Genomic DNA, 72,089 nt, shown 5'->3' with positions numbered 1-72,089 from the left:
CTATATGAACTCTGAGACCTCAGCTTCTCACTGTGCTCACGTCATTCTTTGTGTTCCTTCTTTCTTCGTTCTTTTCCTTTTTCTTCCTTCCTCTCTTCCTTTTCCCCTGCAGCCCAAGGCCTTGTGCAGGCTAAACATATGCTCCACTGGGAGCTGCGTCCTGGCTCCCATTCCTGTTTCCCGCATCACGACCTTCACTGTTCTTCCTGGGACGTCAACACCCCAGGCTATTCTCTAACTGGTCATTGGGTGGAATGCCCTCTTTAGGATCCTGTTCTCTATTCAGCTTCACACACTGTCTATCATCTGTAAAAAAATTATTCAATGTGTTTCCAAGTAGTCTATGTAGAGGACAAATTGGAAAAACAGATTGATTCAGGATGGCCTGAGTGTCAGGGAATACCTTAAATATGTTAAAGTATAATCTTAAATGAGCTAAATTTTATTGTCATGGAAAATATTACTTGGCAAGTTCTGGCTCCACTCATTGAAGAGTGGGAGGTTTTCTCTCATGTGTGAAAGGGTTTATGCACTGGGTTTCTGGAGGGGTTGATAGACTTTATGTTTTTTTATTGAATTATCTTCCTGTTGCTACTTAGAATCATCTAACAATGTCTACCAATACCACTCTTCCTGTGGCTCCAGGGGCTTCCCATTTTCTAAGTTTTACCATGACAATTCTGGGGACCATGAATGAATAATATCATCCCATATCATCTCCTTTACCCTCAGGAATCAACTTGACCTTTATGATCTTTTGGACAGAAGAGCCTGAACTCCAACCCAGTCATGTGATTCAGAGTCAACCATATTCCCATTCAAAGGCACATGTCCTCCACATCTCTTAATCAGCTAGAACCTCATTCAAGTCAGTTTTAAATACAGTTGTGTGAAACCAACTTGCACAACAGATTAATTATGAATGATGTCATCAAGTGTCATAACACAAGTGAAAATTAAAAGTAGCAAGTCCTTTTTTCCCTTGGATCATTGCATTAGGTATCTATTGCTATGTTCAAGTCATCCTAAAGCTGAATGGTTTAAATAACAGCATGTTTGGGCTGGGGTTGTGGCTCAGCGGTAGATTGCTCATCTGGCATGTGTGAGGCACTGGTTCGATCATCAACACCAAAAAAAAAATTAAAAAATAAATAAGTCCATATACACCTAAAAAATAAATATTTTTTAAAAAATAACACTATGCTCATCAATTAGAAGCTCAGGGTAGAGGGTGGAGAGTGGAGAGTAAAGGGTGGAGCGAGGGTAGAGGGAGGGTGGAGGGTGAAGGGTGGAGAATCTCATGATACCTCTGTAAGATGTGTCTCCCCACATTCTGTAAATTAATGTATGTCACATGTATCAGTCAGGGTTCTCCAGAGAAACCAATCCAGTGCACTGACAGAGGGTAGATGGATGGACAGATGACTGATGGATAGAGATATGACTATAGAGACAGGATTGACTGAACAATTCCAGAGAATGAGTATTTCTACAATGGATTCTGCAAGCTGGAGACCAGAGAAGCAAACCAGGTTACTCATTCCAAAAATCTGGAACTCTCAGAACCAGACAGAACCATAATTCAGCCCCCAGCCTTAAGGCTCAAAGCCCAAGAGCTCCAGACACCACTTGGTGCAATCCCACATGCCAAATACTGAAGAAACGAAAGTCTGATGTTTAACAGAAGCAGCAGGAGAGAAGGAGCCCTGTTTCCAGAGGAAGAACAGAGAGAGTCTCCCCCTTCTTCCACTTTCCTGTCCCATCCTGGCCTCAGACATTTACATACTGTGGCTCACATTCAGGGCAGATCTTTCCCACTGAGCTTGCAGACCCCACAACACTCGTCTCTGGAAAGAGCCTTCCAGACACACTTGGAAGGAAATTACTAACCCTCAACATCACTCATGCCAGTCAAGGTGGCACCCAAATTTAATCATCCACTCACCAGAGTCTAGAGGCCCTCTGGGAACATTCATGTGGATCAGATGAGACTCTGCCCAGGCCCGAAGTAGTTGGGTGGAATGACATAATATTCCTAGAAAAAGCAGGAGCAATAAGAATTTGTGAGGCATAAAACAAATGCTCTCAGGGCAGAAATAGAAAAGATAAGACCTTTCTGATGACATCAAAGTTTGTGAATCAGGTGCTCTGGATTTGCAAGGAGGAGGAGGAGGAGGGGATAAATCATTTGACACAACCAGAGACAGCGGCTTTGCAGATCTTCCCAATGGTGAAACACAGTGAAGCAGCTTAGAAGAGACTGGAAACCCTTACTGTGCCTACTTGGTGCCATTATGAGTGGGTCAGAGACAGTTCCATGAGTCCAACATAGCACAGGGTGGTGGACTCAGGCTCTGAGCTGCCTGCCTGGGTCCACTCCACCACCCTCCCTGTCTCCTAGGAGCAGCTCAATGCTGGACTCACTTCCTGTGCCAGGAAACCCTTGTGATGTCACAGTGACCTGAGCCAATGAGGAGCAAGGTGGTGGTCACAATGGCTGCTATCTGTGGAGCATCTTCTCTGGGAAGGTCATTTCCTGTGAGCTTCAAGCTACAGCTTAGGTCACATAGAAACTCCATGAAGAAGGGGGAGTCTACCCTGTTTGTATATAAGGAGCCAAGGTCTGTACATTTGATTTCCTGTTATGGAGGACATATAGAAGAGGCCAGTGTCAACTTGTCTAGGCAGAAGCTGAGCTGAGTCCACATCTGACCACCTAAGATCAGAACAGAGCTGATGGAGGCCTTCATGGTGGAGAAGGCCTCAAAATGCCCGCGATTAACTCTGATGCTACACAAGAGCCTCAGTGGCCAATAATGGAACCACCATGTATCTGGCAATCTCACCACTGGCTAGTCATCCAAAGCAAATGAAATCAGTATTTCAAAGAGATATTTGTACTTCCATATACTTTGAAGCATTATTTTAAAAATCAAGATCTGGATTCTACCTAAGTGTCTTTCAACAGATAAATGAATAAAGGAAATGTGGCACATGTAAGCAATGAAATACGATCCAGTCATTAAAATGGATAAAATCCTGTCACATTCAACAAAATACATGGAACTTTTTTTGTTACATGAAATTAGGCAGATACAGGAAAACAATTGCCATATGACCTCACTATGGAGAATCTAATTTTTTTTTTGGCAGGAAAGGTACTAGATTGAACACACAGTGTTTTACCACTGAGCCACATCCCCAGCCCTTTTTTTTTCTTTTCAGATATGAATTCACTAAGTTGCTTAGGGCCACACTAAATTGATGAGGCTGGAGTCAAACTTATAATTCTCCTTCTCAACCTCTCCAGTCATTAAGATTATACTTGTGTTCCATTGGATCTGTCAGAATCTAAAATATTTGATTCCATAGAACTGGAGGTTAGAATAGCAGTTAGGAGGTATGGGTGGATTTGGGAAGGAAAGTTTGCAAAGGTGTTGTTGAAGGATACAATATTTAGTTAGGAGGGATAAATGAGGAGATATCTACTACTGCACACCATGGGAAGCACAGGTAACAATATGTGGAATCTTGAAAAGCACCAAGAGTTAATATTTAGTGTTCTCACCACAAAAATGGAAATTATGTGAAGTAAAGTGTATGTTGATGAGCTATATTTATTCATTCCAACATACATAACCACATCAAAACGATATCATTTATGTCATAATGAATAGAATTTTATCTTTTATAAAAAGGTGATCAGTATTACCAGGGCATTCGTTACAAATGTTCAGTTTCTGCCACCCTGACCACCCAAACCATAATCTACATTCAAACCAGATCCCTGAGTGATACTGGAGAAGTTCTGGTGGGGAAAAGTATTTTTAAAATGCCCCACTGTTGACCTTGGAGCTAGATACTACTATGTGTTACTATTTTGCAGGATGATGAGTGCCATTCCTGAATTCAGCCTATGAAGTGCAACACCAACTCCCCAGTTTAACAACCCAAACATCACCAATGTCTCCTGGATATACGATCACCCCTGGTGGAGAGCCACTGCCTGGAACAGGAGAACTGGGAACACCTTGGGTAATATTCATCCTTACTATTTCACAACATTTGGGAAGATCATTTAATTCATCTCTGTCCTATTTGTGCAAATGTAAAATAAGTCCCTCATACTATAGACCTCATATAAAGGACAGATATAAAAATGAAATTGCAAGTATTTATTTGCAAGGATCGCAAGATTCTAACTTTAGCAGAGAGTACAAAAAATAACAAGTTTGTCTCTTACAGTCTCTAAATGTTTCACAAATGAGTTAATGACAATGCTTGATTTGTGTTCCAAACATGAATATCATAACTGTTTTGCCAAAAGCATGATGAAATCAAGAGTTGTAGCTATTTCTGATGGTTTTGTTCCAAATGAACATGGTTCTCTCCCTTGAAGAGGGGATAGAAAATTTCTGAAGTTACCAGGAGCTGTAATTACCCCTCTACAATTCAGGGCTTTGGAGTTCCAATGAATGGAACCTCAGACTGTGGAGGATTTTGTAACTAGGAAATGGCAGAGATGCTAAGGAGGTTAGACTTCCAGAGGGCAGGAGGCTTCCCAGAGGAAGAGTTAAGAAGACAAAATTCACCATGATTTCTAACCTGGTCTCTTGGGAATGTGGAATGAGCAGGAAAATTTTCCCTTCTGTGCAGACAAAAGTCCACAGGGAAATCAGGTGCTCAGGGAATGGAGTAACAAGAATTGTACCTGATGAGCAGGACAAGGAGCTATAAATAGATGCTCAGATGATATCCCACAGAGAGTAAACCAGTGCTTTACTCCTTCCTCCTGTCTTCTCTGGGGACAGAGCTTGGTTTTCCATCACTAGCCATCCAGACCAGAATTCAGACTTCCACATGGAGACTTTCTTCCCAGAGGCCCCATCCAGGTAAGTCCAAGACCCCAGCAGGTTCTGTAGTCAAGACTCACTGAGAATGGAAGCCAACAAATTTATTGGAGGTCACCAGAGAACCAACCCAGCCCAGCCCACAGCACAGAGTTACTGTGTTTGTTTCCCTACCTAATTGGTAAATTTTTGACTCTGCAATGCCTGCATAGATCATTGTGAAAATTCTATGATGGAAGGCTAATTGCATGAGACTGAATGAAGAAGTGGTATAAACACTGTCACATAAAATTGAAACATATCCAAAGAGTTTTACAAGTAGAAAATTGAGTATTATGTATGGAGGGACATGCAGGGAAGTATTTTTATTGTGAACTGTATTTGATCCTGTTTCTTTACTCATTACAGGTTCGGACTAATGGGTTGCTTAACAATATTAACCTTGCAACAACAGCTTGTGAGACAAGCATCTCACAGTCTTTTCTCTTGGGCTCGGTACACACATAAACAAAATGAATTTTATTTGATAGGTGAAAGGGAAAACTAAACTACATTTTGGTGCATTGCTTTCATTATTGCTGAGGCTGAATAAAATTTATTTTCTTACTCTTTGCAATTCCAAATTTCTTATTCAAGTTTATTGTTTTTATTGGATCTTAGTGTTTTATTTTGTGATTTCATTTTTTTCCAAAATAAAATGAGTTGGAGGTTTCTTTTTTCCTCCTAAGTTTGTTGCTTACCATTTAGGGTTTCTATAAATTCTTGGATGTATTTGATGGAGAGTATAAGTCAAAGTTGAAATTTTGTGGACAAATCTGTTTTAATCATATTGCAGATCCAAATGTCCAATTGCTTTTTAAATTTTATTAAAAACTTTTAATTTTTGAATTTAATTTATTTTTAAAATTTTTTAATTTCCTCTGCTTGGTTAGTAGAGTCAATTGCCTTTTATAACTTTTTCTTTGGCAGGTTCTTTAATTTATTCTTTTCAGTTATATACAACACCAAGATACACCTTGACAATATCACAAAGCCTAGAAAACCACCACCCCAATTCAGTTCCCAGTGCTGTCCCCACCCTGCCCCCACTCCACTGATCCCTCTTGGATCCATTTACAGTTTCATTTTTATTTTTGTTTTTTTTAATTGGTGTCCTGTGGATACCTTTTGCCATCCTATGGCGATCTGTTTTCTCTTATTACAACTTTTTGCTTTTGGGGATCAGTTCTATTTTTACAAGGAGCCATCATCTTCTAACACATATTCTTTTGCAGTCATCCTAAGATTGCCTTTGTCTTTCTCATAAATATGTTTTGTTTTTTTTACCTAGAAATTCATTATATTTAAGGACATCCCCTTTTTGTACAAGGGAATTCTATATAAATAATAAGCATCATGGGGTTCCTGTCAGAAATCAGTGAGTCAATGCCCGTGGTGCATCTAGTCCATGTGCACGGTAAGAACCCATAAAGGGAGCTTTGAGAATTTTTAATCATGATTCATCATCAGAGTCATGATAGCAAAATTATGGCAAAACTAAAACATATGTGTTTATTTTTGGCAAGGGTTTGGGGAAAGGGGAACCTTAGTGTAGATTTGTCAACTTTACATATCATCAACTTTCTGAATAGCCACCTTGAAATAGACATTGAAAACTAGCAGATTCACCTGGGGATGTGGCTCAGTGAGAAGGGACTTGGCTAGTGTGCATGAGTCCCAGGGTTAGACCCCAGCACCTCCAAATAACTAAATCAATAAAAGTAAAAACTAGCAGACTCACGTATCCCTTTACCCAGAAAATCTATTATCTATGAATTTACCTAAAATAATAAAGTTGGTGGTAAATAAATTTTAATTATACACTGTCATGGTATGTAATTTTTCTTATAGTATCCTCATCTAGTCAAATTGTGCCCTAAAGCTAACAAACAAAGAGAAATCCACCTGAATCCCTGGGATGACTCTGAAATAAAAATTCTGCTTCCTTTGAATGTACCTGAGATATCCAATAATGTCAAACTCAGATGCTTAGAGCACAGAACGGTAGTGTCCAGGCAGGAAAGAAGAGGAAAGCTTAGGCAGGGGATTAACAGATGTCAAGTGACAGTTTTGTAAGATGTCTAATGTCCAGACCTGTGCTATGCAATTTAGTGCCTAGTGCTAGCAAGTGATATTCTGCACTTGACAATTTGCTATGAGGTCATATCTCATTTTCAGTATTCTTACCTCAGATGAAGAAGAAAATCAAAGGCATGCCATGGGAGGAGACAGACGTGTCTCTGACTTTCATTGTGGCGATGGGACCACCTGGATTTACATATGTCTGCACTCATCAGGTTGCATATGTCATATATGTATACAATGTAACTACACTACAATAAAGCAGGTTAAAACAAAAGTACTAGGGACAATACGTGGAAAGTGACCCTGTGCATTCTTACAGTCTTCAAATTTCAACCATCTTAGGGAGTCCACCTTCCTCAACATCCTTAGACACAACCTCTCCTCCATCTCCCTCTTGCTCGTTCTGACTGCCAGTGGCTCCCTTGTGAATATTGACATGTGCAGCAATCAACAGTCTCAGGGCCTTTGTGCTGCTCTCCTCTTCTTCCAGACACCTGCTTCTGCAGTTAACCTTGGGGCTTCCCTGCTGATGTTTGAGGTCTGTGTTCAAATACCATCTTGTCTTGCCAGGACCCCTATAAAAACAGCACCTCATCTACTCTCCCTTTTACTTGCCCATGTTTCCTTCATTGCAAATATAACCATCTGATATATTATAGGATCATTTATTTTCCATTTTTAAATGATATGTGAAAATTGTGCACACTTGTGGTGTGCCTTGTGAGGTCTTAATATATGTAGGTGTTTTATAATGTTCAAATAATTCTCCAAAAACATGTGGCATTCCTTTATGGTGAAACATTTAAAATAATCTTGCTCCAATGTAAAAAATGATTTATCTACTTCTTTCGGCATTACTGAATCATAGGGATATTCATATTTCAGCAACCATCCACATTGGCTATTCAGTACCAGGATATGGGGGATCTCTGTGTGCATTCCTGCAGGGCATGAAAAATGCTTACTAAAATTATTTAATATGTAGTATTTATAAATCCTTCAAGAGAGAGACTTGAATTCTGAGTCAAAGATGGCACATGGAATGTCCTGTGGAGGACTGGGTACAAAAATTTGTCATGAAATTTTTCTCTTTTTTAATAGTTACATACAGCACATGGAATCAAAAAATGACACAAAAATTTCAGAATTTCTTCTCCAGGGAATTGCAGAGGACCCAGAACTGCAGCCCCTCATCTTTGGGCTGTTTCTCTCCATGCACCTGGTCACTGTGCTCGGGAACCTGCTCATCATCCTGGCCACAATCTCAGACTCCCAACTGTACACACCCATGTACTTCTTCCTCTCCAACCTGTCCTTTGTGGATGTCTGCTTCACCTCCACCACTGTCCCCAAGATGCTGGTGAACATCCAGACAGAGAGAAAGGCCATAACCTATGAGGGATGCATCGTGCAGATATATTTTTTCATACTCTTTGGAGTTTTGGATAATTTCCTTCTAACTGTGATGGCTTATGACCGCTTTGTAGCTATCTGTCACCCTCTGCACTACACGGTCATCATGAACCACCGACTCTGTGTGTCCCTGGTGCTGGCATCCTGGATCACAAGTGCCCTGAATTCCCTGCTGCAAAGCTTAATGGTGTTGCGACTGTCCTTCTGCACAGACTTGGAAATCCCCCACTTCTTCTGTGAACTGAATCAAGTGGTTCTGCTTGCCTGTTCTGACACTTTTCCTAATGACATGCTGATGTATTTTGCAGCAGGACTGCTGTTCTGTGGCCTCCTTGCTGGTATCCTTTACTCCTACTCCAAGATAGTCTCCTCCATCCGTGCAATCTCATCAGCTCAGGGCAAGTACAAAGCCTTCTCCACCTGTGCATCTCACCTCTCCGTGGTCTCCTTATTTTATGGCACAGGCTTTGGTGTGTACCTCAGTTCTGCTGCAGCCCAGAGCTCACCCTCCAGTGCAACAGCCTCTGTGATGTGCACTGTGGTCACCCCCATGCTGAACCCCTTCATCTACAGTCTGAGGAACAAGGACATCACGGGAGCTCTGAGGAGACTCTTTGTTGGCAAGCTGTAGAGGCGATGTTTTTTCAGGAAGTGCCTGGGGTCCTACTGCTCTCACCTGCAGAGCCAGAAATCACAGTCCTTTAATCAGATCCTAATGTAGAATGTGCTCTTTACATTCATTTCCTGTAGTTTTTATTTCTTTCACTTCAACTTCTTTGTTGAATGTAGGCAACCTCATTAATGAGCTTTCTACTCTGTTAGCCAATGTTTTTCTCTTTCTCCTTTTCCCAGTGTTCTTCTAGATCTCAGATCAGGTGCAGTTTAGAGATTCCCATCAGTCCCACAGAGAGAAGATGCACTAATCCTGGAATGAACTGCACTTGAAGCTGGGTCGTGTGTCATTTTATTATAGAAAAAAAGCACTGAGACCACAATTCTTCAATGTTCTGTTTTTTTTTTCTTTTTTTATTGTTGGTCGTTCAAAACATTACATAGTTCTTAATATATCATATTTCACAGTTTGATTCAAGTGGGTTATGAACTCCCAATTTTACCCCGTATACAGATTGCTGTTTCACATCAGTTACCCTTCCATTGATTTACATATTGCCATTCTAGTGTCTGATGTATTCTTGCTATCTACAAAGCTGCCTTACTTGGTCTATGTTATAATATAAACTTCAACATACCAGTGATTTTATAGTTCATTGTGGGAGATTATATTCACAGGTATATGATGCTCTTATTCAGCACAGTTCAAAACATGGTATATTTCATGGTAAAGAGTAATAATGAAAAACTGCAATTGAATACACATTAAACATGTGTGATGTTACATGTTTATATTAAACACACCAAGAAGGACAAATCACACACATCAATGACTTAGTGTGATCTTAGAGTCAGAGGAACTTATGTTTTCAAGTTTCAATCAGACGTTGACATTTTCAGCCATACCTCTCTGATGGGTCTATTTTTGATAATGTACATCTACTCATTGAAATGTGAAATCTTGGTGTCTGCACAAAGGAATTTATTCAGTGCCTGAAGGATTCAGCATCAAGTTCTTACTATTCAGGACATAATCTTGCTCTTTTTGTTTAAAAATTCCTGGTGCTGACGAAAATCATGACTCCTTCCCTTGACATTAACAAAATACCTCACCCGTTACATTTTTTTTTGTAGACATTAATGAGCAGGTGAGTGAATTGTGTGAACATTTACTCTAATTTTATTTTCATTTCATCTTTTATGTTCTAAACTTTCTTCAGTGCTTATGAGCAATGCATGACTTCAGTAAGAACTTGAATCCTGCCTGTAGAGCCACAACCAGGGTGGTCAAACTCACAATTCTGGTGAGGAGTGATGGTGGATTAGAAAATAAAGACTCACAGGGATTGTGAAGATAGTTGGGATAAGGTGGAGTGCTGCTCTCGGATGGAGAAGGAGATCTAAAGAGTTATGCCAGCAGTATTTATTATATGTGTATCATTTCCAGGTTAAGGACTGTGAAAACATGATTCTTTGTACTGAGAAAGTTACAGAACTAGAAACATCTATGCAGCTTTCCCAAGTTGCAATCCATAGTTGCAATGTAAGGAGTTTTGTGCAGCGCTCAAGGAGGTCCATGGTTTAAAGTTACTGTTAAGCAGGCCAGCAGAGCTGGGGAAACATTGTGGTCATGTAGCATGAGAATTCCTCTGCCCCCTGAAGCTCTGCTCCTGAGATCAAGGTCGAAGCTCATAAGACTCTTCCTCAGAGTCTCCTCATGCAGGGTATTACCACAGCAGCTAGGTAATATCTAGACATTAACAAAACACCTCACCCGTTACAATTCACAATAGAAATATCCCCAGGCACCAGAAACACTGCAGCCATGAGGCCATCAGAGACCCCAATCTCAGTCACTGCTCTCCATTCTGTGGTGCCTTGGCAAGGAGGTTGTGCACGAAGCACAAGGGATTCCCCTACAAACTTGCATGTTCTTCCCATCTCCCCTGCTTACCTGGAATGGAAACCCAACAATGGTCACTTTCTAAAATATCACAGTGAATCACATGTATTTGGTGATATGTATAATATTTATTTCATAATTAAAATAATAATACTAAGAATACAAGAAAAGAGATTATCAGAGTAGAACAACAGATCAAAGGAAGGGAGAGGGGAGGGAAAAGGAAGGTACTAGGAATGAGATTGAATGAATCTTGTTACCTGCATATCTGACCATGGAATGATACATCTCACTATCATGTATAACTTTAATAACAAACAAATGAGAGGCATAGATACGCAATGGAATATTATACAGCTTTGAGAAAGAAGAAATTGCAGTCATATATGACAACATGAAAGGAACTTGAGGACACTGTGCAGAGATATAAAAAAATAAACACTGTATGATGTCACTTATGTGTAGAATCTGAACAAGTCAACCTTGTAGAAAAAGAGCAGAAGGGTGGTTACCAAGGGTGGGAAGGGGGTGTTGGAAGAAAGAGTATGTGTCCAAAGATGCAGAGCTTCAGTTACACTGGAGGAATGTGCTTTAGGGATCTATCACACGGCCTGGTGACCTCAGGTGACGATAATGTATTGCATAGTTTTAAATTACTAGGCAGATTTTAAAATATAGAATTACCTGTGCACCTGGCAACCAGTGAATCAAGAGAAATCCCAAGGGATTATCAGACATAAAGAAGACTGAAATCCTGTCACTGACAGCAAAATGGCTGAGCTAGAGGACGTCAAGGTGATCCAAATGAGACAGAAACAGCAGGGCAGATATCACTGCCTCCCTCTCCTGAACAGAAACCCAATCAGAGAGGGACTGGAGTGGAGGGGGCTTCCAGGGACTGTGCTGGGTGCTGTGGGAGGCAGGAGAAAGAGTAGAGTGGAGGGGCAGCCGTGACCAGTGACCCATGCAGGTCTGAGTGTGTAAGGCACTGTGAATCCCATTAATCTGCACCAGAGATGTGGGCCAATAACAGTGAAAATAACATACAAATAATACAGCGAAACAGAGCTGAGCAACATCTCTGGGCTCCCCCTAATGGCAGGGAGGAGGACAATTTTCTGAAGGTATCTGAGAAGTCAACCCAAAGTCCACGCTTTGGAGTTGCAGGAACTTGGTAAACACAGCTTCCTAAATTTCATGAGACAAGCCTTGCTACGGTGCTTGGGCAGGCCCAGAACTCCTGGGCTCAAGTGATTATCTCACTCCAGCCTCCTAAAAACCTGGGATTACAGGTGTGTGACACGTTACCCAAACAGAAGGGACATCTGTAAAAAAACAAAAGAGACTATTTATAAGGTAATAATCTCAGAGCAGTGTGCATAAATGGATCTAAATATTATCACTTATAATTACCCATGGTCTGATGGTGTGCTTGCTTGCCTAATTATTAATTTATTTACTTAAGATGCCAAAAGGGACGTGGCAATTTAACTACTTTTTGTCAAAAAGAGATCAATCCTAGAAGTGGAGGAGCTGTGGCTACCAGAGCTGGGGAGGGTGTGGGAAGGACCTGAGAGGAGGGTAGGGACACAGGGTGATGCTCACAGGAGGGATGACTCCAAGCGCTCTCTGGCTCAGTGGGGTAGCTGTGGGCCACAGCTGCTGGTTGTAGATTTTGAAATAGCTGGTAGAGAAAATTCCAGTTGTTCCCACCACAGAGAAGTGATGAATGTTGAGGGTGATGGATATGTTAATTCACTGATCATCACACACTGCACACATGCATTGAATGATCACTCTGTACCCATATATACACACAATTAATTGTTGATGAACTTTTAACTATAAAAGTGTCGGGAAAATATCACCTGGTTGTTTGTGGAATGATATATTCTTTGTCCTGGTTGGGATCAGCTCCTGTGGAAAATGTGTGTTGGGAGATGTCTCTCTACAGTCAGGTTCTAGACACACACACACACACACACACACACACACACACACACACGATGACTTTGACAAATAGCTGTGGACACTGTTATCACTGTGAGAATGAGGACATCCAGAGCCCAACTTGGAGACGAGGTGTGCACGTCTTCATGGTCTCTATGTCTAAGAACTGCAAGCTTCTCACTGTTGGTGGAAGGGATGGGTAGATCATTACTGTCACAGAAGCAGAATGTGGCATAGAGACCTTGATTAGCTGACAGGAAAGAGGGAGGTTGAATAATGGGTCAAACAGGAGAAAATCCTAGTTCTGTATAGCAAGCAAGGTGATGATACTTTATAATCATTCACTATGTGTTTTCTAAAACACTAGAAGAGAGAAGTTGGAAACAGTCTCAAGGAAGACATACAGATGGCAAATAAGCACATGAGGACATCCCTAGTGTTTTCTGTCCTTAGAGAGCTGTCAAATAAAATAATGAGATTCCATGACACACCTATTGAAATAATTAAGTTTCAAGTGAATGGAAACAGTAAGTGTTGGCAATGGTTTGGAGCAAGAGGAAACTCTGTTCATTGCTGATAGGAATGCAAAACATGAGGACCAATTCAGAATACTTTTTAGTAATTTCTTATAAAACTAAACATACTGTTCCTATTAATTAAGCAGTTGCACTCCTTAGTTGTTACCCAAATCAGTTGAAAACTCATGTCCACACAGGCAAAAACAACAATAAAATATCCACTTGCACATAAGCATTGATAGTGATTTTATTTGTATTTGCCAAAACTTGGAAGCAACCAACATGTCCTTTAATAGGTAAACCAAATCGGAATACATCCACACAATGGAAAATTCATTACTGAGCCATGGAAAAGAGAGTGTTTTCAGGTCTTAAAATGTCATTGAGGAACCTTAAATGTTCACCACTAAGTGACAAAGCCAACCTCACTGGGCTGAATGCTGAATGATTCCACCTGTATGACCCAATGTTGTGGGTGTCACTTGGTGGTACAGCTTAGCACATACGAGGCCCTGGGTTTAATATCCAAGACCATGAAAACAAACTGGAACAAAAAACCCCAAACTGTATGACATTGAAGACAAGAGAGTAGTGTGAAGATGGCAAAAACAAAACACAAAGCAGTAGTTGGCCATTATGGGGTTGGATGCATGGAGATAAGAATAGGTGGAATAGAGAAGATTTTTAGGAGAGTCACACGATTTTGTAAGAGACTGTGGATGAGTGTCATTATACATTTGTCAGAAGTCATAGAATGTACAACTGAGAGAGTGGACTCTAATGCAAAGAATGCTCTTGAAATAATAATTATAATAGCAACAAGGAATCCAGGGTGGTGATGGGGATGAGCAGGAGGGTGACAGAGAAGATGAAGATGGTGACAGAGAAGGCTGAAGAACCAGTCTGCCCCGTTGTGTGGTAAGGACCTGAGGAGTCCCTCAGGCCAGGTGTTGTTGCATGTACCTTCCACTAAATTGGACACAAAGATGCCCTGTGGAATGAAATGTGGACCTCTATAACTCCATTTATCTTGAATTCTGTTTTGTGTAGTGTTAAGTCACCTTTTGGAGTATAATTTAGCCCAACCGTACAACCCACATACAACATAGCTTCCTGGGGCCATGTTAGTACCATGATATTCTCTTTTTGGTACTTTCTAATGTTAGAAAAAAATGGATACAAGGAAAGCTGTCAATATCAGACTGTCTTTCCTTTAGTAAGTGTATGAATTTTTTTTAAAAAAGAATGTATTTATGGAACCCAGAATTTCTAGTTCACCAATCTCTTATTCATGTGTAAGCTTGGGGCTCCATTTGCTGTGGCCATTTTCTTTCCTGATTGCTAGAGAAAACATTTAAAAATTGTCAACAATAAACAGTGAGAGTGGAATTAATTGGATCTGATTGAAATAGGAAGGTCTAATAAGCTCAGTGATTCCCCAAGAGACTGTAAGAGCAAAAGCTCCCTTGTTTCTGGAAGCATTCCAACTACAGCACAGCCCCTGGGTGGCCAGCCAAAGTCATAAAATAATGAAAACAAATCCATGCAAAAGATGGATTTGAAATAATGACATGTTTTTTAATAATGTCAGGACATTTGCAGATAGAAAATTACAGGATAAAGTAATAAACAAAGAAAATAAGTAAGAAATTAGGAACGATTTAATAATAAAAACAACACAAATTGGTCATTTGGTATATAAGAAAATATAAGATTGATATTTCTTTTGCTTATTATGTATTTATTTGAATGACTGGCTTTTATACACTCCAATAACAGACAAGCATGTCTCTGTCTCACTTTTTTTTGAGTTTCACATAATTTTCATGTCATCATATTATCTTTTTTATTCATGCATGTAATTATACAGGATGATGGGCTTTGTTGTATATTTGTATATACATTAAAATATAATTTATCTTTGCTGTTTGTGGCAATTTTTTCCTCTTTTTTTTTTTGCAGGGGATGGGGGAGTTGGGGTTGATCTCCTTTTTGAGAAATCTAATGGGTATGCTTAATTTCTGTCTCTTGTCTTTTCCCAACATGCAGATACCTCTCCAGACCATATTCTGTAAGGTTCTTTGCCGACCATGATGATTGTATCCTTTCACATTGGATGGCATTTTTCATAAGATTTATCCCTGAAGACAGCAGCCCTAACACATTTATCTGGTCGTTTTCTCTATTCACCAGAATGATATCCACATGTCATCCACACTGACATCCTAAGGAGCAGGGATTTCACCTGCTTTGTTGGTCCTCACAATCTCATGGTATTCTGTAAATGTATGTGCACTATGTAGATAAAATATAGGAAAAAAACTTAGCAATTAAAAGGATGTCAAGGAAATAAAACCAATTTAATATAGTGCTTTTGAAGTTCATTGGTAGATAAATAAATACAATGTAGTATATATTATACAATGGAATACCACGCAGCTGTCATTCTTTCACTTATAACAATATGAATGATATTAGAGCATGCCATGCTAAGAGAAGTATGACAGGCCCATTCTGTTAGATGCCTATGAGGTAAGAAAAACATTATCTTAAATCATTTGCCTTGGGGATAGATTGTTATGCAGCAATGGCTTACTGATACAGTGATCAATGCAAACAGAACTGAGATTATTGGTAATAATCAGTTGTTTCTTCAAATTATGGCATTTGTTCTGATATTTGAAGGCAGTGTTCCTAATGACTAGGATTTTCATGTTCATTTCAGATAATGGTATTAAGAAACAGAATACAGATTTTCCCTTTTAAGCATTTGGGAGTGATTAAAACAATATTTTAAAAAATTCATTTATTATTATTAGTACATTATAATTGTACATAAAGAGAGGTTTTTGTGTCATTCCCCAAAATGTTCCCTTCCCTACCAGAGCAGGTTTTTATTTTTCCCATAAGTACCCTGTAGGCAAAAGCAGAAGTCTCCATCCCCAGAGCCATAACTGGGCCTCTTATTAATGTCTTGCATGAGTCATCCTTTGACCATGAGGATTTAAGAGAATTTAGAACATTAAAGATAAAGTGATGATAGCGATGCTCCTGTCACTCACTTGCACACTAATGTGGGTGGCAAAGTGTGTAAAGAGGGAGATATTTTATTAATGGCAATGGAGGGAGTCATATTAGTTGGCAGCACCAAAGAGTTTTAAGCAGAAACATGAGATGAAATAATATATAAAATTGTTTGAGGACTTTCTGTAGAGTGGAACCCCATGATGTGGACACCAAGTGTGTATACTTTGTGACTAGATGTGTGCATGGACCCAGCGTGACACAGCTGCAGCCATCTGGAATCTTAGCCTCCACAATTGTCCCAGAGTAACCCACGGTGGTGTTTCCTGCAGAGTTTCCAGAAAACTCTAGCAGACCAAGCCATCAGCCTGGTGTGTGCAGCTGCACAGCTGGACTGGCTCCAGGGACATCCCTGACTTGATATAAGCTTAAGGTAAGCCAGGTACATTCTGGCTCAGATAAAGTCAATTGTCCTAACCCATATATATATATATGCTCTTCCTTCTGACCCAAACTGCAGGGATCCACTTGGTCTCGCTGTGGTCCAGGACCAGGCTTCTGTCAGTCAGTGCCCAGTAAACAGTACTCTGCAATCAGGGTCCATCTGCCTCGCTTTCTTAAGCCCCCCCAGCAGGTTGGGGCTGGTTATCATACACCAGGCTCAGTTGCTCCAGAACCATGTACATCACCAAAAAGAAATCTTCCAGAATAAATCAAGTATGGTTGAACATTTTACTTCACATTCTTTTAGGTCATATCTGACTTTAAGTTAACCAAGACACTGAAATGTGTCTCTCTGTGTGTGTTACACTTCCAATATGTGTTGGATTCATGATTTTGGCCTATGCAGGGTAAACAGGATGCACTGAGGACCATACTGGAGAGAAACAAGACCATCATGGGGAGAACAAACACCTGTGACAGCTGGGAAACATACTAGTATGTTAAGGTCTGTGTTACCAGAGAGAACAGTTAAGGGGAGACGAGCAAGGAATCAGGAATGCAGGTGTCAAAAAATATACTTTCAGATTGTCTCCTGCTATAAAGTTATACAAACCACCTCAGCTGCCTAATGTAGTTCATACCACATTAGTGCAAATAATAATCACATTGGACAGTGGGAAACTCAAAATATTTTCAAAAATTGGTAAACATTTTGATAAGGTAGAAAAATGACAAAAAGAGGGAAACATTGAATATCAGAAAGAGCAGAAGTATTGATAAGGGCTTATTTAAATTATATAAAGTTACTGAAGTTAAACAAGATGAAACTCAAAGAAAAATCAAATTGTACTTCCATGACCTGACCATGGAACTGCAATCCCTAGCTCTGAGGAGGACAGCCCTGCAGTCAGGGAGAGTTCTGGAAAACCACCACTACAGTTTCCCCCGAGGGTACCTTCTCAGAGCACTCTTGATGTCCTTATTCCTCAGACTGTAGATGTAGGGGTTCAGCATGGGGGTGACCACGCTGTACATCACTGAGGCTGTTGCACTTGAGTGTGAATTATGGGTTGCAGCAGCACTGAAGTACACTCCTAGGATTGTAAAATAGAACAAGGAGACCACGGAGAGGTGAGATGCACAGGTGGAAAAGGCTTTGTACTTCCCCTGAGCTGATGAGATTGCCCGGATGGAGGACACGATCTTGGAATAAGAGTAAAGGATGCCAGCGAGGGGGCCACCTCCCAGCAGCACAGATGTAAAGTACATCACCATGTCATTAGGAGAAGTGTCAGAACAGGCAAGTTGGACCACCTGATTCAGTTCACAGAAAAAGTGGGGGATTTCCAAGTCTGTGCAGAAGGACAGTCGCAGTACCATTAAGCTTTGTAACAGGGCATGCAGGACACTCAGGATCCAGCACACCACAACCATCAACATGCAGAGCCGGGGGTTCATGATGACTGTGTAGTGCAGGGGGTGACAGATGGCCACAAAGCGATCATAGGCCATCACGGCCAGAAGGAAGTTTTCCAGACTGGCAAAGACTATGAAAAAGTGCATCTGCGTGATGCATCCTTCAAAGCTTATGGCCTTGCTCTGTGTCTGCATGTTCACCAGCATCTTTGGGACAGTGGTGGAGGTGATACAGATGTCAGAAGAAGACAGGTTGCTGAGGAAGAAGTACATGGGTGCGTGCAGGTGGGAGTCCAAGGTGATGGCCAGGAGGATGAGCAGGTTTCCATACACAGTGATCAGGTACATGGAGAGGAAAAGCCCAAAGAGGAAGGGTTGCCATCCAGGTTGCTCTGAAAATCCCAGAAGATGGAATTCTGAAATGTGTGTACCATTCCCTTGTTCTATGTGGTCCATCTGATGAGAGAGAGAGAGAGAGAGAGAGAGAGAGAGAGAGAGAGAGAGAGAGAGAGAGAGAGAGAGACACATAGACATGGAGAGAGAAACACATAGACAGGGAGAGACAACAACAACAACAATAATGAGACATGCATGACTAACCTTTCAGAAATGGTATCATTTATGTTACAGCCAAGAAATGATTTTTATGTTTCATATATGAATCTGGTCCTCTTTTAGGAATCACCCCAGCATTTACAATTAAGAATTCCTTTGCCATTCTCATTCTATCCCAAGAGATTATGTAATCTACTAAACTCAGTTTTTTTTTTGCACTTAAAAAAATAAAAGTTAATATAAACCTTGAACCTGGGGTTTCTAGACAATGTGTCAACAATGCAGAAGAAAACAAGCATCCCTAAAATCTTATGATGTACAAAGAATTTAAGAAAAAACTTAAATTGCATAACACTTCAGATGATAACTGATGCTTAAAAGAAAAGAGTGGATGAAGGTGATTTCTTTTAAAAAACCAAAAGTCAATTCCAAAAAAAAGATGGTGACATCTGAAAAAAGATCTCACAGAATTTAGAAAGGATAATCATATAAGATGATGGAAATGATAGCTACTGTGATTTGGACAACATAAAATATACATGTTTCAAAATACCATACAGTATATCTCACACATATAGAAAATTATTATGTGCTGGTTAAAAAATTTTAAAGGTACAGAAGTTTCTCATTGTAATCACACCTGTACCATAATTGTTTCTTTTGTAGTTTATAAGATGTAACTATGTATTTAAGAAAGAGCCAGTAAGTGTAGCCCTTATGATTATAGGGCTGAGAGTAACCCTCTGGGCCCCCCAAATTCCAACATACTAATCAGTTTTGTGTTTCTATACACAGTAATAAATAAATGTTCTGAGTCTCAATTTTTTAAGTTGTAAAATGTGGTGATCATATTAACCAGTTTGTAAAGCTCTTGTAAGATTTAAATGAGATGATATATGACAAAATTTTAATTTGCTTGGTAGGAGGAGGGAGACTGTTAAGAGTCGGTTTTCCAAAGTGTTGAAGGTTGCTAGGTACATACCCACAGGAAGCAAAACCGAAGAGTGAATAGATCTCTGCATCCCACGTTTATTGTGGAACTGTTCATAATCCTTAAGATACAGAATCAGGCTAGGTGCCCATTCATGGATGAATGAAGAGAATGTGTACATAAGTACACAAGGGATATTATTCAACCTTAAAAAGAATGAAACCTTGTCACTTCCAGGATCATGGAAAACTGGCGGACATTAAGTGAGTGAAATGCCAGGCCCAGAAAGACACACACTGCCTGTCCCCACCCATGTGTGGAAGCTAAAGATGAGGGATCTCATGGAAGACAAGGGTGGACTAATGGCCGATGGAGCTGGGAAGAGTAGGGCACAGGAGAGAGAAAGATTAGATTACAGTACCTAAACACAGTTAGAAAAGACAAAAGTGTTCTGCTCTTTTGTAACATAGTAGGGTAATTATACACTAACCAACCTGTCTTTCAAAAAAGCTGAAAAAGAAGGCTCCAAAGTTTCCCAAATAAACAGGAAAGACAAATACTCACAGAGGTGGAAGTGACAGTCCCCCTCAGTTCATCCCTACACATTGGACACATGTCAAGTTATCCTACTGAGTCCTGAAATATGTGCCAATGTTATGTTTCCACTGAAAGAATATGAAAAGTATAGAAGAAGGGGTCTCCTGCTGCCACCGAACCATCAGGACCAAAGGACTGCCTTGGCCCATTTTTTTGCATTTGCATTTCTTTAAGTTGTCTGAACAACTTTCCTTGAATTGAAGTGGATTCTCTTTTTACTTCGATCTATTGTCTTGAGTTCTGGGCTCTGGATGATGAATCCCCATTAGGAATACAAAATATCTTCCCTAATTTATTATTTTTTTAACTTATATTATGGCCTAATTAACCTAGAACAAGTGGAAAATACTGAAAACTGAAAAAGCCCTGACTGCCTGTAACCTACTGGGCATCCCAGCTGGGCAACCCAGTAACTGTGGCCTCAGTGCAGTTCTGAGCCCTTGCAAGCCCTTGCAATGTTGAACTGACAGGGCACATGCTGTCTGTTCTCAGCCTCATGAGGGTATCACACAGCCTAACACCAGCCTGGAAAAGAACCTAAGTTTGAAATTCAATGTACAGTTTCTTCAGAATGCACATTGCTTTACACCATTGTAAAGTCAAGGAATAACAGGTAAAACCATCAAACCTTGGAGAGAGTCTGTCTACTATGCCCAGGTACCCCTCCTCTGAAACCTGCTCTCCTCCCTAAAGGTACACACAGCCACCCAACACACACAGCCCTGTACACACAGCACGAGTGATAACACAAGGCTCTTCTCACTCCCAGCCACACCATAAGAAAGAAATGGATTCGAGTTACTGATATCCGATTAACTTGCCTGAATGAATGTAGAATTGCTCGTCAGAAATGCTAGGCTGTCAGTTTTCAATCACAGGTTACATAGGAGTTCCCTTTTGCGATAGCCATTATCTGACCTGTGTTAAAATAAACAATCAAACAATATTCTCAATAAACAGAGGGGGTTGGCAAGTGGACCTGGAGGAAGAAGTTCTAATAAGCACAAGGAGGTCCCCAGGAGACGTTAAGGAAGGAACATTTTCCATTTGTCTCGTGGCATTCCAAGTCCCATTCTATCTCCTTGATGTCCTTGAGGTCAAAACCACATTAGCCAAGAGAAGAGAGTAAGGATAACATCAGAGTGTTGAAAAGCACATACATCAAACATCTAAATAGAAGAAACTGTTACCTAGAGAGTAAATCAACAACTCACCAAAGGAAATACACCAAGAACCACAAATTCTCTTTGTCCTGTTTTGTGAGACAGAATGGCCTTTCATGTGCTCACCCCCATTGATTTCCCACTGGTCTTCACAGGACTGGATGGCAGGTGAGGAGGGCCTCAATCTCATTTTCCTCAGGCAGCTCTTTTCCTGGGTCTTAGTCTTTGTTTTTAATTGTTCTAATGTTTACCACTGATGGATCATGATTGTTGATATTTGGGGTACAATGTGACATGTCAATACACATCCACACTGTGTAACCATCAGGTCAGGGTCGTGTGTGTATCCAGCACCTTGAACTTCCATGATTTCTTTATGTGGGAACAGTCACAAAGCCTCTCCACCAGCTGCTTTGAAACCCACAAGTATTGTCCACCACAGTTACCACGACATGGGAAGTTACTGCTCCAGGCTGTACCCATGGACCCTCCTCTCTCTCCACTATGTTCTCCCAGCCTCTGGCAACCACTGTTCAGCTCTCTGACGCACCAGATGGGCTAACCCTGGTCCTGTTCTGGACTTAATCCAACATTTGAGGGCCCCCTCCCCATACTCTACAAAATTGTGCTCCTGTGATGAGTACAACCTTTCACACACATGACACTCTCCATATGGTATATCTCTGAGGACACGATGCCACACACATTTATTTGGCTATACTCTGTGGCATTTTAATGCAAGAGACAAATGAGCAGGGACTTTCATCTTCTATTTTCACCTTTATGTTTTCACAATGATATGTGGACACATGTGCATTATTTAGAAAGTTTACAGCATGGGAGAAGTTTCTTAATGTTTTTGTTAGTATATTATAGTTATACATCATAATAGGGTTCATTTTGAAGAAGTTTTGAAATAAAAATATATTGCAAGGCAATAAAACCAGGTTAAATATCTTGGTTTCAAAATAACCATAATAAACAACATTTTAAAAATAATTAAACATAAAGTAATAAAGAAATTTTAGCGATTTAATTATATCAACATGGGTTCATAATAAAATTGGTACATAATTTGATATGTGTGTATACACACACACATATACACACATACATATATAGTTTTCCTATAATTATTTGTTGAATTAGGAATTATGTCTCAGCATATATGGAAATTTATTAAATGGCAAAATTACATTTGGTAAAGCTTAAAATGTTAAATAAAAGCTGGTGTAAGTGGCTGTGTGCTTTAGTCAGCTTTTTCACTGCTGAGATCAAAGGACCCAACAAGAATAATTTTAAGGAGGTAATGTTGATTTGGTGACTCACAGCTTCAGAGGTCTCAGTTCATTAGATGGCTGACTCCACTCCTTGGAGCTCAGGGTGAGGGAGAACACTGTGGTGGAGGAAAGCAGGTCAGGGCATGACAATCAGGAAGCACGGAGCTCCACTCAATATAATATAAATACAATATAAACCCAAATGGCCTGCCCCCAGGGACCTACCTCCTGCAGCCACACCCCACCTGCCTAGAGTCACCACTCAGTTAATCCCTATCAGGGGATTAATTCACGGACTGGCTTGAGGATCTCATAACCCTAATCATTTCGCTTCTAAACTTTCTTGCATTTTCTCACAAATGAGTTTTTGGAAAACAAATATCTAAGCCATAACACTGTGTATCTGGAGTAAAATAAAGATGGCCCCCTAGCTCACATATCATATGATACCAAAAGGTCAGAGGAGTTAAAGAATTTGGTGTAAACGTAATTAATACTTTTCAGATAAACATCCAGGAAGACTATATACAAAATCTATGAGTGGGAAATTTATCTTAAGACAAGAAAATCAGAAGTAAGAAGAGAGACACATATTTAACTAAATAAAATATTAAAGTTTTTACTGACAAAATATAGGAAAACCAGTTAAGAAACAATAATCTGAAATGCTCATTTGAAATGTTAACTGTAGATAATGAACTATAATAAAAATAGATTGAAATGGTGATTGGACATATAAATATTTGCTGAAAATTTTACACGGGAAAAACATGGATAGCTATTAAATCAATGGGGTTGGACGTTTTAAACAGGTGGGAAAAGGGATGCTCTGATTTTTCTGGAAATGGGAAGAGTCATGAGCCTGGGAGAAATATCTAAATGCAGCTGTCAATACTAAAAGTGCAGGTGATCCTAACTCGGCTTTCTCAGCCAAGGGACATTGACTTCCCAGGCTTCCTTGCTGTGCTGTCCTCTGCCTGGTGCGATGTTAGCAGGTCACCCCTCCTGGTGTCTCAGTCAAGGCCATCTCTAGCCATTTCCCAGTGTCCCTAAGGGGTCCTAAATAAACCTTGTCTACAACCATGGTTTTAAATAACCAATGCCCAAATACTTCTGTAGACATTATGGTTGATAGATTGTATTATATCGGTTTAATGAAGAACAATATCATAGACAGTCGGAAGTGTAAATGTTAAGCCATACCATAAAATATTTTTTGGTCAGTTAAATAATTAGTGTTTGCACTACTTGATAGGAGAGACTTTCTAAGATGCTGTTGAATAAGAGGTAATAAAAGAAACAGGATGTAACCAGATGATGCATTGGGTGAAACCAAATTAGTCGATTTTCACACTTTCCACCAAATACATTTAGAATAATAAATGAACAAGACAGCAAACATTAAAATTGGTTTTTAAAAAGTCCAATTCTTAATTTTGAAAGCATGTGTACCTCTGGACAAGGGTGAAGCATTGGTGCACAGCCTGAAGGTACAGAACACATATCAATTTCATGTTTAGGCTTGTGCCCATTCCCAAGGTCACTCATTATGCATGTGCAGATAATCCAAAATCAGAAAAAAATCCCAAACCTGCAACACTTTTGGTTTCACATATTTAGGATAAGGGTTACTCAGCTTCTACCATTTCCCCAACTAAATTAAAACACAACATCATCAACTATTAAATTTCTAGACGTATGGAGACTTCTGATTCATTCAACAAATAATGAGTATCTGGCAAGTTTCCAACATTCTAGAAAAATCCTGTATTTTTTTTTAATCAGTCACTGTCAATTTATTTACTAACTTGTAAATTATTGATGTTTTGTATCTTGTTTCAGTTAATTTTAATGTTCTGTCAAATTTTGTTTACTATCAATTTTTTAAAAAATTAAAATTAATTTTTAATTGAAAAAATTATGTGTGTTTAGGGGTTACAGCATGACATCTTGATCTATGTATACATTTTACAAAGACTCAATCTAGTTAATAATTCTATTACCTCATCAGTGTATCATTTTATGTGGTGAGAACATGAAATGTCTATTTTATTTTATTAAGTATTATTACAAACATGTATTGATTGTATAATTTAATGGGATTCACTGTGATATTTCCACCCATGCACACATTGTACATTGATCATGTCCATCCATTCTTCCACCCCCTCCCACCCTCCCCCAGCCCTCTTCCCATGTGCCTGGAAATTCCTCTTCTACTTATAGGTCATCTTCATTTTTCTAGTTTCCACACATGAAAGGGCAGATGCATTACCTTTCTGTTTCTGACAATTCTCCAATTCTATTCATTCTGCTGCAAATGGCAGGATTTCCTTCATGTCTCAAAAATACTCCCTAGTGTAGATATACCATATTCTCTTTATCCACTCATCTGTTGATGGGCACTGAGACTGACCTCATGTTACAAGTTTATTTCAGGAATTTTAAAATATGAAACAAATTGTTATAAACTGTGGTCACCCTGCAGGGCAGTAGGTCACTAAAACTTATTCCTCCAGTCTGATTGAAACTGTGTGCTTTTCCATCTCTCTCCCAATACCTTCCTACCCTCTGGTAAGCAAGAGTTCATCATGACTCTGTTCCTGTTATGGTTTGATTTTGAAATGTTCCCCAAAAGTTCCAGTATTAATTTTCAGAGGTGAAATGATTAGAGTGGGATCTGTAACCTATTCAATGGATTGATCCATTTTTGTGGATTAATAATTTTAAAGAATCGCTCTCTGGGTGGCAACTGCAGGCAGTTGTGGCAGGGCTGGAGGAAGTGTGTGCCCTGGGGTGTGCCCTTGGGGATTAGGCATTGTGCCCCTGGATCCTCCCACCCTCTCTCTACTTCCTGGCTACCATGAGGTGAGCAGCTTCCTCCACAAATACTTCCTGCTATGATGTTCTATGTCACCTTGGGGCTAGAATAATGGAGTTGAATGACTGTGGACTGAACCTCAGAAACCATGGTGCTAAATGAACTTTCTTTTTCTCTAAGGTGTTCTTGTCTCTTATTTTGGTCACAGCAGAGAAAAGCTGATTAATATAGAAACTGGTACCAAGAAGTTCAGTCATTACTGTGACTAATCTTACCACATGGTTCAGAAGACATTGGAAATTATTTGCAGGAGAAATTTGAACAAGTTTGGAAACACAAATAGAGAAGTCTTAGAATGTTATAAGTGGGGCTTAAAGGATGATCTGGTGGGAGCTCAGAGACCAGAATGCAGATAAGAATACAGATAGTAAGAACAGTGCTCCAGAGTTTTCAAAGGGGAATGAGGACTCTATTGGCAATTGGACTAGAAGCCACTTATGTTACGTTCTGGAAAAGGATTTGTCAACATTTTCCCCATGTTCAGAGACTTTGTGGGAGGCTAAATTTAAAAGTTATGGACTAATTAATCTGGCAGAGAAAATTTTAAGGCAGCACAGCATTCAGGTAATGGCAGGGTATTGTTGGTCGCCTTTAGCCACATTTACTGTGAGATTCAGAAGTAAAAATCAGAGAGGCAAGATCTGGAAAACTTGAAGTTTAGCCAGAAATGTGTGTGTGATGTTGGGGACAAGGAAGATGTGGTTGTTGAAGAGGTTACTGTCACTAAAGTGAAGCTATGTATTTTGCACAGAGACAATAGGAAATATACCTTGAAAGCATCTCAGAAATCAACAAGACCACATCCACTTCAGGATCAAGGGTATAAAATGAAAATTCTAGTGAAAAATCAAAACTATACCAACATTGCATCTCATTCCAGTGAGAATGGCAATTATCAAGAATTCAAGCAACAATAAATGTTGGTGAGGATGTGGAGGAAAAGATACATGCATATCTGGTGTAAAAAAGACACTATGAAATGTGTAGCTCAAAAATCACTGCTGCAAGTTTGCCAGCATTCCTTGTCTGGATCATTCTCATTAACAAGAAAACTAACCCATAGAGCAATGGCACAATATGGCCATAAGTGGGTTTGAGACATAAGACGTTGTGATACAACATTGTGGCTGGGCCTCAGAATCACAATGCAGAGACTCTCAGCTGATTAGGCCCAGGAGGCCAGGAGGGCTCAGGATGCCTTTCCATCTCCTCACAGTGGCATTGGAGGTAATTCTCTGGTTTCAGAATGGATGGATGTGCAGCAGTAGCCCCTGGGAGGATATATAGCATAGAACATATGTCAGTTATAATATTCTGCTGCTTCTTATTTTTAGAATTTCTTCGAATGTTTAAAAACAGTATTCATAATTGCTCTAATTTCCAAATTCACTTTGGGGAATTGTAAAAAGCGGCTAGACTGAAGTTCCTTTCATGGCAACCAGAGGAGGTTGAAAGGATGTGGAGATGGTGGAGGAGGACCTAGGACCCTGAATCACAGGACCAGGCAGGAATTGGACACAACTGCAAGTCATTCTGTGATTGGGAAGATGGAAATCCAAGCACAAGAAAGACCTGTGATAGCTGATATTGATACTGCCCATTCACTGCTCCTTTAATAGTTGTGATAAAATTTGGAAAAGAAGAGTATTTAATTTAGCACAATGGGAGGAGTGATATTTGTAGGCAACACTGGAAATTTCCAAGCAGAAACACTATGCTTGAAATAATTCAATAATTAAACATGAAAGATGTCACCGGTCCTTAACTCCAACGAATAACTGCCTTCCTCATGAACACCAAACATGCATACATTAAATGAGTTAATATACAGCATGAAAACAAAATATTTTACACGATAATACCATGCATGATTTGAAGTTCACTTTATCATATTTCAGGTTTTCTCCAACTGGAAATACACAGGCAGCTTTCGGATTTTGAACTGGTGAATATTCTAGATGTGTAGAAAAGCATGACACTGGGATCTCAGTCACACCACGTGGGATGCTGTGTGTGTAGGTGCAGGACCCAGAAGCCGCCAACCTGCTTGTGATTGGATGACTTTGTTCTCTGCTTTTCAGTTTTGCTGTTTCTTGTAATGCACACACTAATGCTTAAAAAATAAAGACTATTTTAAAGACCTGAAAAGAAATTCTCTTTCCACATAGACTCCAGGTGCAGACATATCTTTGATAATCACTTTTTATGAGTGATGATAGCACTGTGGAAAATAAGCTGAAAAAGGAACACAGGCCTCATGAGAATAAAACCTGAGACATTTACAAAGTGTGCTTGGATACTAAAGTCTATGTATCTGATAGAGTGGAAAACTAGAGAAATTCAAAGAAAGTTCAACACATTTACTACAGGATTGCCTAGACATCCTAAGTTACCCAAAGCAGTATTCTCCATAGGAGTAATACAACTCATAACTAAAATGACAACAACCACCAAAGAATTACTTGGTATGATATATATGTCATTGGTGAAAATATTATTTTTAGAAATATGGGTTGATCTGTTTTAGTTTTAGCAATAAAACTCATATCTGAAATTACAACAACAACCAAAGAATTACTTGGTATGATATATATATATATATATATATATATATATATATATATATATATATATATCTCATTGGTGAAAATATTATTTTTAGAAATATGGGTTGATCTGTTTTAGTCAGTGACCAAAAGACCTCACAAGAAAAATTTTAGAGGAGGAAAAGCTTATTTGGTGCTCACTGTTTCAGAAAGTTCATCCTACAGACAGCTGACTCCATTTCTCAAGTCTCATCATGGCAGAAGGGTGTGTCAGAGGAAAGCAGCTCAGGACATTGGCACCAGGAAGGAGAGAGAGAGAGAGAGAGAGAGAGAGAGAGAGAGAGAGAGAGAGAGAGACTGCAGACATGGGAAAAATATACATATACACCAAAGAGACACCCCGTGGACCCGCCTACTCCAGCCACACCCTACTTGCCTACAGCTATCATCCATTAACCCATTCAGGCGAGTTAATGCACTGACTAGGTAAAGAATCTTATAGCCCAATTATTTGACTTCTAAACTTCCTTGCATGGTCTCACACCTGAGAGTTTGGGGGACACCTACTACCTAAACCATAACAACCTTTGCATAAAATGAAATTTCCAAATACATATGATTCCAAGTATGAAAACTTGAGAAGAAGAAAAATGATGAGAAAAATATATATCGGATTATCAGTGAGAGCCCAAAGCTTGGTGAAGAATATTTCTTAAATTGCATACAGAAGTTGCAGTCAAAGAAAAGGAGCAAGTTCAACTCCCACAATCTGATCAAAGTAGTCACAGTTCCTGGGTCTGAGTATTTGAGTTCTGAAATCATGAGAATTGATTCAATGACCCTTTTATAGTTTCCCTCCAAAAGACGATTTTTAGAGCGCTCTTGATGCCCTTATTCCTCAGACTGTAGATGTAGGGGTTCAGCATGGGGGTGACCACACTGTACATCACTGAAGCTATAGTACTTGAGTGTGAGTTTTGTGTCACAGAAGAACTGAGGTACACACCTATACTTGTGCAGTAAAATAAGGAGACCACAGAGAGGTGAGATGCACAGGTGGAGAAGGCTTTGTACTTGCCCTGAGCTGATGAGATTGCACGGATGGAGGGGACTGAGACGATCTTGGAGTAGGAGTAAAGGATACCAGTAAGGGGACCAACAGCCAGCAGCACAGCTGAAAAATACATCACCATGTCATTAAGAAAAGTGTCAGAACAGGCATGGTGGAGCACCTGGTTAAGTTCACAGAGAAAGTGGGGGATGTCCAGGTGTGTGCAGAAGGTTAGCCGCAGCATCATCAAGCTGTGTAACAAGGAATGCAGGCCACTGATGATCCAGGATACCAGAACCATCAGCATGCAGAACCTGGGCTTCATGATGACTGTATAGTGCAGGGGGTGACAGATGGCCACATAACTGGTCATAGGCCATTATGGTCAGCAGAATGATGTCCAACCCTGCAAAGAGTAGGAAAAAATACATTTGGGTGATGGAGCCTGCATAGGTAATGGCCTTGCTCTGTGTCTGGATGTTCACCAGCATCTTGGGGATGGTGGTGGAGGTGAAGCAGATGTCCACAAAGGACAGGTTGGAGAGGAAGAAGTACATGGGCGTGTGCAGGTGGGAGTCTGAGATGGTGGCCAGGATGATGAGCAGGTTCCCCAGCACAGTGACCATGTACATGGACAGGAAAAGCCCAAAGAGGAGGGGCAACAGATCTGGGTCCTCTGAAAATCCCAGAAGAAGGAATTCTGAAATTTGTGTGTCATTCCTCAGTTCCATGTGGTTGATGTGACTATCACAGGAACATGAGAAGAGAGAGAGAGAGAGAGAGAGAGAGAGAGAGAGAGAGAGAGAGAGAGGCATTACTAATCTTTTTAGAATTTCTATTTCACTGTTCAGAAATTACCTTTATATTTCATTTATGAATCTGATCACCTTTAATGCATCACCCTGCATCTCTGATTAGAAATTCCTTTCCAATTCTCCACCTTTCTTCAAGGAGTCATGTATTCTAAAATTGTATGAAGAAATTCTTTAAATAATGATGAAATCATGCCATTTGTTATCCAATGGGTGCATCTGGAGAGCATGATGCTAAGTGAAATAGGCAGGCTCAGATGTCCAGGGCCTGAAGTTGTCTCTCATATGAAAGCTAGAGAGAGAGAGGAATGTTTTAAAAGGGGTCGAACCCAGGAAAATAGAGGGTAGAGCAGTGGCGAAAAGGAAGGGCATCAGAGCAAGGAGAGGAAGGATCCATAAAGGGAGGAACTGCTGAAAATTTTTGACCCAAATATGCTATGTGTATGTGTGAATATGTCACAATGATTTCCACTTTCATACATCACTATAATAGGCAATTAAAAAATAATAAAAGAAAACCAACAGAGGGTGAGGGGAAGGAAGGATGAAAGGGAGGAGGTAGTACCAGGGATTATGATGGAGCAATTTATGATATAGGCATCCGTAACTATGTCCATATGAACCCGACAAGTAAGTAAAGGCCTCTACAAAATTCTGCACACCCCAAGACAGTCATGTCCTTTCACATTGAATAACACTCTGCATAACACGTTCCTAGGGACACTGTGTCATGACCAAATTTATTTGATTATGATCTGTTTGCCATTATATTGCAGGTTACAAATGAGCAGTAGATTTCACGTTATTTATTCAGCATTGTATTCTCAGAGAAGTATATGAACCAGTATGCATTGTGTAAAAATGCATTTAAAGGAAAGGAAAGTATTAAAACAAAAAGAATGGCAAGGAACAGAACCAGGTTAAATAGAACGGTTTAAAAAAAAACTCTATTAAACAAAAATTGAATGAAGCATTGACCATGAACTGAAACAGATATAACATAGGAATTCTTTAATGATATCAATGTGGACTCCTAATTAAAATGGTAAGTATTTAGAAATAAAATAAAATAATGTTACTAGAATGTTCTAGAACATACAAATGTTATTATTTGTTAGTGAGTCAGAAATTAAGTCTCAGTATACTTGAAAAGATTGTATTTCACTTGAGCTGGAAAAGGTTTAGTAGTCCCATAAAAGCTGACATAAATGACTGCCTACACAGAGGAGAATGAGGTTGGTCCCAATGTCACGCCTTCTTTTTAAAAAATCAGAGAAAGACTGAGTAAGAAAATAAATAGTGTGTTTTCTTGGAACATCAAGAAACCATCATGAAAAGCTCATAGATGGGCAAAATCAATTTGAATAGGCAAGAAACTCAGACATGAAAAAACGTATTGAAATGCAATTTAAAACTTTTTATGGACAAAAAGTATTCTTCAAAAATGAATTGAATAAAATAACCTATAAAAATACCTGAAAATGCTGATGAATGTTGAAAAGCAGGCACAGATTGATAACAGAAAAATTGAAATGGTGATTGGGATTAAGAATATTTGCTCAAACTTACTAGTAATTGAAGGAAGTGGTAGTAGTAAACCTTTTTCAAACCTATCTATGTGGGGAAATTTTAACCTGTCACATTATGAGGTCCAAGGTTTAAACAGGAGCAGAAATAGAAGTGTTATATTAATTTGGGACAATATCTACAGGCGACGATAAGTATGAAAAATTCAGATAATTTTCAACTCAAATTTTCTAAGTTAAGGGAATATGGACATTCTGGGTGAGATGATCAACGGTGGTCATGTCTGTCCTGTACCCTGTAGGATGTTTAACAGAACATTCTGGTCCACTCACCCTTTTCAGTGTCAGTCAAAATCATCTCCAGCTAGTTCTCAATGTCCCCTGGGGGGGGGGAAGTATATCTTATTGAGAGCCACAGTTTTAAATAAACAATCTCCAAATATCTTTGTATAAATCATGATATATCATATCAATTTAATGAGGAAAAATACCAAAGGTCATCGAAAGAATAAATGTTGCTGTATACCATGACATTGTACATAGTCTATTAAATAAATTGCATTGCACTTGATGGGAGAAACTTCCTTAAGGTACCACTGAACAAGGCAGCAAGGCAGATGCACAGTAGAGAAGCAGGCTGCCCTAAACACAAGCAGGGTGCATGATGTGTGTAGAGGGCTGATTATTCATTGGTAGGAAAAGTGCAGGAGTTGAGCGAGTGTGTGACAACAAAGAATCTGTAAACTTTCACACATTCCCTCCAAGTACAATTTTACTACATTGTGGAACAAAGTGGCAAACCCTAAGTTGGTGAAAACTCCTATCCTTAAGTTTGAATGAGTGCAATTAAAAAAAAAAAAAAAAACAGGAATGAAACCTTTTTGTACCTTCCACACCAAACAAAGTGTTCCCACAGAAATTTTCAAATACAGAAAAAAAAAACTAACAAACTCAAGATATATTTAACATAATGCTTTGGGAAATACTTGCAATCAAAACTAGTAAGTGTGGTCCCTTTCTCCTACAAAATAACTTTTTAAATGTGAACATGAAAGAAGATACTGCAATATGATTGACACATGACTGTTGTTGCCAGGTAAGATTCGCAAGTCATCCATTGGTCTAATCTTATCAGTATACTCATATATGAAGGTATACTCATATATGCTCCATCTTAGAAATAAAATCGAAATGCCCTCATTTAAATGTTTCCATCTGTAGCAAAGGCCCTATTTCTCTATTCCCCTTAATTGCAAAGATCCTCGGGGGGAAAAATTATCTACTTTTACTGAAATGACAGTACCCCTCCCATACCCTCTTCAAATTGTGCTTTGATTACCTTCATTGCCAGTGATGACCCTGCAATACTGAGTTCATCTGACACTTCCCTCTTAGCATCATAAATATGTAGATTAATTAACTCAATAAATCAAGTGGGCAAACAGCCCTGATGACTGCCCTGTCTCAGTTCAGGGTGAGTCAGGTTTGGCTCAGAGGACCTCAGATGAGCACCCTTGGCATCCATTCTATGAACCTCTCCTGCCAGACTGGCTACATCTTGTACTGACCCGGATGAACACTCTGAGCAGAAGGGCTCTGTGTGGAAATCCGGATTCCTCTCTGAACACTTGCAGATGAAGATTGGAGACCCAGAAAAGACAGGAGGAATGAGTCAAGCATTGGTCTCAGAGCCAGACTTTAGACCTCAGAAAGAACAATCACATCCTGCCCTGCCCAAGGTCAAGTATTCTGAGAGAGCACAGCAGAGGAGATATACACAGCTCCTGAGACTTCTCATTAGACCTTTCTATTGCAACTCCAACCCAGGGGCACCTCATTCCTCTGTGGGACTTGATTCTACGCAAAAAAGATTTCTCTCCCCTGCAGATTCTCTGTTCCCAAGAGACCAGGTGAAAATCCAGGGGAATCCATTATTTTTACTTCTTCTCCATTAGCTTTTCTGCCTTCCAGAGCTCTAACCTCCTAACATCTAATCCCAGCCCTTATTTAAAGTTTTCTTCCAAGCCTGACGCTGAGGTACCTGCTTTAATGAGGCCTCTTGGATCCCCAGAGCCCTGTATGTGTTGGGGACACAGATGCATACTTACAATACATACTTACAATGTAAAGAACAATTATTTACTCCTTGATTTAGAAAATATTTAGCAATTTTAAGTAATACATTCGAATCTTTTTATGCATGTTGCCCTGAGATTAGTATCTTACATATATTCTCATTTGTTTTTCACATTTTGTGAAAACCTCCATACACATGCACCTGTTGTCTACATGCACCTCACATCTGACCTCCAGTGGTCAAATGTTGGGTTGGTACCTCAGTATCTGCAAATAGTAGCTTACAAGTACCTGAAGATCCCACCTGCTGTATGAAGCTGATATGAGGAGCAAGTTATGTTTTAGAGTTCACAGAGAGTCACATGGTACAATAAGATCATCTCCATATCAAATCCATATCAGTTCCACATCAGCTATTGAGAATATATTCCACATTTACTAAGCTCCTTATGATACCAGGTAAGTCTCTTGGGGAGTTAAGTGGGTCCAGAAATGCCCTGCTCCTGGGAGTCAGCAAATTGTGATCATACAAGTTGACACACTTGGGGTGCAGCACTGTGGGCCCCTACCTGCAGGAGACTTTTACTACAGATTCCACATTTCACTCATTAGTGGTCTGTTCAGAGATTCTATTAATGATGGTTCAATATCTGAAGGTGGCATATATCCAGGTTGTACATGTCCAGGTATTTATCCATTTCTTCCTGATTTTCCAATTTGTGAGGGTTTAGTTATTTTTATAGCCTCTGATGATCCTTTGGGTTTTTGTGGACACAATTGGCAGGGTCCACATGGCTGGAAATAGCAGGTGCTCAATAGACATTCAGGTTCCACGCATAAAGAAACAATACATGTTTAAGGAGACTGGAATACCAATAACCCTGATTTGATTATTGATAAATTCCTTTCAAATTATTACGGTATCCCATAAAGATATGCAATTATTCGTCCAACAAAAAAATGAACTTTAAAACACTATGTCATCTGCTGATGGGTTATTTGACTTCTTGCTTTCTAACTTAGATACTATTTCTCTTGTCTAAATTGCTCTTGATAGAACTTCCTGCACCCAAACAAAACACACATTGGGTTTCCTATCTCAATGACTTGAAGGTAATAAAATATTGTTCTTTTTAGTTGTTAATAAGTGGAAAGAATCAAACACACACAGCAGCCCTTATAATTAAACTGTTTGACAGAATGTATTGACAGCTCTAAAAATATCCACATTCTGGTATTGAGGAAAAAGCCAAGATTAGACAGAAACTGGAAAGGCAATTTAGCTGTGTTTTCATCGAGAAAAACTGGGCAAGACTATTTTATGTTAGAGGAAGTAAAAGGGAAATTTTGACTTGCTTTTTATTATGTACCAAAAAACATTGTTTTCAAAACATGGTAAAATTAGCCTAAATCTAAATTAACATCTCAGCAAAGCCGAATTATTACAAAATCCTCAATCAAATTAAAAAGTATTATATAATGAACATCAAAAATCCATGGGGAAGAGAAGGATTTTGAAATGAGTGGTGCTTGGATGATTTGTTGAAATAAAGTTTGATTTGTTAACATAGATAACCATAATCAATTGAATTTGGAGTACAGAGTCCAAGAGGATACACATTTTGAAGAAATGGAGGAAATATAGGAGTAGAACTGAGAACATGTTCAATGGTCTCAATTGCCCTGAAGTCATGCACATTCCCAGGATATTATTTTTCATGAAGTACGGTTCATGCAGACAGACAAATTCTGCATCTTGTTTCTCATATGCAGTTTTTTTAAAGGTAATTGAAATGTGTACTAGTGATTGGGAATATGTACAGAGGTTGGGAAATGGTTCAGTGGGAGTTTAGAGAGCCAGCACCCAGAGATGTCGACACAATGAAATAAGTTGTATTTTTCAACAGCCTGAAAGGGTGATTATCCTAGAAAGTAACCCATTGTAGTTGTGAACAATGAGAAAAGAGGATCTCAAAATCTCCAAACAGAATGATGGAAATAGGATCATTTGATTCACACTTATTTACATGTATTGGAAACAATACACTGTTTCCCATAACTATGTAGAATTATTAAATTAATCAAATAAAATTTTAAACTTTTAAAAATAAATATGTGTTGGGGTTTGAGTGTGCAGAGTTTAGCTCCCTCAGGCCTGACATTTTGCAAGAGTTGTGGCTGTGATTTAGGTCAGCTGAGGCAAACCTCAGTTAGGAGGAGGAAAAGTTCTCTTCCCCTTATCGCAAGTCACGAGTTCTGCATGGTTTGGCCAAGAGGAAGAAGCTTCCTGCATACTTGTCCTGGGAACAGTACATTCCAAAGAAACAAATGCATCCTCAGGGGATTAGATAATGTCTACAAAGAACTTTGGGGGGTGCTTATCAAATGAACAGGAACAATCTGAGTTTAGCTCTGTGTACCCACTGAGGCGTGGTGTTTGGGCAATGCGGGTAAAGTGTTATTGAAGAATTGCTTGCTTTGTTAGAAGAAGAATATAAAAGGAACTTGCAAATAAACCTCAGCATGCAGTCGCAACTGCTGCCTTTGCTCTGCATCCCCTGTGTCCTGGTTATTTCGCAGGACCCTTACCCAGGGACCCGAATGCTCTAGACGTTCACAAATATGAATGATAATTATCCTGGTTTGATCATTATACAGTATATATATATATATATATATATATATATATATATATATATATATACACGTATATATAATCAAATTATAGCCCCATATTTTTGTATAATTAAGATATTTTCAAAAATATTTTTTAAAATGTTCATGTTGAAAATATTGTTAAGATACAAAGCCTTAGAGTACAATATGTAATATATTGTATATTAAGGAAAAGTGACTTGCTTTGGTAACATTTTGCTATCTATGTAAATCCCATAATACCATGTTATAAACCTCAAATATACACGAGAATATTTAATTCAAATATAAACAATATTAAGTTAAATTCAAAATAGCAAACAGGCATATGCAAATTATTTCAAACCAATTAGAATTTTAAAAACACAGAATGGTCTAATAAATTTGTGACCCAGTGATTTAGAAGAATAAATTCAAGTGGCTCATAAATGTGAAAAGTGCTCAATTTCATGAATGTACAAAGAAAATCACCTTAAGCTATCAAAGGTATAAAAGCAAACTTTGGTGTTTGCTTTACACCTAAGACTGCAACATCCTGAGATGGAGCACTTCTTTCTTGGGGAGAAATCCAGAAGCAGGAGTTTGTAATACGTAATTGAGTTATATGGAGAAACTGAAATCAAAGAAAGTAAAACTACAGCAGTAAAGTAGAAAGAGCAAGTTCTCCTTCCACCTTCTGGTAGGACCCCAGTTTCTGGCTCTGAGGCTCTGAGCCCTGCAATCATGGGCACTTCTTCAGACTCAGCACAACTGATGCTTTCAGTTTCTCTTTCTCACAGAGTCTTCTCAGAGCCCTCTTGATGTCCTTGTTCCTCAGACTGTAGATGAAGGGGTTCAGCATGGGGGTGACCACAGTGTACATCACTGAGGCTGTTGCAGTAGAGTGTGAGTTTTGGGTCACAGCAGAACTGAGGTACACACCTAGGCCTGTGCCATAAAATAAGGAGACCACAGAGAGGTGAGATGCACAGGTGGAGAAGGCTTTGTACTTGCCCTGAGCTGATGAGATTGCACGGATGGAGGAGACTATCTTGGAGTAGGAGTACAGAATACCAGCAACAGGACAACCAGCCAGTAGCACAGTTGCAAAGTATATCACGACATCATTTAGAAAAGTGTCAGAGCAGGCACGGTGGACCACCTGGTTAAGTTCACAGAAAAAATGGGGGATTTCCAAATCTGTGCAGAAAGACAGTCGCAACATCATTAAGCTTTGCAACAATGCATGTGACATACTCACAACCCAGGACACCAGAACCAGCCACACACAGAACCAGGGCTTCATAATGACTGTGTAGTGCAGGGGGTGACAGATGGCCACAAAGCGGTCATAAGCCATTATGGTCAGCAGAAAGATGTCTACCACTGAAAAGAGCAAGAAGAAATGCATTTGGGTGATGCAGCTTTTATACCCGATGACCTTGCTCTGTGTCTGGATGTTCACCAGCATCTTGGGGATAGTGGTAGAAGTGAAGCACATGTCCACAAAGGACAGGTTGGAGAGGAAGAAGTACATGGGCGTGTGCAGGTGGGAGTCTGAGATGGTGGCCACGATGATGAGCAGGTTCCCTAGCACAGTGACCAGGTACATGGGGAGGAAAAGTCCAAATATTAGGGGCTGCTGTTCTGGGTCCTCTGAAAACCCCAGCAGAAGGAATTCTGAAATTCTTGTGTCATTTTCTGTCCCCATGTATTTAATGTAACTGGGGAGAGAGAGAGAAAGAAAAGAGACATGAAGCAACTATGCAATGCTAACCTGATGGGAATGCAGTCATTTCTATTATGCAGTTAGGACACCAATGTCTCAGTTCTGGTGTGACTCTCCTTTTCTTCAGGGATCCCTCTGTCATCTCTGATCTGGAATACCTGTCTTACTCTTAGCCTTTCCCCCAAGTATTGGGGATTTGACCTTTTCCCATGTATTTGAGGCATATCATTTAGTGACCATCATGTTCCAGGCATGGTCTAGGCAGTGATTGGTCAATGCTAAAAGACAAATGTTCCTTTATCTAATGATGGAGGAAGAGTACACACAAATGTCAAGAAATGATCCTGTGGCATGCCAGAAGTTAACAGGTTCTCTGAAGAACAAAGGGCAGATGTGAAGGAGATTGCGGAGAGAAAGTCTTCTTCTCTGCTGAGTGTTCAGGAAAGACAGGCAGAGGCTGGCACTGGAAAAGAGACCCAGGAAGAGTCAGGAGGATCCATGGAGTCATCTGTAAAAGAGTGTGTCTGGAAAGGAGAAAGCTAGTGCAAAGGTCCCAAGGGAGGTGCCTGTTTCAGATGTCCAGGGTCAGCAAGGACTGTGTGACCAGTGGAATAAGAAAGGGGGAGAGGGATGTGAGCTGGTGTTAGAGGATAATGAAGCTCACAGTGACCTCATTGCTGCTGAGTGCTCAGCCCCAAGGAGACTGTGGGCACATATTGCATTTGCATTTTAAGTTGGTTGCCAGGATGCCTTCTGAATGGAAATTCATCCCCTCGTTATTTCCGTCTGTTGTTTTATCTTCTGGTATTTGGGTTATGGGTTGTGTTTTTCAATATATTGAGCCTAGAAACTAAAGACACACACACACACACACACACACACACACACATGATATGGTCTTCTAGGGCAATGTTAAGAGTGGCTTCCTGTCATGCCCAGGGCACTCTTAGGAAGGAGTAAACACCAGGAAATCTGTTGATATTAACTTATCTTTATCAGGTTGGACAAATAGTACCCATAAATTCCTGTTATTAAATATTCCATACACATGTCATCCTGGAGTTCTTTTTGGCTTTGGCCATTTTCTGCCCTGAGTACAAGGAAACATCAGACAGGTTGGGCATGTAGCTCTGTGGTAGCCCACCTGGCTGTCATGTGCAAAGCCCTGGGTTCCAGCCCCAGCACAGGAAAAATAAAGAAAAAGAAAGAGGAAGGGAAGGAGGATTGACCCTGGGTTTCATCCCCAGCACAGCATTACAAGAAAAGCAAAACGCAGGAAATATAAAAACTCTTCAAAATAAGCAGAGAGCCAATGAAATGGCTTAAATGGGGGAAAAGCTCTAATAAGCTTGGGTGGACTTGGAGAGAAAGTAAGAAAGAAATAAAATTCCTCATCTATGGCTGCATCCCAAGTCATTGTATCTGTTAAGGATCTGGGGTAGGGAGGGGGAGCATGGAGGAATAGATGAATTCTAGATAGGGAAGAGGGGTGGGAGGGAAAGAGAGTGGGCAGGGGGTTAGCAAGGATGGTGGATGTGATGGACATCATTATCCAAAGTACATGTATGAAGACACAAACTGGTGTCAACATACTTTATATACAACCAGATATATGAAAAAGTGTACTGTAAATGTGTAATAAGAATTGTGATACATTCTGCTGTCATTTATTTTTTAAATCAATTTAAAAAACACAAAATTCTCAAAAACAAACGTAATAATAATATTTTTTGTGCCAATATAGTTGAAGATTGATATACCTGGGGAAAAAGCAAATAATAACTTATCTTTATCAGAGGAAAGAAAAAAGAAAAATTCAAAACAGGAAAACAAAATTTGTACATTTTATATAAAATATAAAGAGATGTTTTCCTGTGCCATTTAAAACTGATTTGTCTAATTGGGATTTATGTTTAATTTCATTTTAATTGACACACATAATGGTACATATTTAAGAGTATAATGTGGATTTCAGGACATGTATACATTGTGCAATGATCAAATCAGGGTAATTAACATATCCATTACCCCAAATATTAATCATTGCATTGTGCTGAGGATATTCAAAACTCCTGCTCCTGGTGATTTTGAAATATATGATTCCTATTTGTTAACCACAGACACACTACTGTGAAAATGATTACCAAAGTTGACGCAGCTGCCTAACTGGGAATTTGTGCTCATTTATCAACTCTTCTCCACTTCTGTTCCCCTTCCTCTCCACACTCTCTGGTAGCCACTGTTCTCTCCACTTCTGTGAGATTAACGTTCTTTGGATTCCACAGTGAAAACCAATTGGTATTTGCCATTGTATGAAGTAAGCCAGATGCTAAAAGACAAATACCAACTGGTGACTATGGACGGTAGTGGTTAAGATGGACCCCTCTCCACGGACTCGCATGGTGTCTTTCTGTGTTATTCCTGGGCTTTCTGTTTGGAACTCCGGGGACAAACCCAGTGGGCACCCTCTAGTTCACAGGTTGTAGTGCTCATTCAACAGGAAAAGGACTCCTAACAGCATATTCTATAAACTCCTGCACACACCATGACAGGACCGTCTTTCACAATGAATAAAATCCTGCATGTGGCCTATCCCCGAGGCCATCACAGCACACACTTAACACAAGGTACAACTGTCTTTGGCCTCATGAGGCAAGATCCAAAGAGCTGACTTCACCTGTGTGGTTCGCCTTCCTGTTTTCACAATGGCATGTGCACACATTATCTAGAGTCAAATTAAAGTAAAGGAAGGTTGTCTAACCAAAAGAATGGCAGGGAAATAAAACTGGGCTAAACTGAAAGGTTTTAAAAAACTGTTAAATAAAATGGAATGGAGCATCAAGCAGTATGTGAATGAAGATATATAATAAAAAATAGTTTGATGTGATCAAATGGATTTGTAATTAAATCAGCAGAGACTTAGACATAAAAGATTATAATCAAAGATTTTCCTCAGATTGTGCGGCTGGTTAGATACTATTTGTTAGATGAATCAGGAATTCAGCCTCGGGATATACAGACACTGAAAATAAGACAGGGTTGTATTTCTATTTAATAGAAGGAACATTGAAAGGTTCTTAAAAGACTGACATAAATGGCTACCTGCCCAGAAATATTGAAGGAGCCCCCCTTGCTCACGTCTCACAACAAATCTGAAGAACTTAAAGACTCAGTATGAAAATAAACAATACATTCTAGAGGAACATTGGGGAAATGACATATAAAACTTATGAGTGGGCAAAATCATCTAAAATAAGGCAAGAAACTCAAAAGTAATAAGATACACATATTTTACTAAATAGAATCTAAAATTTTTGGTGGTCAAAATAATCATTCCCAACGTTAATAAAGAAAAATAAACTGGCAAATTCCACCCATCATAATACTGATAAATGTCGAAAATGGGCACCTGATAATAACAAGAAAATTGAATGTGGAAGCAAGACAAAAATAAGGAAAAAGGGGGCATTGTGTGAACATAGAAGAGCAATCAGGGAGCAGAAGAAGGGATTGAGGGGGAGGGAGGAGGGATGGGGAAATGGAGAAACTGTGGTTGAATCTGACCTCAATTTCCTGTGTACCTATGTGAATGTACCAGGGAATTTACCATCATGGAGTTCCACAAAACTCTAATTAAAAATAAATAGCAGAGGAAAGGGAACAGGTGGAGGAATGAAGGAGGGAAAAGGGAATTCCTGGGCACTGAATTGGAGCTAATTGTAATTCATGCTTGTATAATTACATCCAAATTAATGCTAATGCTATGTAGAACTAAAACAACCTAATAAAAAAATGAGCAGATAAAAATGCTGCTCCATCTCGGAAATTAAAAAATGCCTCCTTTCATTTGGGTCCCTCTACAAATAATGCACATTTCTCTTTTCCATATAATTGTTTGACACATGCTCTTCTTACACTGAAACCACTCTGAGCCTCCACTCCCTCTTCTGATGGGGCTGCTTTTGCCCTCACCCATGGTCATCAAGGACCTGCCTGGCATTGCTAAGCTCACTGTTCACTCCTGTTTTTAGCATATGGTAAATACATGCATCACTGCATAATCAAATAATTGAGCAAACAAGCACAGCAACCTATGGCTCTGGATGAGGCTGGATTGGCTCCCAAGTGACCTTAGGGCCATGTTCTTGGCTTCCAGCCTGCTCTCCGATGCCTTCCTGCAGCACCTGCTGGGCTCTCAGACTCACCTGGGCAGGTTCTGAATGAAGGGTCTCATGGAACCAAATTCTTCCCTGGATGTGCGATGATGGAGACTGAAGCAATGTTGTCCAACTAGCCAGCAGGAAGGGGTCACACATCAGTCCCTAAGCCAGATGCCAGGCTCCTAAGTAAAAACAGCTGTGTCTCATGCAATTCAAGTTTGAGGCAGCAACGGAGAAGGGCAGGGAGCTACCTCCAGCTCTGTGTGTCTGCTCATTAGGCATCATGTTCCTCTGGGACTTCACTTTGCACTGGAAGAAATTTTTTTCTTGCTGTTTTCTGCTCCCAAGACACCAAATTAAATTCCAGGGGAATCACTCTTTGTTTCTTCTTCTCCGTGTAATCTTCTGACCTCCAGAGAGCTGAATTCCTAACAGCTGATCCAACCCTGACTGAAAGTCTTCTCCAACATCTTGGATGGATGAACCTGTCTTGGCCAGGTCCTCTGGATCCACAAAACCTTAGCTTGTGTTGGGGACACAGCCCCTGATATTTTGAGAAAATGGATTATTTTCTATGATCCTTGCATATGTAACACTTTCCAATACTTAAAAAATACCATGTTTGTAATCCATGTGGAGAGTGGTCATTGAGTCCTGTTTCTATAAATATTTCGATCATTCAAAGAGGTAGTTGGCTATTTTTATGGATGTAATCCTGAGGTTAGCAACTTATACGAACTCTTTGTTAGTTTTTACAAGAAGTTAATTCTTTGTGTTTTGTACCACCATGAACCTCACTCTACATTCATACAAATCACGCTCAGGATGGTTATGGGACCTACACAGTTGTGCCCAGTAGGAGTTAGACTCTCAACATGGAACAGAATGGAAACACCCTGAGGACAGGGTCTGCCTACTCTTTACCACAGTGTTCAATAGACATTTGGGCTCCACACACAAAGAAAGAAATAATAAATGTTTAAGGAGATGAACATGCTAATAACCCTCATTTGATCATTGCATAGGGAATGCACAATTCAAATAATTCCTGTGCCCCATAATTATCTATAATTATGTGTCGATGGGAAATATATAAAAAATCATGTCTTTTGCAAATGAGTAATTTGATTTCCTCTTTCCCAAATTTAGGTGGCCTCTTTCTTTCTCTTACCTACTTGCTCTGGCTGGAACTTCCAGTATGATGATGAGTACTACTGATGGTGGGCATGCTGCTCTTGTACCAGGTCCTAGAGGAAAATCTGAAAGCTTTTCAGTATGATGTAAGCTGTGGGTGTATCACTGGTAGCCTTTATTGTGCTGAGGACCATTCCTTCTACACCTAATTTGTTGAGAGCTTTCCTGTGAAGTGATGTTGAATTTTACCAAGTAGCTCTTTCTATACCTATTGAGATGATCAGATAGTTTTTGTTTTCTTCATTCTGTTGCTGTAATGTACCAAGAATGACTTATGTCCTTTTGTGCTTCAGATAGATGTTACTCGATAAGGGTGTCGTCATTTTAATGTGCTGTTGGATTTGGTTTGTCAGTATTTTATTGAGGGTTTATGCATTGATCTTCATCAGGGACACTTCCCTATAATCTTCTGTGTCCTTTCCTGGAGTTGGTATTAGGGTAATGTTCTCCTTGTAGAAGGAGCTTGGAAGAGTTCCCATCTCTTTAATTTCGGAGGGAGGTTTAAGAAGTCTGCTGTTAGGTCTTCACATGTTAGGTAGAACTCAGCAGCGATGCCATCAGGTCCTGGGTCTGGTTCATTCTCTCCACTCCTATCAGGCTGTTCAGATTTTCCATTAGTTCCTGATTCAGTCATGGTACATTTTCTGTGTCCAGAGATTGTTTTTTTTTTTCCTCTTGGTGTTCCCATATACTGGCATATTTTCATGGTAGTTTTTTGATTCTTTGTATTGCTATGGTGACAGCTGTCATTTCTCCACTTTCATTTGGTTTCACTTAATTCAGTGTTTTATATTTTTTAGTTGAAAGTGATTTTGTTCAGAAAAAAATCAAGTTAGTTTTTTGTTGATCTTTTTATTGTTTTGCTAGTCTCTATTTCATTGATTTCTCTTCAACTATACATACATATATATATGTATATTTTTTTCTTTTTTCCTTCTGTTAACATTCATCTTTGGATACCAAATTAGGTTCTGTGTCTGGGTTTTCCAGACAGTGGGGGCTACAAAGGGAATTTGATTGCACTAAGAAGCCCAATTTGGCCATCACTAGAGAAGGAACCACAAAGCTAATGCCTCCTCTCCTTGGAACACCGAGTCCAAGCCCCAGGCAGCCAGGCTCCGGAGATGGCTGCAGACTCCTCACTTCCCCGACTGCTGCCTCTCCCCTGGAGACATTTGCTTTACATGGAACCAGAAAAAACACTCTGGGACTTCAATATTTCTCCTCCAGGGACTTTCTGAGAAACCAGAGATTCAGTCGGTTCTCTCTGGGCAGTTCCTGTTCTTGTACCTGGTGACTATCTTTGGCAACCTGCTCATCATCCTGGCTGTCATATCAGACCCCCACCTGCACATGCCCATGTACTTCTTCCTCTCCAACCTGTCCTTTGTGGACATCTGCTTCAACTCCAGCACCATCCCCAAGATGCTGGTGAACATCCAGACACAGAGCAAGGCTGCATCACCCAGATGTACTTCTTCACTGTTTTTGGACTGCTGGACAACAGACTTCTTACTGTGATGGCCTAGGACCACTTCATGGCCATCTGCCAGCCCCTGCACTACACAGTCCTCATGAGCCCCAAGCTCTGTGCTCAGTTCTTCTCCTGATCTGGCTCATCAGTGTGCTGGGAGCCCTTCCTGAGAGTGTGAGTGTACCGAGGCTCTCCTTCTGCACAGACGTGGAAATCCCACACTGTTTCTGTGAATTCCCTGAGGTCCTCAAGCTCGCCTGCTCATACCTTCATCAGTAGCGACATATTGTACATAGTGACAGGCATTATGATTTATTTTTCCACCTCTTGCTGAGATTTTTTTTCTTATTCTAAAAATGTGGCTTCTGTCCTGTGGATCTCCACAGCAGAGGGAAATACAAGGTCTTTTCTGCCTGCGGTTCTCACCTCTCAGTTGTCTCCCTGTTCTGCAGAACCTACCTGGGGGTCTACCTCAGCTCCACATAGACACACAACTCCTGTAAAGGGTGTTTGCCTCTACCCTGCACACTCTGGTCACCCCCATGGTGAACCCCTTCATCTACAGCCTGAGGGACAGGGACATGAAAAGGGCCCTGAGAACACGTCTGTGCAGACTGCTGACCTCATGATGACAGTGATACTGACCCTGTGCCTGGACAATTATCACCAAGGATGATGGAACAGGTGCTTCATAGTTTGAGTACCAAGTCACCTTGACTCTACTAAAATATAGATGCTTTGCTTATTGTGTTTATTGACAATTTATAAATATTCTGTTACAAAGGGTGTCTTTAATCCATTGCCATTTTGTATTTATTACTTTTCAATTTGTAGGAGAAATTAAATTCTTTGTTGGATGTACATGTGTGTTTCTAAACAATGCCTTCCTTTTACACTTTATTCATTGGGTCCTTTAATAAGCAATCTTATACATTTTACATTTTTTTTTGGTACCAGGAATTAAACCCAGGGGTGCTTAACCCCTGAGCCACATCCATAGCCCCTTTTATTTTATTTTTTGTTTTGTAACAAGATTCTGCCCATGTCCTGTGTGGGGAAGGAGTAGGTAATGGACACAAGTGTGGGCCAGCTGGAAATAAAAGCTAGAAAAGTAATATTAAAAAATAAAGACAAGAATTATATATTCAAAAGCGGGAACATTTACAGGGTTAGACAGACTTGTTGGGTCTGATCCTAACAAAGAGAAAATGCTTTATTTATAGCAGTATACACCAAAAGGACTCAGTAAAGAGCTTCTTTAGGAAAACAGGATAAGAGTGGGTGAAGCCAGTAGTTTGGTGCTTGGCAGGTTATGCCCATCTGTCCGGAGCTGTGTTTGAACCTGGGGCTGTGAGCTAAGGCAGGGTGCCATCATGATCTGGCGTTTCTCAAACTGGGGAATTTCATCCAGGACTTCCCAGAAAAGGCCTTCCTGCCTGATGATGGCTCAAACAGACCCATAATTCACACACAGCTTCTGAAGGCTAAGTTGCTAGGGCCTCACTAAGTTGCAGGGGCTGGCTTTTAACTTGAGATCACCCTGCCTCAGCCTCCTGTGCCAGCAGGATTACTGGCTCCAGCCACCGTGCCAGCAATCTTATACAATCTTAATGAAGTTCAATTTTGTTCTTTTCAAAAATTCCCCTTCCTTTCTGTAGATCACAATTTGGATCATAAAAACTATTAGAGCTCAAAAGTAAACCATCCCAACTGTCTCCAACTTACCAGTTTTGGACTTTAAGATGATGTGAAGGTAATAGACGTTCAGTAGAAATCCTACTTTGCATTCTTTTATATCTTTTCCCAGGCTAGTGATATGTGACATAAAGCTGAACAGGAAAGAGCAACCCACAGCTCCCAGTCATCCACACCATCAGATGAAAACGTAATGAATAACTTGATGAACTAAGAAACATCATCTTCATAGATACTCTCAAGAGCTGACCATACTAAAACAGATTAAGAGTCCCAAATCCTGACTGTGGCTGCTTAAAGCCACCATGAGTGGATCAGAGATAGCATCCATGAGTCCAACACAGCACAGGGAGGTGGACTCAGGCTCTGAGCTGCCTGTCTGGGTCCTGGAAGGACGTCCACTCCACCACCCTCCCTGTCTCCCAAGAACAGCTCAATACTGGACTCACTTCCTGTGCCAGGAAACCCTTGTGATGTCACAGTGACCTGAGCCAATGAGGAGCAAGGTGGTGGTCACCATGGCAGCTATCTGTGGAGCATCTGCTCTGAGCAGGTCATTTCCTGTGAGATTTAACCTACAACTTAGTTCAGAGAGAAACTGAAGGAGGAATCTACCAAGTATATAAGGAGCCAAGGTCTGTAAGTTTGATTTCCTGTCATAAAGGATGTATACAAGGGCAAGTGTCAACTTGTCTAGGCAGAAGATGAGCTACTGAGTCCACATCTGACCACCTAAGATCAGAACTGAGGTGGGTGGAGGCCTTCATGATGGAGAAGGCTTCAGAATGCCTGCGCTCCACTCTGATGCTGGACCACAGCCTCGGTGCTCAATAATGGAATCACAGTAACTACATCTATATATACCCTTTATAATTATCAAGTGTTTCATTAATTGTTTCATTAATTCACATTTCTTGTTTTTTAAATTTGTTTTCTTAGTTGTAGTTGGACACAATATCTTTATTTTATTTATTTATTTTATGTGGCACTGAGGATCGAACCTAGCACCTTGCATGCGCTAGGTGAGTGCTCTACCACTGAGCCACAACCCCAGCCCAGATGTTTCTTAACTTGTGTTCCAAGCATGACCATCCTTACATGTTCTGTAAAAAGCCTCATGAAGCAAAAGGGTAACTTCCCATGGTATTATTAAAAAATGAATGCAGTCCTCTCTTTTGATGAAGGGGGAATAGCCATTTTCTGAAGATAATAATAGATGTGTTCCCTCTACAGCCAGTGCTTTGGGTTCCCAAAGACTAAGATTCAGGTATCTCAGACTTAATCAAAAGTTCTAGGGATGTTAGGCTTCTAGAGGGCAGGAGACTTTATGGAGAAGGAGCCTCAGAGACTGGATCCACCCGATTTCTAACCAGATGTCTTGGGACTATAAAAAGAGCAGGAAAAAGTTCCTTTCTGCTCTGACCAGTGTCCCATAGGGACATCAAGTGATCAGGGACTGAAGTAACTAGAGGAAATGTACCTAATGAGCAGACACAGGGAGGTATAATAGACACTCTGATGTCAATCAGAGGATACAACCTTGGATGGAACAAGACATGGTCATTTCTTTTGAATCCTGATTAAGGCTAGGCTCCAATGCTTCACTCCTTCATATCATCTCATATGGGCACAGGATTTCACTCAGCCAGGGAGGAATCCAGACTTTTACTGGGAGGCTGCTTTTCAGAGACAACATCCAGGTGAGTCTGAGAGCCCAGCAGGTACTGTAAAAAGGTTCAGCAAGAAGAGAAGGAGGCTGAGGCCACCTGAGAACTGAGCCAGCCCAGTCCAGAGCTGAAAGTCACTGTGTGCTTTCATCTCTGACTAACTCATCTGCAATTTATTGAAAGTTTTAAAGGGTGTATTTCTGAGACTTGGCAGTGTGTGGATCATTGCTGACAGAAATGGAACTGCAGTTGGATGGGTCTGAATGAGGAAGCAGTGCATGGTATTATTGGGAAATATCCAAGGAGGTTCACCATTAAGGAGTAATAAAATTGTGTACTAGGTATGGTGGGGTACTCATGAAGCTAGGGTCTTTTCCTCTGTAGTTTTATCATGAAGTCTATTTAAGCCTGTTTTTCTCTTCATTACGAAGACCAGACTAATACTCTGCATAAAAAACTTCTTTGTAGTAAAAGTTCATGCGACATTTCAGAATACCTTCTCTCATGCAGGGTGTCACATGAAAAACAAATAAATTTTGTTTGGTAGGTAAAGAGACAACTAAGGGCTACAAAGTGAAATTCTTTCTCTACTGTTGATGCTGAATATATTTTGAAATTTGTTAGTTTTTTTCCTTCTCTTCGTGATTCCAAATTGTTTATGTAAGCTCTATGTTTTCATGGGGTCTGTTTTTTTATCTTTTAAATCTCAAAGGAAGTACTGGAAGTTTTTTCCCACTGAATTTTCTGCTTGCCATCTGGTTCTCTTGTACATGTACAAGATGTGTTTTGGAAAAAGGGTATGTGAGACTTCATGAATCTTGTGTGACCAAATCTGCCAGTCACCTTGAGTCCTCCTCATCCCGTCACCTTTAAGTTCAGAGAGTTCTTTTGCATCCTGATATCTGTAAAGTACCGTGTATACCTGTTGCCTTCTGATTTCATATCAGCTTTTCCTTAATATGAAAGTTTTGCCTTTTATGACTGCTTTTCTTTTATAAATAACAACCATCTCCTAACGTCTTGTGGAACATATTATTTTGCACTTAACTAAGGATTGCCTACATCTTTTTAAAATAAGCATGCCTTTATACATACAAATATCAGTATATTGGGGGGATTCCCTTTTTCTAAAAAAAAAAAAAGCATAAAAATTGGTTTCTTGAGGTTCTTGTGAGAAATAAGGAAGATCATGCATGTAATGAGTCCAGCTCACCCAGAGGGTAAGAACTCATGAAGGGAGCAATGGTGACATTTCAATCACTGTTATTAATTTCTTTCCTATTGCCACTGTGTTCTGTGTCCTGAGCACATTTCACATCATTTATATGTAATATGAATTATAACCTTAGATATTGTTTCTTCCTTGCTTCTAAAAGATCTATTTTTATTATCTTATTTCTACATTTTTATCAATTAAATCTTGACTTAGAGATCCAGGTTGATGTGGTCAAACGATGACTATTTTAATCGTTTTGATGAGAATTTATTTTAGGTTATTGCTGAATTTTATTTCATGCAGTTGTTTTAAGTGCATTTTACTAGCCCGATCCTTCTGTTTATTGTACAAACTCTTAAATTCTTACATATTTTTCTATATAAATTCCCACCTTCATGAAAACACAAAAATGTGAACAAAGCAGGTAAGATCTCTGCTCAATTGGATTTTACATTTTACTGCCAAATGCTGCAGACAACAATGAAATAAATGCACCTATGTTATAACACTCTTGGGGATAAATCCTATGTGGAAGAGGATAGGTTGTTGTGACAGATGCAGGATTCTATAGATTGCTACAGAGTAAGCAGTCCTCAGAGCAGCTGCACTTGAACTCTTATGTTCAAAAGTAGGAATAATATTTCTATTTTTTATTTCTTATTGATTCATTTCTGTTACATACAACAGTGGGATACATTTTGACATAAGCACAAAATCAAGGAATTTAATTTGCTCTAATTCAGTTCCGAGCACTTCCCTCCTCCCTCTCCCAAACTTTCCTATGTACATACATAAATATACCAGTGAATTCAACACAAGACACATTTAAAAACTGTAAATGCATCTCACAAAATTTAGTAAAGGAAGGAAGCAGGGGGAGAGAATCATGCTTCTAACTGCTATTGAATTTGGTATTACTATGAATTTGAGGAGCATTTTGGCATCTATGTTTATCAGGAATATTGACCTGGAAGGATCTTTTCTTACAAAGCCCTTCTCTGTCCAAATTGTGACTCTCCCAGTACAGACAACTGATCCTAACCCACAGAGAGAACTCAGGAGGGATTCAATTGGATTAACCAGTTGCTTTTGAAATCAAAATAATGGGGGCTGAGGTTATGGCTCAGTTGGTAGAGTGCTTACCTCACATGCACAAGGCCCTGGGTTCAATCCCCAGCACCAACAAAAGAACAGTTGGCTTTGAATAAACCTTAAAAGAAAATCAAAATAATGCAAAATTGCACTTAAATAACTAAAATAGTCAAACTCTTGGATGCCAGAATACGATGGTGGTGATGGGGTAGTGGAGGACGGACACATGAGTTATTTTAAAGGTTATAAAGTTAGACTTATATATGATGATGGGTTTCTAGATGCTTGCTCTGTGACTTACTGTCAAACACTAACTGTATGATATTGTGCATGTATGAAATTACTGTTAGGATAAGTCTTATGTTAAATGCTCTTAGCCCAGGAAAAATGAAATAAAAACCAGAAGTGACACAAGGACACTCTGAGAATCAGTAGTTGTGTCTAAAACATGGGATGTGTGATGAGGTCACTAGGGTTTGCATATATATAAATGCATCCAACCATGCACACTGCCCACGTGCATTTCTTCATATATCAACTGCACCTCAACAAAGCTGCTTAAAACAAAGCAAAAGAGACAACGTGTGGTCCAAAGACCCTCTGCTTATTGAGAAACTTAATACTTCTGCAGAAGCAGCCAGGAGGCCAGCTCCTTCCTCGACATTCAGACACAATCTCTCCACCTCCCTCTTGCTATCCTGGGTGCCTCTATGGCTCCCTTTGGAACTGGGGTGTATGCAGCGAGCCCCATCCTCAGGGCTGCGGCTCTGTTCACACCTCCAGGTGGGCTCCTGCAGGCAAGCACAGGTTTCTGCAGACAAACAAATGGGTCCCCTCCTCCTTGAAGACTCTTCAAGTGCCAACTTCTTTACCTGTATTTCCTGCACCCCTATAAAAAGTAACCCTTCCACCTACTCTCCCTATCACCTGTCATGTGTGATCCAGGGAAGTTGCACTGTGTATGTTGAACGATCACTGCTTCTTTTGTTTTTAACTCATACATGTTTATGAGATGCCATGAGCTGTTTCGGATACATTCTATAATGTTTAAAAGTCTCTTTCTCTAAACATGTACCCTTTCATTATGGTGTAAACATTATAAAAATCTCATTCTAGCTCTTTTATTTGAACTAATTAACCTATTAATATTTCTTCTTCAGGATTGGATTGTAAGTGATTTTATATTGAAGGTATCACTGCCTAGACAGTTCCAGGAACATCATTTTAACACAGTTTACATTCCTCAGAAGCATGAAAGAATTGCTCCTGAAAACTGTAGAATATGCAATATATTGAGGACAAGGCAGAGAGGAACAGAAACTCCTAATCAGAGATGGCACAGAAGATGTTCTAAAAAGATCTGATATCAAAAAATAGTTGTATTTTTCTCTTTCTAGTGTTCACCTATAGCACATGGAACCACAAAATGACACAAAGATTTTGGAATTCCTTCTTCTGGGATTTTCAGAGGACCCAGAACTGCAGCCCCTCATCTTTGGCCTTTTCCTGTCCATGTACCTGGTCACTGTGCTGGGGAACCTGCTCATCATCCTGGCCACCATCTCAGACTCCCACCTGCACACGCCCATGTACTTCTTCCTCTCCAACCTGTCCTTTGTGGACATCTGCTTCACCTCCACCACCGTCCCCAAGATGCTGGTGAACATCCAGACACAGAGCAAGGCCATAACGTATGAAGGCTGCATCATACAAATTTATTTTTTCACATTACTTGTAGGGTTGGACAACTTCCTTTTGACCGTGATGGCCTATGACCGGTATGTGGCCATCTGTCACCCCCTGCACTACATGATCATCATGAAGCCCCAGTTCTGTGTGTTGCTGGTTCTGGCATCCTGGGTCACAAGTGCCCTGAATTCTTTACTACAGAGCCTAATGGTGTTGCGACTGTCCTTCTGCACAGACGTGGAAATCCCCCACTTTTTCTGTGAACCTAATCAGTTGGTTCACCTTGCCTGTTCTGACACTTTCTTAAATAATATGATGCTCTATTTTGTAGCTGGGCTGCTGGGTGGTGGATCTCTTGCTGGCATCCTTTACTCTTACGCTAAGATAGTGTCCTCCATCCATGCAATCTCATCAGCTCAAGGCAGGTACAAAGCCTTCTCCACCTGTGCATCTCACCTCTCCGTGGTCTCTTTATTTTATTGCACACTTCTAGGAGTGTACCTCAGTTCTGCTGTGACCCAGAATGCACACTCTAGTGCAACGGCCTCGGTGATGTACAGTGTGGTCACCCCCATGCTGAACCCCTTCATCTACAGTCTGAGGAATAAGGACATCAAGAGTGCTCTGAAAACACTCTTTGAGAGAGAAACTATAAAAACTCTTGCATCTTAAAAATTCCTGTTGATGGCAGGACTTGAAAGCTCAAAGCCAGAAATTAAATGATTTTGATCCAACTTTGTAGAAGTGCCACTTGGTCCTTCTATTTATTTTCTAGAGGTTTTGTTTCCTTGATTTCAACTTCTCTACAAGTTATTTAATTCTCCTTGCTAAGCTTTGTGCTGTCTCTGGCATCTAAACCTCTGACACCTCCTCTATCATTTCTGTATTTCCTCAAAGTTATCTTCAAAACTGGATTGGAAATGTGGTAATTCCCATTTATCTCAGGAGTCAACATGGATTTCTGGATAATAATTTCTCTTCAAATGACATAAATCACAAGTTATTTTTTTTCTTGTTGACATTAGAAGCCATAATGTATCATTGTACTCCTTCCATAAAGAAATCGCACTTGACAACCAAGGCCTCTTGTGTAATTTTTTAAAAAATATTATGTAGTTCTCAATGGACCTTTATTTTTGTTATTTGTATGTGGTGCTGAGAATCAAAACAATGCCTCATGCATGCTGGGCAAGCGCCCTACCCCTGGGCTATGACCCCAGCCCTCTAGAAGAAATCCCAAGACCACAGTTTTGCCCTTGTGGATTGCCTGCCTGCAGACATCACCATCTCAACTGCCCTTCCTGATGATGTGGACTTTAACACAGCAGTGAGCTTTGTGACTGAGCCTTGGCTTTTCTTGTCATTGTCAGGATTCTGTTTTCTTACCTAGCTTGGTGTCCACAGTGTCTACCACGATCACTGGCAAAAGAGAGAGAGAGACACACATAGGGACATTACCCTGGATTATCTGATGAAGCCAAAGCAAACAAATGCCTTAAATATGGTAGAAACTGTAGAAAAGTCATTGTGAAGATAATGCACTGAAAGCAAGACCCCACCTGCCGTAGCAGGCTTGCTTTGGTCATTATGAGCCCTACACACGCATCAGCTTGTCACACCACACCATATAAATATTGTTAAGACAAAAAACAAATGAAAATCTAGGGGAAATGTATAATATATTGCATATTACAGAAACCAACATTTTAGTAACCATTTTTATAATTAAGTTAAATCCAAAATACCAAATTAGACATAAACAAATTATTTGAAACAAACTAGAATTTATAGGAAAAAAAAACTTTTAAAAAATGATTGAAATATATGAACCTGTGATTTAGAATGATAAATACAGTTAACTTATAAATGCAAAAAGGTGCTCATTTTCATGACTATACCAAGAAATTTACATTAAAACATTAAGGGACTCTTAAGAGTTCTTACTTTGGAGTTTATTTCTGTGATTACAACCTCTGGTTACAGAGCTTTTCTTTTTTGGGGAGAATAACTGAAGTAGGAGTTTATATAGGAAGTTTTCTATTTTATTTGAGCTTCAGCTACTTCTATTATAACACTTCTCTAGAAACCACTTAACATTAGACCTCAGTGTCCTGATTTACACAGCCTCTTAAAGAACTGTGCTAGACATTGCAGTTGCAAACACAGGTAAGTTATAGACTGAATTTCAAGGAAACCCTATTAGGCATGAGAAGAAAAATTCAGTAACTTGGGTAGGACTGAATGGAGAGAGAATCAAATAAAATGGAAGGAAATCTTTGATTCTGAATTCATTGATATTTCCTCAGAACAAATATTTGTAAATAAACTTTCAGGGTAACATTTCCAAAGAAGCACAAATAACATTACTTCCAAAGATATAAATTTAAATAGGTAAGATTCAATTTGATTAAAAAATTAAAAAGAAATCATGACGGTAGATAACTGAAAAATTGAGTGGCTGCCCTAATGAAAAGTTAAAATTACTCTATTGTTTAATTTAGTTGGTGCTTGGTACAAATACATAAGTGTGGGAAATTCGCTGTGGTATGTTCACGTGTGTACATAGCATAATTTGGTCAATTTCTTCAAACCTGTAAAAGAAGGGAAAGATGGACAGGGAGACCTGCCACCCTGACCCTCCCTGATCATAATCTGCATTCACACAAATCCCCAAGTGATTCATATTCATATTGACCCTGGAAAAGTTCTGGTGTTTCTCCAATTCCCCACGTTGTCCATGAAGGGAAATTCATGGACAAGGAGTAATAAAGACCAGATTCACCTGATTTCTAACTGGTCACTTGGGAACAGAGAATGAGCAGGAAATGTTTTCTTTCTGCTCAGACCAATATCCCACAGGGACATCAGGTACTACTCAGGGGTTGGAATTAACAAGAGGAACTGAACTTCCTCAGAAGAGACAGGGAGCTATAAATAGAGCACCTCAGAGAGGTGCTGAATAGAACAATGTGGCTTCTTTTGTTGTTTGAGGTCTGTTTAGGGGACCAGGACATCAGTCCGTCTGCTGTCTTGTCTGGGGACAGAGCTTCAGTCTCCATCATCACCAACCAGGGAGGAATCCAGACTTCCACACAGAGTCCTGCGAACCAGACACCCCGTCCAGGTGATCCTGAGACACAGGTACTGCAGGAAAGGGTCAGCAAGGATGGAACCTGACACTACGGACCAGAGGTCACCTGAGAACCAAGCCAGCTCAGCCCAGAGCTCAGAGACCTCTATGTTTCTTTACTGGACTAGTTTCAATTCATTCACTGTGTTAACAAGAGAAGTGTCTTTTAGACTCTGCGGTGCATAGAGCCTGTGGACAACGACGTGGGGGGCAGGGAAGACCAGTGGGGTGAGACTCATGAATGACAGGCAGAAAGCCTTCTCATAAAATCAGATTACATTCAAGGAGATTTTCTATTAGGGAGCATGAAAAGGGAGTTAGCCTTAGGGTTAGGGGATGTAGAGTGAAGAGAGGGTGTTCTTTCTTTATTTTTTTTAACATGGAGTGTATTTGTGCCTATTTTCTTACCCTTTACAAATATCTGACTAGTGTTTTTCTTACAAATATTACTTTACAACAGCAGCTGGAGACTTGCATTTCCTGGATCTTCTCTTCATACTTAACATTCACATAAAAAGCTTTACTTGATAGGTCAAAAGAACAGAAGGAACTTTACCTTGTATCTTTTTTTATTATTATTTTATTGCTTAAATTGAATATATGTTTGAGTTTGTTGGCCTTTCCTTCCTCTGCAATTCTGAATTGTTCATGCAAAATGTTTGTTTGTAAGGAAATTAATTTCATCTGTTTTCTTAAAATGATTCTTTCAATGAAAGAACTGGAGATTTTTCTCTAAGTTTGCTGCTTGCCATTTCTTTTACATAAGAATACAAATATTTGGGGGAAAGGGTATGAACGTATATCAACTTTGGGGAAATCTATCAGCTAAGCATATTGCAGACTCATTCCCTCTTTAGCTTTCTAAATACAGAAAGTTCCTCTGCATGATTAGTAGTTATTAATTACTTCTTGTGCCTTTAGCAATTTTCTTGCCTATGTTTTTCCTGATCACTGTCATTCTGGTTGGTGTGATTGGTTCTATTTGGACGAGCAGCAATTATCTTCTGCCACCAGGTGGAACATATATTATGCATTCAACAAAAGCTTACTCACATCTTTCTCATAGCTTACATTTCACACATAAAAGCTTCATTATATTTATAGTTTCCATTTATGTATCGTGGGCATAAATATTATTATAGGTGAGGAATAAATGAGATAATACATGTAATGGATGTACCTCACAATAATGGCAAGACTCCTAAAAGAAGATCTGAGAGTATTTTGATCACAGAGATGATATAATTTCTTTATTTTTGCAATTGTGTCTAGTGTCATAAGCGTATCTGAATAAATTTGTGTTTATACAGGATGAGATTATAACTTTAGATTCTATTTCTTCCAATGGTCCTAAAGAAGTATCTATTATTATTATTTTATTTCCAGGTGTTTGCGAATGTAATGTTGACTCGTGCTGATGGAATTACATTATTGCTACTTTAGGTCTCTTCCTTGAGAATTTATTTTAAACTTTAATTTCATTTTACTTAATGCAGTTAGTTTTGCATTAAATAAATCTTTTGCAGTCATTTATTCACCTGGCGTTCTTTTTATTGTACAAACCATTAATTTTATTTTTTATGCATTCTAATTTTTTTCCTTTGTGAAAATGCATAAGTGAGGAAAGCAGGTAAGATCTATGCTCCAGTGCATCTTATAATGGCAAAGGAAGAGTGCAGGGGAATAAGTGCATCTATGGTAGAACGTCCACAAGAGTACACCACAGGAAGAGGAGGACGGAGGGCCATGGCAGGTGCGGACTTTTATAGAGATTCATATACAGTGAGCAGACCTCAGAGCCAGGGCCCTTGAGCTCATCTATTCCAAACTGGGAATAATCTTCCTACATGCTGATGAGTTCATTTTGCTCGTATTTTGTTGGGTATTTTTACATCTGTGTTCATTAAGGATGTAAGCCTCTAATTTTCTTTTCTTGTACAGTTGTTGTCTGGCCAAACTGTGACTGTTATAACACAGACATCTGATTCTTAAATAACTGAGAGATTTCAGGAGGGATCCACAGGATGCCTTTTAAATCAAAATACCACATGATTCCAAGTACATGATCTATAAAGCTATTGATCTCATGGATGCATGGGCAGTGTGGTGTTGGGAAGACCAGGAAAAATGTGTGGGCTGATCTTAGAGGGTATCTGGTCAGGCTTATATAAGATCATTCATTTTCACCTGCTGTGCAACACAGGGCCAGACAGTAACAAATGACTCTGTACATTTGAAGTCCTGCTATGAGGATAGATCTCAGGCTAATTGTTCTTACTACAGAAAAGAAGAAAGTGAAACTCAAAAGGACACTCTGGGCGGGTGATGGGTGTGTCTGTGGCGTAGATTGCATGAGGGGCACCAAGGTTCCATGTGTCTGAACTCATCAGATTGTGCTTACTGCATACATGCATTTATTCAGATATAACTACCCTTCAGTACAGCTGCTTCAAACAGAAGATAAGGAACAACATGTGCACAAAGGACCCCCTGCACCTTGAGAATCACAACCTTCAGCAATGTCAGGAGGTCACCTCTTCCTCCCAGTTCTCAAACTTGGTCCCTCCTTCATCTCCTCCTGTTTGTTCTGGTTGCCACCATGGCTTGATTTTGAAATAACAGCACCCTCAGGGCCTTTGCACTGCTCACTTCTCCAGGCAGGCACACATCTCTGAGGACAGTCTCATAGATCTCACTCTCTGCCCTGACAAATCTACTCAAATGTCTTACCTGTGCCCCCATAAAAAATAGCACCTCCATTCACCCTTCTTTTTACCTGAACATGTTTTCTTTATAGCAATTATTACTTATTACAGAAGTAATAATTACAGAAGCATTTATATTTTTAAGGCTTTTTATTTTTAATGTTTGTGTTAGTGCCTTACAGCCATACATAACAGTGGGGTTCATTTTGACATAATCACATACTCATGGAATATAATTTGTTCCTCTTCAGTTTGTAATCCCCCTCCCCCCGTTTCACCGTACTTTACTCCACTGGCCTTACCCCCATGTATTTATTGTTTTTTTTGGGGGGGTGTACCAGGTATTGAATTCAGGTACACTCAGCCACTGAGCCACACCCCAGTCCTATTTTTGTATTTTATTTAGAGAAGGGGTCTCACTGAGTTGCTTAGCACCTTGCTTTTGTTGGCTTTGAACTCGTGATCCTCCTGTCTCAGCCTCCAGAGCCACTTGGATTACAGGCATGTGTCACTGCACTCACCTTTTATTTTTATAAATTGGTACTTTATATGTATAAATAGGTGTGGAATTCATCATGTCTTTTTAATATTGTAACTGATACATTACAACTGTCTGTATTTATGGGATGCAATGTGATGTTTAAATAATTTTATACATTGTATAAAATTAAAATCTGCTCAAATATGTATCATTCTTTTATAGTGAAAACTCTCAAAACACCCTTTAGCTCCTGGTTTTGATACATTTCCTCACACATGATTTTTTCTGCATGAATGGATTGTAGGTACTTTTATTTTAAAGGCTCACTGCCTAGACAGTGCCAGGATCATGGATGGACCTAACTTATATCTCATAGGTTCATAAAAGAATAGTTCATTAAAACTGTAGAGTATATGATACATTGATAAAAAGGTGGAGAGGGACAGGAATTCCTAATCTGAGATGTGCAGGGAGGGGGTGGCCCTTTAAAGAAAATCAGATAGAAAAAATTAATGATGTTATTTTTCTCTTTCCTTGTGTCAATCAAAGCACATGGGACCACAAAATGACACACGAATTTCCGAATTTTTTCTTCTGGGATTTTCAGAGGAATCAGAACTGCAGCTCCTCATCTTTGGACTTTTCCTGTCCATGTACCTGGTCACTGTGCTGGGGAATCTGCTAATCATCCTGGCCACCATCTCAGCCTCCCACCTGCACACACCCATGTACTTCTTCCTCTCCAACCTGTCCTTTGTGGACATCAGCTTCACTTCTACTACTGTCCCAAAGATGTTGGTGAATATTCAGATGCAAAGTAAAGTCATTACCTATTTTGGCTGCATCATACAGATTTATTTTTTTGCGTTGTTTGCAGGGCTGGACAACTTCCTCCTGGCTGTGATGGCCTATGACAGATATGTGGCCATCTGTCACCCCCTGCACTACACACTCATCATGAACCCCAGGCTCTGTGGATTGCTGGTACTGGCGTCCTGGGTCACAAGTGCCCTCAATTCTTTATTGCACAGCTTAATGGTGTTGCGACTGTCTTTCTGCACAGACTTGGAAATCCAACACTTTTTCTGTGAACCTAATCAGGTGGTCCACCTTGCCTGTTCTGACACTTCCCTTAATGACCTGGTGGTGTATATTACAGCTGTGTTGCTGGCTGGTTGCCCCCTCAGTGGTATCCTTTACTCTTACTCCAGAATAGTGTCCTCCATCCGTGCAATCTCATCAGCTCAGGGCAAGTACAAAGCCTTCTCCACCTGTGCATCTCACCTCTCTGTGGTCTCCTTATTCTATTGCACACTCCTGGGGGTGTATCTTAGTTCTGCTGTGACCCAAAACTCACCCTCAAGTGCCACAGCCTCTGTGATGTACACTGTGGTCACCCCCATGGTGAACCCCTTCATCTACAGTCTGAGGAATAAGGACATCAAGAGTGCTCTGAAAACACTCTTTGAGAAACTATAAAAGCTCCCATTATCCTGGACCTTCAAAACTACTGATGATTGCAAGGCTTGAAGTCTCAGAGCAAGAAATTACAATATTTTATTGAGATTGTGGAACTAGAACTGCCTCCTATTTGCTTTATGGAGTTTCCATTTCTTTGATTTTTAACTTCTCCAAGAGAAATACGTAAGTCACCTCATGAGCTTTCTGCTCTGACGTCCACAGAGCATTCCCCTTTATCCGTGACACACTTCCTCAAAATTGTTTTCAATTCATGGATTGGAAAGGGTGGAAATTCCCATTTATTTTATGGGACAAGATGAATTTCTGAAGAATAATGTCTTCTCAGGATACAGATTACACAAAATTATTTGTGATTTAGTTTGTACTAAAAAAACATTGCCATGTGTTGTGTGTGCTCTTCTGATAGAAAAATGTCACACTTGACAATGAAGGTCATTTGCGTAGTTTTATCCAGGAGGAGAGGCCGGGATCACAGTTTTCTCTTGCAGTTCATCATTCCTTTGTACCTACTGTCCGTGTTTTCTCTTTTTAAGAATGTCAGTTTTGAATTCATTGTTTTGTGACTGAGCAGAAGCTTTTCTTCTCTTCATCAGTGTTCAGTTATAGAGCAGTATCTTCCACTGTCACAGGGGAAGCAAATTATTTAATCTCCATCCGCAAGAGAAGGCTGCAACAGATAATAAACAAGAAATAATAGGTTGATTTATTTGGTCTCAGAATCAGAGAGAGCTGTAAACACGACGAGATAGACTTGTACATTGCACATTGCATAGTGTATCGCTACGCAAAATATGGCTTTTCATATTGCAAATGGAATCACTGAAGTATGGAAGACTGCTCTCCCTGTGTAAGGGGGTTTGCTCACTGAAGATTGGTGGACAGTTCTTGTGGTTTATTACTGACTTATCTTTCCATTTCCACTTGAAAATTTCTAGTGCTGCCTAGAAAAATGAATCTTTCTGTTGTTCCAAGTGAACTATCCACCCTTTTCTGAATTTTGCCATAACCATGAGAGGTCGTGAATGAGCAATATCATTATCATCAATTTATATATGTCATTTTTGCTCAAGTATTGCTTCTACAACTATCATGAGCTCAGTGTAACTTGCAAAAATGCCTGGATTCTTACCCAATTTTGTGATAGTAGGCCATAAGTTCTCCTGCAAAAACATGCATATTCCTTCATGAAACCAAGCTCAAAATAACTCTTCCCACGTGGTCCCATTTGTATAATGGCACTACATTAAACCACTGGCATTTAGGAATGCTTGTTATGCAGCAATGCCTAACTATTACAATAAAGAAAGAAAACAAGACAGAGTAGAAGTATAATAATCTGCTACTTCATTTTTTTTGGCATTGGTATAATATTTAAAGACAATATTCACAACTGTATGATAAAGGTCAGGTAACATAGTCACAGGTTGCAGGGATGAGAACTTGGATACCTGTGGGGGACCATCCTTCTCTCTTTCATATCCTGTATTCACCAAGAAGCACTTACTGAAGAAAGTTCACTCACATATACCGGCATTCACAAATAAGGTTCTCACCTTGCCTACTTGCTTGAATGGAGTGACCAGCAAACTTCTGTGAAGGGGCAGATAGTAAATGTCTGGGGATCTAGAGGCCAGATGGTCTGTCTCTTGACAGTGACTCAGCTCTGCCATGAGGGTGGCAGCAGCCAGAGACAACACACCCACACACACACACACAGATTGTGTGGCCATCTCCCAGTAAAACTTCACTTACGGAGACCAAAATTTGAACTTGATGCAAATCAAAACCACACCTCCTCAAAGAACACAGAAATGCTAATCAGCATGATTCACTTATAGTTGGAATCTAAGAAAAGCTGATCTCATAGAAGATGAAAGTAGAACCAAGGTCTGACCGGAAATTCAAGAGGAGCAATGAGAAGAAGTTGGTCAATGGATATAATGAGAGCTGTGGCATAATTTCAGCCATCTTACTTCCCCCCACTCTCACTTTATGAATATTGTTCTTATTCTCAAAAAATAGAAACTAGCCTGAGATAAAACCTACCTGTCTGGCGATGGACTGTTCTCTCCCTGTTCTCTCATTGAGAGATAGGAGACAACTTACCGGCACCTGAGATGGGATGTACTGGTTTCCCTGTTCTCTCCTTGAGAACACTTTCCCTGTTCCCTCTCTGAGAGATAGGAGAACTGCCTGTCTCTGGTCCCAAGAAACAAACCAGGCTCCCCCAGGATCATATGTCAGTTCTGACTAAACCCGCCCCTAACCCGCGACCATGATTCTAGCCTATAAAAAATTCACATTCAAGGGGGAGTTGCTGCTGTTCTCTGTGCAGAACAGTCTGTCAGACTTCTGAAAAATAAATCCACTTCTCATCCCAGGTATGTGTGTTATTAGTCCTGCACCACTTTTCTTTCAATAGTCAGATAGGAGGAATAATTCTGTTGTTCTACTGTTTACTAGGGAGGACAAAAATTAATAATATATAACATGTATTTTTTAATACTCTCAAAAAATTTTATGTGGTGCTGCTGAGGATCAAATCCAGTGCCTCAAACATACTACATAAGCACTTTGCCACTGAGCTACAAACCAAGCCCCTATAACATGTATTTTTAAAAAGCTAGAAAAAAGTATTTTGATCTTATATCATGAGGAAATGATATGTGTTTAAGAACATGGAAATGCTAATCAACTGAATCAATCATTGCACAATATACACCTTTATAAAAGTATCACATTGTACACCTTACATATATGTGTGATTATGGTTCAATAAAAATTAAAAAGTAACAAAATTGCTAAAAGGAAAATAGCAATGTTAATGAAGATAAGAATTTGGAATCCTCATCCATTACTTCTGGGAATGTAAATGTTGCACCTGCTGCAGAAAACTGTTTGGCAGTTCTGCAGAGAGTTGGACATAGAACCTTCCTATCACTTAGCAATTCCAACTTGTGTGTATATATAAAAAAGAAGGGAAAACAGGGTCTCAAAAGATGCTTGGACACCAAGGTCCATAGCAACATTATTCACAGTAGCAAAATGGTGAGAAAAAAAGGTGTCCATTAACAGACAACTGCATAAACACAACGCTGTGTACTCAGGACAGAAGGTCAGTCATCCAGGAGCAGAAAGGACCTTCTGATACATGCTACAGCTGGGGTGGATTTGGAGGCACCTAAGATCACCTGGGAGTGTGTTGTTGTCACCTGTAGAAAACAAACCACCCTCCAAGTCAAAGTGTTTTTCCTGGGTCCCTTCATTGCAGACCTCAAGGCGTGTGGCTCTGACCCGGCTGTGTTTGCCCCAGGTGTGTCATCATTCTGGGAGGGTGGCTGAGGAAAAGGCCCCCACGTGAGAGGAGCCCACCCTTCCAACACAGAGGAAGAGGAGGACGTGGCGGAATCCCCCAGGCCTCTTACAGCTTCTTCCCATGGAGCAGGTCATGTCTGCCCACATCCTATCACCTGATGCAGGTCACTTTGGCATTAGGCTTCTCCAGAGGAAGTGGACAGGTGACAGATGGAAACACAGGTTCAGATATGCCATGGACTCCCGTGATCACAGAGGCTGAGTGTTTCCACAATGGTGTCTGCAGCTGGAGAGCCAGAGAAGCCAGTCGTGTGACTCAGTCCAAGAAGCCAGAGGCCTCAGAGCCAGGGAGGTCAATGGTGCAGTAGCCAGACCAGGAGGAGAGATGCCAGGACCCAGAGGGCTGCTGGGGCCTGTGCCAGAGTCCAGAGGTCCAGAAACTGGAGTTGGATGTCTAGCAGCAGCAGCAGGAGAGAACACACCTGCTCCAGAGGGAAGAACCAGCAGGGAGCTTCCCCTTGTTCTGTCTTCCTGTTCAGTGCAGGGACAGACGTCTGGATGGAGTTGCTCATGAGGAGGGAGAGTCATCACTCTGTCCAGTGTCTCAATGACAAACATCTCTGGAAACACTCTCCCAGAGACACAGAGAACTAAAGATTTACCAATTCTCCTGGAGTCCTTCAATCTACTCAAGTAGACCCCCCAAATTAACCACTCACTTGTGCATGTCCAAAGTCACACAGGAGGGAAATGCATTCATATCAGGCAAGGCCAAGACCCAAAGTCCTGGGTAGTGTTGGTCAGTCATCCTGCAGAATATGTGGGAGTGATGACTAATTGTAAAATATAAAACAAGTTCTCTGTGGGGCAGAATCAGAGAAGTAAGCATTTCTATTTCTGGTGGCATCAAAAAAGTTTATGAATTATCTTCTATGGATTTACCAGGATGAGAAATAAGGGACAAATAATTTGATTTACCAAGAAATATCAGTTTTTTAGATCTTCCCAAGAGGAGAACATAGTAAAACAACTTAAAAGGGTCTGAAAATCTTTACTGTGGCTATTTGGACCAATCCTGAGTGGATCAGAGATGATGCCCATGAGTCCAACACAGCACAGGGTGGTGGACCAAGGCTCTGAGCTGCCTGCCTGGGTCCTGGGAGGATGTCCCTGCACCACCTCTCCCAGTCTCCCAGGAGACAATGCTGGACTCATTTCCTGTGCCAGGAAACGCTTGTGATGTCACAGTGACCTGAGCCAATGAGTAAGGTGATGGTCACAGTGGCTGTTATCTTTGGGATGTCTACTCTCCACAGGTCATTTCATGTGATCTTTAACCTATGAATTAGTTCACACAGACACTCCATGAAGAAGGGATTCTACCAAGGTTGTAGATAAGGAGCCAAGGACAACAAGTTTCATTTCCTATCACAAGGGAGGCCTTCAAGAGGCAAATGTCTAGTTATTTAGGCAGAAGCCGAGCTACAGAGTCCAGCACCTGACCACCTAAATTAGAACTGAGGTGATGAAGGCCTTCATGGTGGAGAAGGCCTTGGAATGCCTGCACTTGACTCTGGACAACAGCCTCAGTGGTCAATAATGGGAAAACCAAATGGTGTAGCAATCACATCACTGGAAGTTAGCCTCAGAGACTTCTGCACTTCCATATTCACTTAGACTTATTCAGATAAGCAGATATGGAATCCACCTATGTCTGGATACATGGATGGATGAATTAAACACCTTATGTATACTCAGGAGAGTATGGTTCAACCAAAAAAATGGATGAAATTCTGTCAGCTGTGACAACACAGATGGAAATGGAAGTCCCCAGAGAAGTGAAAGTGAGACAGAATGACAAATGCTGCATGATCTCACTCACCTGTGGAATCTAAAAACATTAATTTCGTAGATATATCAAAAAGTGAAATGGTGGTCATTAGAGACTGCTGTGGTTTGTGGAATTGTGCAGAGAGATGTTGGTCAAAGGATCTGAGGTTCAGCTAGACAGGAGGAAGAGTTCAGGAGACCTACAACCTGGTGACCATAGTTAGCAACAGAATCTTTAACAGTGGTGAGTGGATATCGAGTGTCTCACCACAGAAATAATAACCACAGGAAGTGATGCGCACGATGATTAGCTGGATGCAATCATTCCACAGTGCATTGTTCTTGAAAACATTCTGTTATAGGCCATTATCATGATTTTTCTGAGCCTAAAAAAAAAAAGAAGAAGAATGGTCCACCTACCAGGATCAGGAGCTTGTAGCCTGACTGTCAACTCTTGCAAAAGCACAATCTCTGACCACACTAACCCATCAAATCACAACCTGTATTTCAACCAGATCCCCAAGTGATTCATATTTGTTTCCAACACTGAAGTTGGAAACATTCTGGACAGAAAGTGTTTCTCAAACTCCCCACTGTTGACATTTGTGTGAAATAACACTTTGATGTGTGGTGTCCTGTGTTTTCTTGGCCACAGAGCAGGATCCCAGGTTTCCACCTCCTAGGTTCTGTACATATCCCAACTGATAAAAATCCAAAATTTCCTCAACAATTGATTGCCACCCATTTCCAGGAGGCCTGGTGGAAGACTGGTGCCCTGGATCAGGAGAGCAGGGAACACAAGGAAAAAAGCTCATTCTAACTCAGTTCATAATTGGAGGCAGATCTAATTGCCTCTCTGGTCCCCATTTTTACAAATATAAAATGAGTCATGACACTATTGACCTCATACAATATACATCTATAAAAACTAAATGAAACAATCCTTGTAAGATTCTAACTTCAGTCCATGCTTCAGGCATGTGCACACACACGCATGCACACTCACACACATAAAGACCTAAGTATATCACTAATAATTGCCTAATGTTTTATAAATAAAGGCATGAATGACATTTTTTTCCCAAGGCAAACTGTGACACTATATTCTGTTTTTTCAAATGACAGTTTTTGACTTTAGTTCCAAGCATGAAATAACTAAGTGCTTTGTAAAAAGCATCACGATTTCAAGAGTTGTGGTAAATTTCCAAGACTTTATAACAAACACAGTTCTATTCCCTGATGAAGAGACAATAGCAATTTTCTGAAGGGATTGGGGGCTGTGTCCCTCCAAGCCAGTGCTTGGTCAGTCCATGAATCTAGCAAAGTCAAGTAGCTTGGAGGAAATCGTAGCTAAGGATTGGGAAAAAATGCTAAGGAGTGTAGATTTCTGGAAGGTGGAGGATTTTATGGAGAAAGAAAAACAAAGACCAGATTCACCTAATTGCCCTGATCTCGTAGGAATATAGAAGCAGGAATATTTTACTTTCTGCTCTGACCAATATCCCCCGGGAAAGTCAGGAGCTCAGGGGATGGAGTGACGAGAGGACTGTATCTAATGAGCAGAGAGGGAGCTACAAGTAGCTGCTCTGATCTTGTCCCTCAGAGTGTGAAATCACAGGCTGAGCAGGACATGGTGGCTTGTTCTGGAGTCCTAAGTCTGGCTCAGGGGCCAGGGATTCACTCCTCCTGCTGTCTTGTCTGGGGACAGAGCTTCAGTCTCCACTATCAACTTCCACAAGGACTTCCACAAGGAGACCTTCTCAGAGACCCCATCCATGTGAGTCTGAGACCTGGTAGGTCCTGCAGGAAATGTTCAGCAAGAATAGAAGCTGACAACATGGACCCACCCAGCCCAGAGCTGAGAGAGCTGAGTGCTGACTCACTCATCTGCCACTGGTTAACATGTTAAAAAGAGAAGCGACTCTCAGATCTGCAGTGCTTAGATCATTGCTGACAACTATATAATGGGAACAAAGTCCAATTAGACAAGACTTGGAAAGTGTATCAAGTATTTTCCATAAAATGAGAACATATCCAGGGAGCTCCCAGGTACCAGGTTGGGCAAAATGGGTCTCAGGGGTGGCGGGTTGTGCAGTGAGGTGAGGGCATTTCTTCTTTAATTTCAGCCTGGAGTGTATTCAAGCCATTTCCATATTCGTTACAAAGAGGAGACTAGGGCTGCTTACAAATACTGCCTTCAGGGGGCATACATCTCACAGCATCCTCTCTCGTGCTAGGTGGTCACATGAAATAAGTCTTACTTAATATATTAGTGTACAAAATTAAAAAGATTTATTTTGCAATTTTTATTGCAAAGGCTGAGTCTATTTTAGCTTGTTAGCCTTTTCTTTCTCTTTGTAGTTGCAAATACTTTGATTTTATGGGAACTGGGTATTTTTTTTTAACTCTGAGAAGAAATGGAAGTTGTTTTCACTAAGATTGCTGTTTGCATTTAGTTCCTTTATATATGTATTGCTCTTTTGAGTGAGAACACGTGAGTTAATAAATTTCATGTGGCCAAACCTATGAGTTGGTCACATTGCTGACCCACCCCTCCATTGTTTTTTATACTAAAGTTCTTCTTCATTATCGGCAGTAATTAAGTCCCTTTTATACCATTTTGCATCTCATTTCTTATCTGTTCTTCCTTATTACTCCTTTTCTGCTTTTGAGTTGGTTCTATTTTTATGAGTAGCAATCACCCCCTGCCTTCTTGTGGAAGATATTTCATTGCAATCAAATGAAGATCACCTGCATCTTTCTCATATGCATGTTTCATACACAGGAGTTTTGTTACATCTACAGAGATGCTCTCTCTGCAGAGTTGGAATAGGCACCTGACCCCATGGGCTTCCTGCTGGGATTAGGTGGGAAGATGCAGGTAGCACTCCTGGCCCACGTGCATGGTGGGAACTCATGAAGGGAGCGGTGATATCACTCTAACCTTGGTTGTTACTCACTCCATCACTCCTGGCGTTATGTCCAGTGTCCTAAGCACATTTGTACACACTTATGTTTTTACAGGATGAAATTGTACCTTTGGATACCACTTCTTTCACTGCTCCTAAAAAAGTATCTTTTTATTATTTATTTCCAGGTCTTTGTCAATCTTGAATTAGAGACTCATTGTGATAGTTATTTTAGTTCTTTTGATGAAAATTTTATGTTAGATTTTCATTCATTTCATTTAATGAATTTGATTTGCAACCATTTATTCACCTGATTATTCTTTTCTTATAGAAACTCTAAATTTATTAATTTTTTTCAATTAAACTGTCCACATTTGTGAAAACACAAAATGAAGAGAAAAGGTAGAATATCTTCTCACTTGGACCTTAGATTATAACGGCAAGTGTAGACTACACAGAAACAAATGCATGTATATTATAATTTCCTCAGGGATAAATACTCTGAGGAAATATGGCAGAATATCGGGAGAGGGGCAGGATTTTATGGAGAGTATTATAGATCAGGGGAAATTCAGTTCCTGAATTCCAAGTTGTAATAATACTCTTACCATGCCATTGAAAGTATTTGCTTTAATTTCATTGAAGTTTGTGCCTCTACGTTCATCTAGAACAATGGCCTGTTATTTTTAGTACTTATCTGGCTAAACTGAGCTTATTATAATACAGACTCCTGACGCTAACCAAGAGAGAGAAATGAGGAGGGACACACTTTGGTCCACAGGATACCTTTTAAAGTAGAATAATGCATGATTCTACAGGCATGATATTTCTAAAATTGTCACACTCATACACAGAATAGAACATTGGTATCAGGGAGGGGATCAGGGAAAATGTGGGCCATGTGTTCACGGATGGAAAGTTAGAGTTATATATGGTGATTAATTTCCAGACACCGGCTACACCATGAAGTACCAGGACTAATGATATAATATTGTGCCTATGAAAATGTTCTGGTAGGGTAGACCTTAGGATAAATGGTCTTTCCAAAGAAAAAAAAATCAAGAAAACAAGAAACAATAGGGACCCAGGGACACTCTTGGAGGTGATGCTTACATCTATGTGTTGAAGGGACAGCCAGAGTTCACAGGTGTCTAAACTCATCCTCTCGTCCACATAAAGTATGTGCACCTCCTCAGGGGTCAGCCACCTCAGGAAAGCCACCTCTAGCAACTGTCAGGAGAGAGCAGGGGAACAAAGGCCCCTCCTGAGAATCTCCACATCTCCACAGAAACCAGGAGGCAGCTCCTTCCCTGTGGCTTCCTTTGAAATGAGAATGTGCACAGTAGGCACTGTCCTCAGGATTCTGCACCGCTCACCTCTCCTGCCAGGCCCAGGTCTCTGCAGACCACCTCAGGGTGCCCTCCTCTCTTGGAGGCCTCTGCTCAAGTGTCACCTTTGACCCATTTACCTGGACCCCCTGAAGAACAAGCCTCTCTATCTCCTTCTCTTCTTATCTGTCCTAGTTGGATTCATATTGACTATACCATGTGACATTATGAGGACGTATTATGAAGATGTTTCTTGTTAATTTTTACTATTACATATCACTTACACATATGTGTGTTGTGCCTTGTGATGTGTTTATCTAGGTACACTCTGATGTTTAAATCTAGCTCCTCAAAAGGTATCATCATTTTATGGAGAAAGCATTAGAAATCCTATTATAGAGCTGCTTTAAAAAAATTATAGTTGTAGTTGGAAACAATACCTTTATTTATTTATTTTTATGTGGTCCTGAGGATCAAAACCAGGGCCTTATATGTGCTAGGTGAGTGGTCTACCACCGAGCCACAACCCCAGCCCCAAGAGCTGCTGTTTTTAATAATTGCCTACATACATTTGTTCTCCATAATGAAAACTTAGGGTCTTCTATTTTTCAGCAGCCTGTGCCCATTGCAGAGCCAGGGCCAGGAACAGGATAGGAACTCAAGGCCCCTTCCTCGAGGACATAGAAGGATTGTTCATTGGTAGAATACAAACCATGCTGAGGAAAATGTAGAGAAGGACTGAAATTTCTAATTAGGAATAAATCAGCTTATTAGGGAACAAATCTGCTAACTAGGAATGGCACTGAGGTCACCCTAAAAGGGATTAGTTTAAAAAACTACTCATGTTCAATTTTTTCTCTTCACAGCACATGGATTCAAAGAATTTCAGACAAATTTCTGAAGTTCTTCTTCTGGGACTTTCAAAGGACCCAGAAATTCAACACCTTATCTTTGGCCTTTTTCTGTCCATGTACCTGGCCAACGTGCTGGGGAACCTGCTCATCATCCTGGCCACCATCTCAGACTTCCACCTGCACACGCCCATGTACTTCTTCCTCTCCAACCTGTCCTTTGTGGACATCTGCTTCACCTCCACCACTGTGCCAAAGATGCTGGTGAACATCCAGATACAGAGCAAGGCCACAACATATGCAGGCTGCATCGTGCAGATTTACTTTTTTACATTGTTTGTAGGGTTGGAGAACTTTCTCCTGGCTGTGATGGCCTATGACCGGTATGTAGCCATCTGTCACCCGCTGCACTACATGGTCATCATGAACCCCAGGCTCTGTGGACTGCTGGTTTTGGTTTCCTGGATCACAAGTGCTCTCAATTCCTTGTTACAAAGTTTAATGACGTTGCGACTGTCCTTCTGCACAGATGTGGAAATACCACACTTTTTTTGTGAACCTAATCAGTTGGTTTATCTTGCCTGTTCTGACACTTTCTTGAATAATACGGTGCTCTATCTTGTGGCAGGGCTGCTGGGAGTTGGCCCTCTCACTGGCATCCTGTACTCCTACTGCAAGATCATTTCTTCCATCCGTGCAATCTCATCAGCTCAGGGCAAATGCAAAGCCTTCTCCACCTGTGCATCTCACTTTTCCGTGGTCTCCTTATTCTATTGCACACTCCTAGGAGTGTACCTTAGTTCTTCTATTGCACAAAATGCACACTCCAGTGCAACCGCCTCTGGGATGTACAGTGTGGTCACCCCCATGCTGAACCCCTTCATCTACAGTCTGAGGAATAAAGACATCAAGAGCGCTCTGAGAAGACTCTTTTGTGAAGAAATTATCAAAGAGCCCATGTTGGTGGGTCTTTAAAAATTGCTTTTGATCACAGGGCTCAAAGCCTCATAGTGAAAAATTAGAAATGTTTTTTGTTAGAATTTTGAAATATGACTTGTTCCTTCTATCCATTTCCTGAAGTTTCTCTTTCTTCGATTTCAACTTCTCTATGAGAGTCATAAAACACAGCTGCTAAGCTTTCTGCTCCCTCTGAGATCTGAGCAGTTTTCTTCCTCTTTATCATCTACATACATTCTCAAAGTGATTTTCAATCCTGAATTAGAGACATTGGAAATTCACACTTATCTCAAGGGACAACATACATTTCTGAAAAACATTTTTTTTCTCAAATGATGGGTCATACCAAGTGACTTTTCTTTTGTTGATATTAAAACACACTAATCTGCTGTCCTCCGTGTATAAAAAATGCATTTGACAGTTAAGATGGCCTGTGTAATAATCCTATACTGGAGGGAATCCCACAGCATGGCTTTGCCCTGTGGGTCCCTCATGTCTCCGCGCGTCCCCATCTCACCTGCTATTCCTGATGAGGCAGATTCCAACAGACCAGTGAGCTTCATGGCTGAGCACTGGCTTTTCTTCTCACCATTGGGATTCTTTTCTCTTGCCCAGCTTGGTGTCCACAGTCTCTACCATAATCACTGGCAAAGCTTATTTTCAAATACATGTCTCCACTTGAAGTCTAAATGGATAGAAAAAATTGAAATGAAAATATGATTACTTTGGCCTCAAAATCAGAGAGGACTTTAAATATGAGATAAACTTCTACATTACACATTGCATTACTTTGCACATATGTCTTTTCATACTGCAATTATAATCACTGAGGTGGGGAAGGTTGGTGTTCATGTGTCAGGGGTTTGTTTACTGGGGACT

The 72,089-nt window shown here is 40.2% G+C and overlaps 6 protein-coding genes and 1 pseudogene across 6 annotated transcripts; 4 read left to right on the top strand and 3 right to left on the bottom strand.

The window, feature by feature from the left end:
* Positions 1-8,088: 8,088 nt before the first annotated feature.
* Positions 8,089-9,018, top strand: LOC144253599 (olfactory receptor 7A40-like). The gene has a single exon (XM_077795874.1). It carries the CDS (start codon positions 8,089-8,091, stop codon positions 9,016-9,018), a length of 930 nt encoding a protein of 309 aa, XP_077652000.1.
* Positions 9,019-17,771: 8,753 nt separating this feature from the next.
* Positions 17,772-18,710, bottom strand: LOC113178262 (olfactory receptor 7A5-like). Its single transcript, XM_077796536.1, has one exon. It carries the CDS (start codon positions 18,708-18,710, stop codon positions 17,772-17,774), a length of 939 nt encoding a protein of 312 aa, XP_077652662.1.
* A 10,315-nt stretch (positions 18,711-29,025) lies between these two features.
* LOC144253879 (olfactory receptor 7A17-like) lies at positions 29,026-29,989 on the bottom strand (annotated as a pseudogene).
* A 7,059-nt stretch (positions 29,990-37,048) lies between these two features.
* LOC113178299 (olfactory receptor 7A17-like) lies at positions 37,049-38,017 on the bottom strand. The gene has a single exon (XM_026382690.2). It carries the CDS (start codon positions 38,015-38,017, stop codon positions 37,049-37,051), a length of 969 nt encoding a protein of 322 aa, XP_026238475.2.
* A 13,929-nt stretch (positions 38,018-51,946) lies between these two features.
* Positions 51,947-52,894, top strand: LOC144253878 (olfactory receptor 7A10-like). Its single transcript, XM_077796535.1, has one exon. The coding sequence runs from the start codon at positions 51,947-51,949 to the stop codon at positions 52,892-52,894; it is 948 nt and encodes a 315-aa protein (XP_077652661.1).
* A 6,196-nt stretch (positions 52,895-59,090) lies between these two features.
* LOC144253549 (olfactory receptor 7A17-like) lies at positions 59,091-60,017 on the top strand. Its single transcript, XM_077795736.1, has one exon. It carries the CDS (start codon positions 59,091-59,093, stop codon positions 60,015-60,017), a length of 927 nt encoding a protein of 308 aa, XP_077651862.1.
* A 10,254-nt stretch (positions 60,018-70,271) lies between these two features.
* LOC113178042 (olfactory receptor 7A10-like) lies at positions 70,272-71,228 on the top strand. The gene has a single exon (XM_026382523.2). It carries the CDS (start codon positions 70,272-70,274, stop codon positions 71,226-71,228), a length of 957 nt encoding a protein of 318 aa, XP_026238308.2.
* The last annotated feature ends 861 nt before the right edge of the window (positions 71,229-72,089 follow it).

Source organism: Urocitellus parryii, chromosome 3 (assembly GCF_045843805.1).
Source record: "Urocitellus parryii isolate mUroPar1 chromosome 3, mUroPar1.hap1, whole genome shotgun sequence".
Lineage (NCBI taxonomy): Eukaryota > Metazoa > Chordata > Mammalia > Rodentia > Sciuridae > Urocitellus > Urocitellus parryii.
The sequence above is the reverse complement of the archived record's forward strand: the minus strand, read 5'-3'. Positions and strand labels throughout refer to the sequence as shown.

What these genes read in the sequence shown, in the direction of transcription:
- LOC144253599 (XM_077795874.1), top strand. Translation starts at nt 8,089, where the DNA reads ATGGAATCAAAAAATGACACAAAAATTTCAGAATTTCTTCTCCAGGGA.
- LOC144253549 (XM_077795736.1), top strand. Translation starts at nt 59,091, where the DNA reads ATGGGACCACAAAATGACACACGAATTTCCGAATTTTTTCTTCTGGGA.
- LOC113178299 (XM_026382690.2), bottom strand. Translation starts at nt 38,017, where the DNA reads ATGGGGACAGAAAATGACACAAGAATTTCAGAATTCCTTCTGCTGGGG.
- LOC113178262 (XM_077796536.1), bottom strand. Translation starts at nt 18,710, where the DNA reads ATGGACCACATAGAACAAGGGAATGGTACACACATTTCAGAATTCCAT.
- LOC144253878 (XM_077796535.1), top strand. Translation starts at nt 51,947, where the DNA reads ATGGAACCACAAAATGACACAAAGATTTTGGAATTCCTTCTTCTGGGA.
- LOC113178042 (XM_026382523.2), top strand. Translation starts at nt 70,272, where the DNA reads ATGGATTCAAAGAATTTCAGACAAATTTCTGAAGTTCTTCTTCTGGGA.